At 40.3% G+C, this 72,089-nt stretch overlaps 2 protein-coding genes across 3 annotated transcripts; one reads left to right on the forward strand and one right to left on the reverse strand.

The window, feature by feature from the left end:
• Positions 1–2,331: 2,331 nt before the first annotated feature.
• Positions 2,332–6,834, reverse strand: LOC127363143 (mRNA decay activator protein ZFP36L1). Its single transcript, XM_051399677.1, has 2 exons — positions 6,465–6,834; positions 2,332–5,668 (listed from the first exon to the last, which is right to left on the reverse strand). The coding sequence occupies exons 1-2, from the start codon at positions 6,516–6,518 to the stop codon at positions 4,427–4,429; spliced, it is 1,296 nt and encodes a 431-aa protein (XP_051255637.1). The 5' UTR covers positions 6,519–6,834; the 3' UTR covers positions 2,332–4,426.
• A 16,101-nt stretch (positions 6,835–22,935) lies between these two features.
• LOC127363162 (ras-related protein ORAB-1-like) lies at positions 22,936–35,881 on the forward strand. 2 transcript variants are annotated; one of them, XM_051399723.1, is made up of 6 exons: positions 22,936–23,030; positions 33,122–33,194; positions 33,284–33,379; positions 33,524–33,619; positions 33,712–33,843; positions 35,047–35,881. In XM_051399723.1, the coding sequence occupies exons 1-6, from the start codon at positions 23,002–23,004 to the stop codon at positions 35,278–35,280; spliced, it is 660 nt and encodes a 219-aa protein (XP_051255683.1). In that variant the 5' UTR covers positions 22,936–23,001; the 3' UTR covers positions 35,281–35,881. The 2 variants fall into 2 exon arrangements, with proteins under 2 accessions (XP_051255683.1, XP_051255684.1); XM_051399724.1 differs by lacking the exon at positions 22,936–23,030 and adding an exon at positions 30,808–31,025.
• The last annotated feature ends 36,208 nt before the right edge of the window (positions 35,882–72,089 follow it).

The raw sequence follows: 72,089 nt of genomic DNA on the forward strand, positions 1-72,089 counted from the left end.
CATATTGATTTCAGCTTCTACCTCTACTTCAGCACAACTCTTTTGTTTTTTTGTGGGTTATCTACGGAATTTTTTTTATTTCAGAGACCCCTCCACACACACAGCCACTTGTACACACACCTCCTTCGCCCAAACCCATTTGTTCCCTCCTGAGTTACCCGTTAATCAATAATTCTTTTTTTCACTCTTCTCTCTCTAAGCCCAGCACAAACCCTTTCCTCCTGCTGCTGAATTCTCCCAAATCACTTCATTCACCCATCTCTATCCACACACACCCACACAGGGAAGCCGCCCCTCACCCTCTCTCCCAGGATGATTCCAGTCCATTCCCATTGAACTGCATTAGCATACAGATGTTAGCCTGAAAAGGGAAAGCAGGGAAACACAAAAGGCCTGCATGACCAGGAGGGGAGGGAGGGGTCGAGGGGCTGCACAGGGATGGCCCTTGGCCTTTTTAAGGTCTTACACACACACACACACACACACACACAAGCACGGGTATTGAATGGTAAGTAGCCATGGGGGTTGTGGGAGTCTGCTCCTGCTTCACTCTACTGTTATTCATTCACCAGAGGGAAATCCTCAGCCTGCCCTGCTGAATGTGCACACTCACACACACACACACACACACACACACACACTTACAGGACCCCAACTGCTCCTTGTGCCTGTGCATTGAGACAGAATGCACACACACACACACACACACACACACACACTGAAGCTTCTTAAAAACAAACTTTTTCATTGTGATTTTTAATGGAAACACAAACAACATTACAAGTTCCAGCATGAGATTACTTTACAACATAAACTGCTATATGTGTGTATATATGCAATCAAACTTTTAACAACTCCATAAAATATTAATAGCTTGGATTTATTGTATTTCAAGTCCTCCCAGGTGATTTGGGAGTGACAGTGGTTTTAATTTTTGGTGGTGTGGGTAATTAAGTAAAATTTTAAGGTACTTGTAACTACGTTTAATTTTATTACACTGCATCTCACAAGGAAAGATAGTGCTGTTTACTCCACTATATACATCTGGCAGCTGTACTTTGGAGATTAAGGTTTTATAGTTAGTTCATGTATATTTTGCTCATAACATTTCTGCACTTGTACATACATATTATTTTAAATGCAGGACATTTACTTGTAATGTAGTATTTCAAGATGTAGATGTGTTTTTATACAACCAACACACAGACACACACACACACACACACACACACACACACAGACAGAGGGGAGGACGTCAACTTCTGCTCCACTTTGTGTGAATAGATGGAAATCAGTCACAAGTATCTCTGTGTCCCATTGTGTGCTGGGAAGTCTTTGTTCGAGCATCTGTTGCCCAAACATTCTCCTCAGTGTCACTCACTCTAAATTGGTCTGTTCAGACGAGTTGCAACAAAACTCACTCCCCTTCCCACACGACACACAACACACACACACATAAACACACAGAGGGGAGGGCTGAGAGATTCCCTAAACGCAAGTAAGAGAAAGAGTTCATCTTTGTTCCTTTTGTGTGTCAATGAGACACAGATGATCGTAAAGGCCCTACAAGCACCGGCAGCATTTTTAAAGTGATGCTCGTGGGAATGCTTCGCCAACATTTGTGTTATTCGATCAAGTTAACCACAAAGATTTGCTGCTCAACCCAACATTAACTGAATTTACATGGACTTTAAGTCTCATTTTACACAGCAAACCAAAACAAAACAAATACTGCCAATCTAAGCCATTTATTGCAGTCATAAACTGAGCAAGTCCAAAGACAAATTAAGTTTCAAATGGAATCAATTAGTACTGAGAAGTCAAAGAGTTTAAATCAGTGCTAAAACCAACACCTTCTATGTTGATGCATCCCCTCATATTCTGTATATGTATGTATTGAACTGCACTGCTTATCGAGCTGAGCTAATCAGTCAGTTCTTGTCATTTCCTTCTGAGTCATGAGACATGATCTTGCAGAAAACTAAGGAAAGTGTTTTTGTAGAGCAGAGGGGGGGGATGTGAGACAGGTTTTGCTTAGGAGTGAACACAGGGATGGGAGGATATTACTGAAGACATACATTTTCAGTGTGGATGATGTGGATTAGAATTAGAGATGTCTAAGAGCGTGGAGGAGCTGAATATCATCTTAAAGTAAGGTGTTTCATTCTTTGGCATTATGTATGTTGCATGCTGACGTACTCAAAAAGTAACCTAAAAATAAACTCATTCATATCTTAAAACCTAAAACATTCTTTATTTAATTATATTACTTCAGACGTGTATATATAATAGAATGACGCAAGTGTAATGTGATACAAGACAGCTGAGCTCTTATTTTTCAAAGACTTTTATTTTGAAATAAAGATGGACAAATATATTAAGATAAAGAGCTAGGATATCAACATAACCCCATGGAATGTAAACAATAAATGCACTTAAATTATGTAAAACAAAATCAATATCAAACAACACAATATAGGTTTTGCTTTGAAAAACAAAATAAATAAGACTTTAAGTTAACAAAAGTTACAAAAACAGCTTGCTGTCCAGTCAAGCTAACGATGAGCTACAGCAACAAGCAACGAGCGTCTCCGGACTCATAGGGGCAGGATGAGTCGATTTCGTGACAAAAACAAACAATCAAAGTCTTGCCTGGATTCATCTGAACTCGCGTGATTTCACCCGCCGCTCAGAGAGTTAGCTAGCTAGCTAGCGTGCAACAGAGGTCGACCTACAAACACATTGTCGTCAAGGCAACTCCGATAGATAAACATCAACTATAAACAAAGGTCACCTTTTCACCTGTTTGTTTACATCACAAGGGAAGAAGAGAGCACACAGGATTTTAAACAGGTAGGAATTTCCACACACTAACACCACAATGCAGTAATACAGCAGTCCCGACACACACACACACACACTAACACTGTTCTATCATCAACACTTCTTCTTTCTTTCTTTTGATGGCTGTGTAGCTCCTAAACTGATGCTCATAGTGAACCCACATTTGCATCTTGCTGACGCACACAGAGGCCATGGACGTGTGCCTCTCTCACCACCGTCTTGCTTTGTATTCAGGTAACAGCACTAAACAATTGGGGAAATGTTATTAGAGTCAGAGGGGTGAGGCTTGGTGGAGAGGAGAGTAGACTCACTGTACGCTCACAGCAACAGCAGGAAGCAGCGCTCATGCTACAGACAGAGAATGTTTCACTAAAGTTCAGACTGCTTTACTGTGAAAATCCAGTGAGTCCTGATTTCTGCCAGGCCTAATAGCCAATAAGGCAACATACATATAGAATGCCAAAATGTTTTTTTCTTCCTCCTTTCCTCTCCTCTCCGCGAGCCTTCTTAAAGCTACTGGGTGGCGTAACAGACATCATGAATGCATAAGTAAAGCAGAATTTCTCTGGTATTACAAAAAAATGCATAAACACAATCCCAAAGCAAACAACATATTATACACAGAGCAATAAATAAGTCTAGAAAAGTGTTAAGCTATAACAATAATAATCATCGACACTGCGTATTACCTGTCATGGCTAATGGCTAGGCTAGGTGTTAACAGTACTAGTAGGTTAGGGCAAATCTAACATCAACTTTGGTAACTAGAGAGAGTTCAGTGGGTTGCCTACACTTGTGCTATTTTTTTGTTGTTGCTAGGCAGTTTAGCTGAATCCTTGCCAGGCAGTTAAATTGGCTGACAAATACAATCAAGTGGCCACAGCCATACAACCAATCAATGAATCAATCAGTGACAGCATACAGTTATTTAACCCTCTTACTCATGGATAAGAGGTTGGTTTCATACAGTCGGAGAGCCCTAAATATGACTGGAGAAGTGCTGCAGGCTGGCATCACTGAAACAGTTTGTAAGCAGTAAAATAAGAAATAAGATCTGTAAAAAACAACATTGCTATATTAAAAAAGTGGATAGCACACCAGTCATACATAGGGCAAACGGCACTAATCTTAAAATCCTAAAGTCAGGGTACAGGAAATTCTCACACAGAACTTCTCACTGAGCAGGAATAGCTAAGTGAAGTACCCTCCAGGTACTCTCTAATAATGGGTATACAACAGTATACAGCAGTAACAATGGCATTTCAAAATAACAAAAAATAACAATAAAACAAAGAGAGAAGTCAGCTAAAACTGGACGAACACTGAGCAGCGCTACAACTGCTTGGATGAGAAATGCAATATGCACAAAGTTAGGTACGTTTACCGGCTGGATTTAGGAAGGAACTGAAAACCTAATGTTTTAATCCTTTGCAACTTGTATCTGAACTCTAAACTGACCCTATATTGCTCTTTTGTTTTTAGGGTGGGCCACAAAAGACCAACATCAGATTCTGGTCACATAGAGTTAAACAATTAGGTCATCTATCCCTGATTAAATTCAGCCCCGTGGTAAAACCCTTCCCTACTCGTCTGAAACAGACAGCCGGCTGAAGATGGGCAGACGCCGGCCTTCGAAGCTCGGGGACTCTGTGCCACTGGAGGAAGAGCTGAGGGAGCAGGAGGAGGTGTAGCCTTCCTCAGAGAGGGAGTCAGCCGAGGAGCAGCGCTGAAGTCCAGGGGGAGGCTTGAGGGAGACCGGCAGCTGCTGGGGGAGGTGGTATGGGAGGTTTGGGTTTTTGGAGGTGAAGGTAGAGGTGGGACACCTGGCGCTGACAGAATCGGTCACCGCGTAGAAGCGCAGGGCCGAATCACCACCGTCTCCTGCCAGGTCGGTGATACCAGAGAACGGGTAGGAGGAATGCTTCAGTGCACCTGGCTCAGGGAAGAGAGGGGAGAGGAGCTCTGGGCTCCCTGTGGAGGATGGAGAAGGGGAGACAGAGGAGGCCCGGGCGAAGAGGTGGGAGGAAGGATGCGACTCCTCGACTGGTTGGAAAGTCTGTGGAGAGGAGGAGAAGCCTGCAAAGCTAAGGCTGTGGCGCAGCAGAGGAGGCCTCAGCTTCTGTTTCTGAGGAGGTGCGGCAGCGTTGTCAGCCTGGAGCTCATCAGCGTTGTGGATGAAGTGGCAGCGGGCGCCATATGGACAGAAGCCTATCGTGTGGAAAGTGCGGCATGGCTCTGTCTTGTACTTGGGGTGCCTGCTGAGGCCTCTCAGCTCGTCCATGCCATGGGCGAATTGGCACTTGGTGCCGTACTTGCATGTCCCGCTTTCCTCATAGGTGCGACAGAGTTCGGTCTTGTAGCGGGTGGAGATGTGAGGGGAAGGGGCCGGGGGTCTGGAGGCAGAGGGGGAAGCAGCGGAGGAGAGAGAGTTGCTGCTTAGGCAGAGGCCTGGTGGAGGGAGCAGCAGCGGCGGGGACACATTAGCCATTTTGTCCTCTCTGCCTCCCAAGATGCTGACGTTGCCCTCGATCATGCTGACCGAGCGATCGACTCTGAAGGGGATGTGGCTGAGCGAGGAGCGGGGAAGCTGACCCTCCCTGCTCCATTGCGGGGTGGGGGCCATGTTGAGCCCCCAGCAGGCTGACTCAGTCACCTCAGAGCTGCTGCTGTTGCTGCTGTTGTTGTTGTTGAACTTGGAGTTGGGGAGGGTCACAGGGCAGAGAGAATGCCGACGCTGGAAGCCCAGGACCCTCAGACTGTGCTCCTGCCGTTGCTGCTGTGTGGCTGTAGGCGAGCCATCTGTCGCCTCCAGGCCGCGGAAATTCTGTCACACAAAAGGAGAGAGGAGAATAGATGTGAGCTTTCTGCATTCCTGGAGCGCTGGAGCGAGACTGGCAGGGCCAAGTCGAGCTGAAAGGAGATTTTAAAGCTGCAGCTAAAACAACAGGGCTGATGAATTAGACCAGAGAAAGTTACTCAAGTTGGACAATGTTTTATCTTAAAAATTGACTAAATTAAGCCTTTGAGTATAAGATGTGTGGATTTTTGGTTTCATGGAGTAAGAACATTTTTTTTAACTACAACAAGTATTTATCATGTTATAGTTTCAGCCATTATACTTTTATATGTGCAAAACACTTACATATATATAATTATTATTCAGCAAAATCAAATAAAAATGTATTCTGACCTACTATACTATACTACTAGTCTTAAATAATTAAAACAAACTTCCAACTCTAGTTTTCCACTTTTCTTCTGAAGCGCACAATACTTTTAAGAGCCTAAAACCAAAAGCTGCAGTAAAAAGGAAATGTACAAACTTAATTTAACATTATTTTTTACCAAAACACTGAAATCTATTAACAAGACTGTGTCTATCAGAATTTGAAATACATCCAAAGAAGACATGTTATCTGTTAGTTAATTAGGCATTGAAAAGTTGTTGTAACTTTTCATTATCTTTCCCCAAATAAAAAAATATTGTTACTTCACTCTAGTGTTGCATTAATGGAGAGACATCCTATCCTAGACTTCCAGTTTGAGCAGATCACAGAGGAGACAGTTGGATGTGGCATGATGGTAGATGCATATAAAAGTTTATCTTTGGTTGCTCTCACCTTGCAGAACTCCTCATCCAGTTCCAGGAAAGGTGTTAGAAAGTCGGAGGGCATGATTCGCTCCACCGTCCTCGCTGAGCGAAGGAGTTGGGTGTCTGATCCCACCGTGGAGGCCGGCTGGGGAGGACAAAAAGTTTCTAGGTCCGAGGAGAAGGAAGAGAGACCCACAAAGTCTGGTCTTTGTGAAATTTCAGTTTGGCCCCTTTAAGGATGTTTTTAGATAGTCGGGGAAAACTGCTTGTTCCAGGAGTGAAAGAGATCTTTTTGAGGTGAAGAAAGATTAGAAGTAGTCAGGTCCGTTGTGGAGGAGACAGGGAATTGGGAGAAAGAGCAACGTGACCCTGGGAGGAAAGTTCCCCGACCATCTGTTGGAATCTGCTTAAATAGTTGGGGAAACCCACCCATACACACCCACCCCCTCCCTGTGTTCCTCAGGGGGCAGGGCAGGGAGTGTGTGTGTGTTAATGTGTGTGTGTGCTGAGGGGGGTGGATGGGGGAGGGGGTCTTGCATTGTAATGGTGTGCTGGGGGGCAGGGTGGGCACAGAAAGAAGAGGAGGGAGCTGAATGAGGCTACTTTTCTACCCATTCATTACCAAATCCTTAAAGATGCATTCTTTTTTTTTAACAGGCTGTCCCCTCACTTTGTTTAGGATCGATACAGCTAAGGAGATAATGATAAGTGTTGCAAATACCAAACACATTTACTGTCATTAGTGTTGTTAAAATGCAGTAAAGTTGTTAAAAACATTTAAAGTATATTTAACATGTAATATGTATTAAAATGTTTTCTCACCACGCTTATTTTACATCTATTGTTTCTTCTTCCAAATGTCCTCAGCTACACTGCATTCAACAGTTGATATAGAGTCCCAATATGCTTAAAACTATGAAATTTCTCCATTATAGGTCCATATAATGTCTCCAATAGTCAGTTAAAATAATGCTGAATTCCTGACTTTAACAGGATTAATTATAATTTAGGGTAACAACAGTGTAAGAATTCACAAAGATTTAAAAGCAATCAAATGTATTCTAATTGGACACAATCAATATTTCTGCAACACACTTGCTTTCACGCCAGCTGCAGAAAATAAATTATGTTTTTTGATGGATTTTAGCTGACTCCAAAACGCCCACAGGTGTAAATGGAGTGTGAATGTGTTGGACTGGCGATCTGTCTGGGGGTGTACCACACCCAGTTTTGTGAACTGAGTCTTGAACATTTCTCAGCCATTGGTTGAAATAAAGACAATGCCGGTGCTCTGGAAAAACTAAATTCCAGTAATAAGTGATTAGGCAAAGGGCTGCTATTATGCCTGTTAGTTATAAACGGACAAAATGTACCATACACAAGTTGTCTAGGCAGCTCTAGACCTTCCAAGAACAATGTAACCAAGTCTTCTGTTGCTGTATTTTTACCATTCAAGGTTCTGAATGAACTCAAATGTCACTGTTATCTCAGTTTATATTTTACATTCACGGCCTCACATTTATGAGAGATAAGAACAAGTCCTGACATGTGGGTCCGTGGTGATCCAGCCACTCCCTCCCTCAGCAGTGATGTTTCATTGCCGCGGTATGTCAATTCAAAGCTTGTTGTGTTGAAATGCAAATTCAGCTCAGTAAGGAGGGTTCAAAGCTTACAGGACGGACCGCTGACTGCTCACCAGTAATATGCCTTTCACATTAGCATGGGACAAAGCAAAGATTATTGTTGGTTGGAACATGTCAGCTTTTTCAACTTTGGTGTTGGGTCGTTCCTCCAAATGGTTGCCTTTTAATGTACCGCAGGTTCAGACTGTATTTTCTTACTGTGTACCCTGGGCATGGAATAACCTGCACAAAGATCTAACATTAGACACACTTATATCCACTGATGGATTTAAGTGCATTATAAAAAATGTGGTGACGGAGACATGTGGTTGTTTTCCTTAAGAGGCCATTGTATTTGAATATGTTGTGATTTTGTATGGCTGCTGCCTTGGCCAGGTCCCTCTTGTAAAAGAGATTACATAAAAACATTATCGATAAATCCAACCAGAAGAACACTGTAAAATTACACCGTTCTGGATCAGAAAGATTCCTGTACTGTGCTGTAGTGTACATGTAAATCTGCTCTGTTCTCCCACTCACTTGGACAGGTGAACATTGTCTTGGTTAATGGAACCTTCTAGAGGCCCATTTTTTATTTTCTGAAATGGTCTCTGATCACAGTAATGTAAGTCTGCTGGAAACACGGTCAGCAGCTTGTGGCAATAAAATGAAGAAGACAACTTTCACAGCACAGGATGACTTTGTGATCGTAAAATAAGTGATCTGATTGATGTCTGATGAGATCCTGTTAAAAAACGATACAGTGGATTGTATGTACTTGTACTTCAGGACATCATTCTTAGGTTAGGACATCTTCACTGGGAAAACCTGAAACAATCTGATGTTCACTCATTTGCATCGCTTCCAGTTAGGAAGCAGTGTTACCATTTGCCTTGTTCAAAGTTTATAGGCTGCAATCAAATCCCCATTGTATGCCTGTTCAGTTGTCTGACAACAGAAACATAAAAACATTGAAGTGAGTGAGTAAATAACTACATGGTGAGTTTGACCAGATGTTGGCTGGAATGAACAGTGTTATTATTTACTGACTGAAACAGGATAAAGAACAACAGACTGTTTGCAACGGTTTTGGAATTTATGAGTGGAAATTGATCTTTACCGACAAGACCTTGAAACAAGAGAGTGGATGCACGTTGTCACATATAAACAGAGTTTGCAAATGTACCTGACATAGTGTAATTGGTGAAGAGAAAATGCATCTGGGGCAAATATTTATTGAGCTCAAGAACAAGGTTTGATCTTTGGATTGTTTGTGGCCGCAAAAACTGAGTGACAGTTCAATTTAAACAGGCAAACTGTAAAACATATAACAGACATTTCTTATCACAACGTCTCACTGATACGTTACTGTTACAAGTGTGTGTGTCTGTGTGTGTGCACGCTCAGGGTTAAATAACTGTAATCCAGTGTGGTTTCCTCCCTGTGGTCGGTTGGTTCGGTAACAGGCTGACTGTCGTTATGTCTCTCTTTTTTCTTTCCTTGTTTCTAACCCTTTCCTTTTTTACTGTCTACCCTCTTGTACTTTTCCTTCTTTATTTCGATCCCCCCCCGTTGTTGAGGTCTGGTCTAGTGACACAGCAACTGAATCTGTTCTTACATAACCAGTGTAACTGTCTGTGGCTGTGGGATGTGTGTGGGTGTTTTGTAGTTGGAAAGCTCAATACAGTATGGACTGTGTATTGGTGTCATTACCGTGGCTAAACTAATAAGCCAAATTATAGTCATGCAAATAACTGTCTTTAATTCCACAAAGTGCGACTGCACCCAATTCAGAAAGCTTGTGACACACTGTTTACTGGCAGTGCTACAGTAGTAGTAGTAGTAGTAGTAGTGGGTATTGTTCAAACATTTTAATTAACTGTCAGCCCAGTTCAGTCTCATGTCAAAGGATGTAATAGACCCACCAAGCCCCTACGATACAGTGTCAGACATGTTCTTCTCCTAGACATGAAAAGTACACGAGTGTATGAAGGTGCAGCATAAAAAGCGACAAAGTAGAGGATTGGTTCAAACAAACACAGGACTCTCACCGAGGAGGCCGATGTTCGAGTTCCAAAACCTCACCGTTGACTTGTCAGTTACGTAACTTAGGATCTTTTCCTAAACCTAACCAAGTAGTGTTGATGCCTACACTTAACAAAACTGCGACCTCAGCAAGCTTTATTGTGAGCATGTGTTGAAAACACGGTAAAATGTGACACTGCCACTGTGGACGGCCAAGATACCTACCTTCCTTTGATGAGCATCTTTTTCCATAAAAAGATGTTTCTTCTGGGATGCTCACCTGGTAGAGTGCGTCCTTACTGTAGCGGTCTAGGTTTGATTCTGACCCACAGCCATTTGCTTCACGTGGTCATCTTTCGCTCTTTTCCTATCCATCTTTACCTGTACTATCAAATAAAGACCTAAAAAGCCCACAAAAATTTCTATTTGCATTTTACACATTCAATTTAATCTTCTTATTGAGAAAATCTTAAAACAATAGCTGTAGAGGAACTTTGTGTAAATAAAGTTTACACAATACAGTTTAAAATGAGAAGTAAACAAGGTAAAGAATATGACAAAACCTTTGTTTAAACTTTCACCTCCAGTTTTTGAAACTCACAGTAACAGTCACAATTTGCAGTTTGGTCAGCCTTATTTGGAACACATTAAATATGATCAAATTTCACATTTCTGCATGAGAGTGTTCTTTCTCTTTTTCCTTTCCATGTGCAACACTGTGTTGAGAGAAAACTATGGTTTAGCTGTGGATGAGAGTAAAAACATGTTTCTGACACACTTCAGCTGAGCCAAACCTCCAGCCTGATTAAAGGTTATAGGAAGGCACTTGTACTAGACATCTGATCACTTTTGATCAGATGTCCTGGAATGTCTGCAAAAAATTGTCCTATCATGATGGAGGTTTGCTTCAACTTTGGCTGGTCACTTGCTGTGTCAGTTAGCAGTGGTTTGGGTGGAGACAAGGGAGGAGCAGGTTTACAGAAGCCGCGACAAAACAGGAGCACAGTACTCTGTTGTGCATTTTGCCCAACCACAAATCTTTTAGAAAGAAAAGCCTGGCACTGCAATGAAAACATAAACTAAACTGCCAAACCTAGAATAAGTATAAAAATGCTGAACTTATTGGCAAAGTTAATAAAGTAATTATACTGTCCAATATACTGTAGACTTCTGTCTGCTTTGTCACATGCACACACAATCTCAAAACCACAGCATACACAAATACACACAAAATGTGTGTGTGTGTGTGTGTGTGTGTGTGTGTGTGTCTCTCTCTCTCTCTCTCTCTCTCTCTCTCTCTCTCTCACACACACACACACACACACAGACACACACACACACACACACACACACACACACTCACCCCAGCATGGTTGTCGGCCCCCTGTCTGAGCCTGTCTTGGCCTCTTTGTTGAGGCCAGCATGACAAGAGCTCCATTGTCCAGAGGCTACTCCATATGTTCCCGTATACAGCACAGAGAAGCATTATGGACAATACCAGCACACAGGATCTGATCTAACTGTCCTCTGTGGCTTAATAAAGGACTCACATGGCTCAGTGAACTGTATTTGGTCAAATTAAATAAAATTCTAACTGCATTCCTCTGCAATGAAACAATCGATAGGTGGATGATATTATAGGTTTATGTTATGGCCACAAGTTTTAATTATTTCTACTTTGTTTCCTTTTGGCATTTCTGGTGGCTCTAAACACTACAATACCCATGAGCCAAAGCCACTGTTGCATGCATCGAACCTGTAGTTAATTCAAAATGCATGGGCAAATTGAACACTTTTGCGAATGTCAAACAGACTGTATCACATGTAAACAGTTGACCCAAAGTCTTCAATCAGAAGATGCATGCAACCACAGCTGCTGTGGTTTAAACAAGCAGTTAGCTGTTGGGGGCTAGCTTTAGGTTACTGCACACAAGATACAATGTACAGAATAAGATAACCGTGCTATATCCAGATAGTTTTATATCGTTATATTAAGTGCATTGGGTGTGAGTGGAGTGAACTCAACAGCGATATGTTTTTCTAACAACCCAATTATTCAGGACAATCCGCAGAGCTAACAATGAGAGGTTTTCAGTCGAGCTCCTAAAGAACACTCTGTGGGTTATCAGTCAATCAGTGGGACATTGTTCTTCAAATGTAATCTTTAATTGCTGTGAGTGCGTCCTCTTACATGTAATGTTAGAGTTCCACATGAGGCCGGTCAGTTGTTTACTTCCTAAATAAAAACAATTCATGCTTTTAATATTCATCCTCATCTCCTCCCTCCCTGCTCATTGTCATGGATGTTGGCTCTTTTAGGTCATTTCCATTTCAGGGTAGATCTGAATGGTCGTCAAGTACCCTGTTTGCAAAGCCACAGTCTATTGTTGTAACCTGCTGTGTTTGTTTGTCGTGGTGGTACTTTTCCTACCTCCATTGATGGGAATGAGCCATCAGATGTCCAACATTTTTTTCTCCACCCATCTGGTATCCGTGTACATCGAGACACTTGGGTGTGGCACAAATAATGAAGCTTTGTTCAAACTGTCAATTATTTTTGGTTGGTTAATTCACCATAAGTCAAGTCACAACCTCTCAACTTCCATTTTAAAGCAGTAACGACTGTAACGTAGTGGAAAGCAGAAGTTACCTGTAGATTATCATAACACATCATAGCACAAGTGCTGATCAGAGTCATGTTTTAGGTGTGCTGTTTCCAATATTAGTACTAATACCAATAATAATCAGCTTTCCTGTAAACCTTCTTTGTCTTAAAAATGTTGTAAATTGTCCAATGCTAATCAACCAATAGGCAATGAAGGGGCGGACTCCAGGAAGTCATTTTTTAAATTGTAGCAAAAGGGATAACCCTGTCATGCACTGCTAATATATTATGTTCATTTTGTGTTGGGAGACAGTGAGTGTTTTGCTCTTTTTGTACCCAGGGAATAAAACCTTCAACACTAACAGGACTCTGTTAGTGCCAATAAAGCACAAAGGGACACAGCAACTCTATCTGCTTTTAAGCGGGTGATTTATGAGCCCTTTTCTGAAGTGCCAGAAAATATTTCCAGCCCTGATAGGAGTGAAACAGTTTTAAACGGCTGATTAAAGTGAAACGTTATAGAGATTAATGGTGACTACAGTTGAGAAATGAACATGTCGTTGAAGCCGAGAGATGAATGGTGACCCCAGGCTGTTGGCGACCGTTATACAGAGGTGGATAAATCACTACGCAGGGACCTGACTCCGGTGAGGCCGCACAAACAACCGTGTCACGACAAGCTGCGGAATGAGGATATTTCACTTTGTCTTTGGCCTTGTTCCATCCATCAAACCAGCTTCCTCTCCTCTAATTGTACTTCTACACCTCAGAAAATGTTTTCTCAGTTTTATTTCATGAAACACATGCTCTCCTGTGTGGCAAACTGAAATGATTTTAACTTTGTCTGCTGGGACTTCCTGTCTATAAGATCAATGAACTCACCCCCTCTAACCCAAACAATGAAAGCAAACTTGAATGACCAAGTTTGTCTTGTAAAAAGTAAAGTTACAGGTGTTGGCTCCATGCTTTCGATTCTGTAAGTTAGCCAAAACCTATTTTATTGACTGCCCCGTTTCATACCGCCACTGCAAGAGACTTCTGGTAATCGTCTAGGCTAAAGACAAGGTTTACCTAGTCTGTTGTAGACCACATTTTGTCCTCCCCGTTTTCTTGACCGTAAGGGAGAACTCAATAGTTTCTTTCTTTCTTTACATTCCTCTTATTACTCCCCCTTCATTTATTTTATGTTACTACGTAGTATTTATCTGTTATAGAGGATGCATTTTAATATACTTTTTATTGCAATAAGATGCAATCTGTCGAGAGAGTCAAGACCATTGATTGGTTCGTGGTACGTTTAGACCAATCCAGGGGTCCACGTACCAATGTAGTTGCATCTGTCTCTTTTCGAGAGAAAAGCGTTTCCCTCTGTGCTGCTCAGGTGAACTAGGTAATAGACGTTTTTCAGGTAAGTGCCAATTTGTTTTTAATCAAATATTTTCCCAAACCTTCTACAGTGGCTTGAAACAAACTGAAAGCAGCACCTGAAGGAAGTCATGTTTGCATAGTGTTTGTGTTGCGATACTGAGCATATAGAGGACACTGTTGAATTCTATGGACACTGTTAAAATTTATTGTAACTGAGGACCACAGGGGAGGATAGATTTCGGTCCATGACAGCATTGTTAACCCTCCATCGACTATGTTCTCTTTCTCCATGAAGTCATGGTCATCAGGTCCTTTTCTCTCCGCCTATGATCATCCATCAGGCCGCATGGCAACTGGACTCCAACCCCACACTGCGAACACACAAACACACAAAACACACACACACACACACACACACACACACACACACACACAGCTAACGCAGCACTGTTTCATCCCATTCTCTCTTTCTCCACCAACAAGGAATCCATGAATTCCCCTCTTCACTTCACTCTTGAGGAGGGAAGCAGCAGCCGGCCCTGCTTCCTGGAAAAACACCATGTCCAAAGAAAGAAAGAGTGAGTGTGTTTGTGTGAGGGAGGAGGCGGAGGGGAGGTGGTGGTGGAGGAACACAGTGTTAAGAGCGTCCACTGGATTATGTTTTGACAAAAGACGGACCCCCCGCTGCTGTAATTTTCCCGCCAGTCAGTTTCCTGTTTCCTGGAATCTGGCAACGTGTCACTCACACACACACACACACACACACACACACACACACGGGCCATTTGGTGCCAGCTGCTCACCATGATGCAACAGCGGAGTGACCAGCAAGCCCTTGGGGCATCTGGTTAATAAAGACTTCCTTTCATCAAATCCCTGGGAACATAATCCATACATTATTTTATCATACCGCTTGGAAATCGCCTTAAGAACCAGGCTGACAGAGAATCTGCAGAATCCTATTCATCCTGTGACAATAATAAAAAGATTACTTTCCACATTGAAGCCGACTGTCAGTGTTTTTGATACTCAGCATGTTTAGCACATGGTTTATTATTTCAATAGTTGGCAGTGTTCGGAATGAAACAGAAGTGAAACACATTAAATGTGTTTTGTATTTTTTGTTAATGTTTTAACAAAACCTTCACATCAAGTTGATTTGACTCTACAATAAATGTTTTTATTCTTATTATATTATTTGACTCTACACCTGTAAGCATGGTGTGGAAACAATGTTGAATTGTGCCTGAATTGTACCCGAGTCTGCACCACTTTTCAGGCCCCAAACCAGCAGACTATATGGCTGTCAAGTGAAAGCAATATCTTTCATTTCAAATGAAATAAGTTTAACTTAAAGGACCAGTTCCCAGAGTGGAAAACATGTCAATGTTTTAGTCACCTCCTGCAGTGCTCAAAGGAAGCTAAACTTTGTTGTTAAGAAGTTTGTAACACTATTTAAGGCTGTAACGCTTCCATTTAGTTGACAGTTTGGAAACACATAAAGGTCGGCTGTGGCGCAGAGGCAGAGCAGGTCGTCCCCTAATCGGAAGGTTGTTGGTTCGATCCCCAGCTCCTGGTACCACATGTCAAAGTATCCTTGAGCAAGATACTGAACCCCAAATTGCTCCCAATGCCGTGAATGTGTGTGAATGCATTAGTTTCTGTTCAAGGGCTTTGCCATCGCTGTGTGAAAAGTTGAATGTGGCACATAATGTAAAAGCGCTTTGAGTGGTCGGAAGGCTAGAAAGGCACTATACAAGTACAGGTCCATTTACATAAAAGCCGAGTTTGAGGGAGAAGGTGAGAGCGTTTGTCATGTTCTACTCAATACTTTGATTGCACCGGGCGCGGCTTTGGGACGTCCTGTCTGCGATGCTTTTTTGGTCCGTCTTCCACATGGTTTCATGCTGGACGAGGAGTGTTTCATTAAGTTGCTCAGATTTTGTTGATGTGGTTATTTCTCTGATTTATGTGCAGTGATCAGCTCTGGCTGCGATGGAATCGAGCAGTTAGAGTGCGTGCATATGATTATTTCCTGGAGGCTTCCTTGAACTTGCAAAAGTATCAGTAGTAAATAACTGTTTGTCATTTTTGGCCAGCACCAGTGTTGAAATCAAGTCATATGACTCAAGTCGATGCAGAAAGACTAAAGCATGCAAATGCAAACACAGGTTTGTCCTGCGTCACAGCATCAGTGTGAAAGTGAAAGTGTGTGTACACACAGTAGCATGCTGAGGGGCTGATAAACGTCCACTGACCAAAGGCCGCTACAGCTACAAATGTATGTCATATGAACATGCTGAGGATGCTGTGCACAAACTCAAATGTTCACTACAAATGTCTGTGAGGACAAATGCCAGCCTCCCTGACACAGTCACACACACAGTCACACACACGCACACACACACACACACACAAACCTCCAATGCCAAACTGTCAACTGCCACAACTGGTGGATGGCTAAGGTGTGTGTGTGAGACAGACTGGACCTTGTTCACTCCAGACAGTCTTCTGATACAGTGTAAAGCAACACACACACACACACACACACACACTCATTGGGTCTGGGTGTGAGTCTAAGACGTGTTGTTTGGTGCTAAATGAGACCAGTCTCCTCAGCAGCTGCTGCTGTTATTTTAACAGGGACTGTCGTATATGTGTGTGTTTGTGTGTGAGTGTGTTTGTGTGTGCGCACCTCTTGAACCCTCAGCTGTTAGTGGCTAACGCTCCTTTGTTTTTGAATTAAATCATATAGTCAGGGAACAGACAGACAGACACGAGGAGGGCATCTGATCTTTTAGTGGTATTATTAGAGTTAAATAAGATCAGTAACAACAGCATAAACATCAATACACCTGTAGACACTAAAACAAATGACAATGGTTCTTTTCATGAAACTAAGAAAATAAATACAACCAAATGTTGTCCTCGACACTGAAATGCTGACAACTAAATTCATATCCCAGGTGTGTAGATTCATCATGCATTTGTCAGAATTCTAAACAAGTTGTGTGTCAGTCAATAGGAAGGAAAAACAAACACCTGTTACACCTGTGTTTCACACATAGTATAGTTTGTTAGGGCTAGGGTTTCAGTTACACACAGAACATCCTGTGAATGTGATGCTGTTTAGAGACAGACTTGGAAGTCCCCAGTGTTGGACTTTCCCTCCAGCACGAGAGACATCTAATTTGATTTTATAAAATAGGATTTACATGCTAAACTTAATAAAACCCATTCTATATGTTTGTATCTGAGCTCAGAGCATGAAGATTATGGTTTGGTCTTATGAGCTAAACTTGGGCATGCGGTTGAAAAGCAGTGCAATGCAAGCTCTGAAAAGGTTTCTTGTAAAGTTCAAAAAATACCTAAAACAGTAACATGACACAGAAATCTGAGTTGAAATGAAAATGAAAATAGATGAATTGCTGTTAACCGTATCTCAACTTGTTTTGCTCTGAAAACTTTGGTAGAAATGTCTTGATTTGCAAAAAGTTCAAGCAAAATGAACTCTGAGCTTCAGTTTTTCCTTCTGTGCATTATGCACAACTCGCACTGGTATTCGAGGAATTCTGGCTGTACAATATGAGGTCAGTAGAGGTTAAAAGTCATCATCCCTTTATATTTTTGAACATAGCCTCATTGTCCCTCTCAGTCTCCCACTCAGTGATTGTATTCCAAACTGTGTCTGATGTGGCTTTAAAGAGTAACTGCACATATGCTAAAGATCCTACTTGCAATAACAACAAGTGATGACATGCTTTTTCCACAGCAGAGGTGTTCAGTACATGTACGAACAAATCTGTAATAACTCATCTTTAAACTGAATCAGCTATAATGAATCACCACTGTCATGATAATAATTCATTTTTAATTCATCTTACTAAACTGGGTTGGGAGGGTTACTTTAAAAATGTAATGTGATTGACTAATTACCCTTGAAACCAAGTATCATAATATGAAGTTATGTAACTTTCTTTTACTTTGGATTACCTCAAAACCAAAAATGCAGTAAAGAAAATATAAAAGAAAATATCAATAAGATTATTTTACATATTCTATTAGACAACAGCACAATGTAACTTTAGAGAAGAAAATGGAAACCAGGTTTATTTGTATCAAAAATGTATCCTCGTGCGCACAGTGGCTCACCTGGTAGAGTGCGTGCCTCATGTCGCCACAGTGGCCTTATTATGTTAATCTGTTACATGTAATCCGTTACTCCCCAATCCTTCTGCTAAGTAAAAGTAAAAACAATACAAATAAAAAGCATAAATCTCATAAAGTTCTTTCTAAAGTTTAGAGAAAGAACATTTATTTATAATTTGAAAAGTAAAGACCTTTGCACATCAGTTTTATTTTCATCTGAAAATGTCAGGTGTTAAAAAATATAAATGACACGTTTGGCTCATTATATTTACAACTCTGAAAATGTCATCTGTCTGGTTTTGAAACAGTTTTGAATTTTTGGTATTTCATTTGTTAAAAGGTCAAAAGTGTTTCTGTGGTCTCTGTTGATTGATTCAGTTTTACCTGTGAGAGAGACGTAAGCATTGTGTGTGTTTCTATCATACTGCTGCTGGTTAGGATGTGAAGTTGTATCCGTTTGTACATTCAAGCTCCAGTATCCTCTGGTGGAATTCTGCCTCCTCTTTAAACAGAATCACCATTTGAATGCTGCATTTTATTTAATTTGCATTAGGTATAAAACATGAGAAACACATCAGATGTAGAGTGTAAGGTTTGTTCCGTGTAAGTCAAGCAAACATTGAACATATTTTGCTGTAGGCATACTATATCACCGTTTGCTTGTTGTGATGAAACTAAAACATCTTAAGAGCAACAGCATCATCAGCCACATGCCTGAGAAATAATTGTGTTTATGGATGCAGCCATCCAGCCATATCTAACAGAGTCATTACCATAACAAACATTAAGTCCCTTTGGAATTCCTGCCCTCTTTTTGTACAATATAAACCAACAGAGTTAACGCAGCAGCCCACTGAACTGTTCTCTTTACACTGCTATTGTTCCTAGTGTGTTTTCCACGCTGGGCCTCCAGCGACCCCATTAATCCACAAGTCCAGTCAGTGTTTTATTGTTCTTGGAAAAAGGTCTCTGAATGTGGACAGTGGAAAGAAGAGGAGGAGACTCAAGGCCTCAGGTGTTGGTGCTGTGGGAGAGGATTTACATGCAGATCTATCTGTAAATTAACTCAAAGAGGTTACACAGGTTACACAATGCATTTACATGCACTGCAGTAATGTGATTGCAGACTACATCCAGACGGTTAGTCATCTTTCCTACCTCTTATTTTGGAAGCATGGTTTGCTTTTTAACTGTGTAATATATTGGTATATAACACATCATAAGCCAAGCTTTCATCCCTCTGTAGCACAAATATAAACTGAATTTCTAAAAAACAGCAAAAGGAAATACAAATGAATGCATGTTTCTATCCACTTCTGTTAAGCAAATAGTTGGAGTTGGCGTCACCCAGATCTGTTCTTGTCTTTTAAATGGAAGCTTGAATGACATTTAACAGATGATTTACAGTTGTACATAGGCTCTACGTCGTAGCCTACGCAAGTGACTTACGCAAGTGACCAACGCCATTGTGAGCATTTATATTTGTGTGCTGGTGTGTCTGCCTTCAGCAAATAACTCCAACATTTTGGTGGTGTGGTTTCTATGGCACTGTGTTGAGTTTCTTAGTGTACTTCAAACAATGGTGACTGAAACAGAAACTCTCCCTTGTCTCTCCCCTCAACCTGTCTTGTGTTTTCCTCCGAGCGAGGCAGCATCCAGTGTGGGCCAGTTTGTCTGTGTGTGTAAGGACACACTTGTCAGAGAATGAGTGTGTGCATGTTTGAACAGAGATTCTCAAACAGCATTATTTACTCATCTGGGGTTTGAGGCTAAGGCCTAGGGTACAAGGCCATGCCATGCCCAGTGTGTCAAATTGATGCAGAAGTATAAATCAGGCTTAAGTCATATGCTTCATGTACATCATTTATTCCATGTGCACTTGCTGTGTCCGATCAGATCATAGTGTTCTTCTAGTTAATCTTCAAGAATTCAACAGATGTTTGGACTTTTGAAAACTTGCAAAGGTCACTGTCGATTAAACTTAGAGAGGGCAAAATATTTTTCTATTTTCATTTCTTTTGTTCATTGCATTGTGGGATGAAAGTTGTAGTTTGTGTTATAGAACTGAGACCCAGTTTGTACACAGCAACAAACACGTCAAAGCAGTCTGTCCAGTCACCTGCATGCTGTCGTAACATGTGACGTATGTTGAGAAGATGGAAGCTGTGTTGGTGTGAACAGATCAGTTTGAACCTTTTGTCTAAAAATGTTTGTCTCTCTGTCGCTAAGAGGCTGGACATCATGTGACGGCAGAGAAAAAATTGTGAACACACGCACACACACACACCTCTCTTCTGCGATACATAAGCAACAGTGCATTTGTGTGTGTGTGTGTGTGTGTGTGTGTGTGTTCACAATTACACGTGTCTCCTGTCAACAGGTCTGCAGACCAAACACACGGTGACATAATTACTACAGGAAGAGAAACAGGGCAGAGGTGTGTGTGTGTGTGTGTGTGTGTAGGGGTGGTCTGGCGCACGTACAAACCTTCATGGCAGACATAAAAACAAACACACATACACACAAAGGACACACACACACTACCTCGCACACTGTGTCCTTATGTCCCGTGTGAATGTGTTTTCATGTGTCTGCCATTGACATGAACCAGTGGAACTAATTGAGCAGTGTGTGTATGTGCTGTGTGTGTAGTCCCGTGGCGTTGATAAGCCAGTGAGTGGCTTTGACCACATCCATTGCCTCACATTGATAATCCGAGCAGTTAACGAGACACAACGGGTGTTACAAGGCTTCCTCTATATGTGTGTGTGCGGTTAGCTGTGTGGTAATGTTTGAGCGACGAGGGGTTAACGAACACAGCTGCCGTCAGTTAGAGAGCAGAGCCAGAACTCTGGATGTGGTTTACTGTTGACTGTATCTGTATGTGTGTGTGTGTGTGTGTGTCTTCCTCTATGTATACATGCTACAGAAAGTAGAAATCAATTTCACACATCAGGGCTGCTCTTTGGAAGTTACGATGATGCTTGTAATTGTAATGTGATCATTTTTTAAAGAAATTTTGATCTTCATCTGGAACCCTGTTTTCTAAAAATACTTGTTGATTGTGACATCCATGTTGACTGGCTCACAGTGGCCATGATTTGAGGAGAAAACCTGTGAATAATTGGCCTTAAGCACAAGTATGGTTTTGCAGAATTTTGATTCAGTCAGTCTTTTGACCATTATATTGACAATTTTATTGGAAGGATAAACCCCCTTGAGATGGTATGTGCCAAAATAGTTGTGCTGTGGAATATGTTTAAAACAATTACATTTCTTCCTTGGCTCATGGCCTAACCATCTGCTAGATAAAGTGAAATCTGTTTAATATACCACGCTAACTAAAAGACAAAGAAACATAACCAAAATAATGAAATAATTCCACTTTTAGGTGGAATTAACACATTGTTTATATTTGGTTTAGAATAGATAAAAGTAGAAGAAGAACTGGGCAGCATTGACCACCATGGCTGAACCAACAATGACAAGACAGTGACAGAAACTCACACCTCAGCAGGACATCAAAGGGAAAAGGCAGAGAGATGGAAACATCACAGGAAACATTTATTAGCAAAGATGGAGAACAGGGTACAGACTACAAATTAACCTTTAATGGTGTGCTAACAGAGAGACCATGACGGTCTGCAATGCCCATTCAGGGCTCATCCATTTGGAATGGGCCAATTGCTTGGCCCATAGACGTACTGCTTGCAGCGTTGTTCATTTGATCGACTTCACACTTGACACTGCAGAGATAGGCGAAGGACAGTTATACACACATACAACAACAAACTTTACATTTTTGCCTGTAACCTTTGAACCGTAAGTCTCAGGATCAAAATATTCAAAGTTTTTTCTAGATTCCGTCGGTACAGAAGTATCGAAGCAAAAATAAGACTATTTTCCACCATTTGAATTTTGTCCAAATCTGTTTTGTCCGCTACTACTTCTATACATTTTAAACGATCATTACCAAACTTTGAAGAGAGAATCTCTGGAACAAACAAATAAAAAGTTGATTGGGATTGGGATTTGGGATTGTTTTGCTATAGCTGACCCTCAAATGACAATGACTGGGGCTTAAATGACAAAAAATGTTATATTTCCTAAATTGCTTTGTGCTATTGTAACCACATCTGGTTGACATGTGTGGATGACCACGACAAATTTGGTGCTATTTGGTCAATAGGTGGTACTGTAGCAGCAACATATAACTATAAAGGAAGGAATCTCTGTTTAACGCCACCATCTGGCCAAATAGCAACAAATTCCACATTGTACTATCATGGGTCTTCAGCAATACATCCGCCAAGTGTGAAGTTTATTTGATGGTTGACATTGATATTGAAGGGCATACATACAACATACATACATACAGACAGACAGAGCTTCCTTCTTTACTGTTGGCTGTGTGTGTGTGTGTGTGTGTGTGTGTGTGTGTGTGTGTGTGTGTGTGTGTGTGTGTGTGTGTGTGTGTGTGTGTATTCAGTGTGTATCTATTCTTTCCTGTAATAGCAGAAGGGCAGGGTCTTTTAATATGAGTGTCATGTTGCTTCCTGTCTGTGAAGTGTGTGTGTGTGTGTGTGTTTTACATAACAGGCAGTTCCTTTCAGTCAGTTTGTATGCCTGTCTCTCTTTCACACACACATACACACACACACACACACACACACACACACACACACTTTTCAAATACCTCTAGTTAGTATGGACAGCTGGTCTGTTGGCGGGAAAGCAGAGGCCAGCTGTCACTGGAGAGAGAGCGGGAGAGCGAGGGTGAGGTTACACACCAAGAGATGGAAAGAGAGGAAGAACAAGAACAAAGGTAAACATCTAGTGACAGAAATACACATGTATATAGAGAGAAAGAAACAACGAAAGGATAGAAGAGGGAATAAGGCGAGAGGCAGACAGCATATGAGAGAAAAAACAGGAAGGAAGAAGGCTGCGAAGACAGATCTTAACATAGCCGACTATCTTGGCAGATCATTTTCTCACGTTAACTTTACAATCAGCAGAAAGAACCCTCAGCAGTGTTTCCTCACAGTTGGATTTACTGGTTTAATTGAACATTAATAAAGTCAGCTGTAAAAAAGAAAGGCATAGAATCTTATGTAAAATCGATATTGAAACAATGCAACACACTCTCTCGTTCATTATTTTCATACACCAGGATGCCTCACTGTGCATTATTTCTTACATAACCATATTACGTAACATAACTTTAGACTGATTTATCAAACTAATTATAAATAATCTTAATCTACTTTAATCTAATAATTTAATCCAAGACGTTTCTAACTTCTGTGTCTTGGCTTCTTCAGTTTGCGTCAGTTGAGATGCAGTTCCTCTAAATCAAAGCCAGTTTAACTTATTGGTTCAATTCTATCAAAGCCAAGCCAAAGAAACAGGCTATTGTGTGATATTAACATTTTAATAAATGAATAGTGGTTCAAATGTAGCATAAAAACCACAACAGATCACTTATGTAGAATATATTTTGTAGACTGTATTGGATAGTAAATAGTATTTTACAGGGTTGTATATCCACATTAAGTTGTAGCTCCCTTTATGCTTCTCACAAAAACAAACATTATATACAAAATGATATACAGTAGATGGGGGAATAAAAGTCATAGAAATGAAACTATTTTTCAGGGAAGTCTGGTACTGTGGATACTTCGGCTGAGACTGATTCATACTATAAATGGGCTGTAACACCAAACCTATAGAGGTTTAAAGGTCCATTGCAGAGTTGCAGAGTTATGTGGACATCCCAGCAGTGGCACCTCCAAGTTGGAGGAGAATTTGGTGATTCCAAATGGGAAGCCAATCAGGGTTCTCAGCCTTGTTGTTTAACTAGTTACTCCTGCTGGTTAGCTGGGAAAACTACATGGAAGATGGTGAAACTGGGGGGAATACAACAAACCGTCTCAGTGTCCTCCTGGTGAAGCTACAACAGTGCAGTTCACAGAGACAAAGCCTGCAGTGCGTATAGGGAAATAATTATGCCATTGAATCCCTACAATTAAGAGTAGTTATTTGTGAGGGGAAAGTCCTGCAATATAAAATGTACTTCAAAACTCAAATGGGTAAATTCAATTTAATCTTGGCATGTATCCCGCAAGGCACAATACTCTTTAACTGTGGAAGAGAAAGGTTGCATTACAGGGAGAAAGTAATGATGGGGTTCCAACATTAAAGTTCCCATTCGACTTTTAGTGTGGCATCATCTGTTTGTAAGTCATTCCTTCGAACAATAACTGTCTGTGTGTGTGTGTGTGTGTGTGTGTGTGTGTGTGTGTGGTGTGTGTGTGTGTGTGTGTGTGTGATGAAAGTTAGGTACATGTTAGTACAATGAACATGTGTGTGATAGTGTCAGCTTTCTCGATATTTAACCAAGACCACAATTTGTCCTTAACAAGTGCTGTCGGAGCCTGAACATACCCATTAAAACTACAAGTGGATATTGTACAACAAAAACTAATGAAATACGATGTTAGTGAAAGGTTTGGCTGATTCAGTATGAACATTTAGTGACGACAGATTCCTTATTAAAACACAGCATTATGCTCCTCTCAAAACATATTTCCTTTTGTAAATTAGTAGAATATAAACAGAATTTGTAGGAGACAGGATTGCATGAAAATGTGTTCGAAAATATTCAGCTCTTGTTCTTTCCATCTCTCTCTCTCTCTCTCTCTCTCTCTCTCTCTCTCTCTCTCTCTCTCTCTCTCTCTCTCTCTCTCTCTCTACAATAAGGCCTTCATTCAACATCCAGTTTCAATGAGGTTAATTATCTGTCGCCTAATTGGCCTCAGGGCCGTCCCTGCATGGTCTCACACACATACACACACACACACACACACTCACATACACACACAGGGAAAAGAGCAAAGTGACAAAGTGACTCCACATAAATCTTCAACCAATAGCAACAACAGTCTCTACACACACCCAGGCGGGTACAAACACACACACACACACACACACACACACACACACACACACACACACACACACACAGATGGATATTCACATACATTGCAAAGGTTTTCTTTTCAGGTTTGTTTTTGACCATATTGCTATTTCTGCTAGATTTTTTAGCTTTAGCATTTTTCCTGACACATCAGTAAGTTTTCAGGTCAGTTTTTTAAAAAAAGAGAAAAACATTAATGATTTTTTTTTATACAAACATCTCTGACTTACTCATATTTGGTTCTGGCTGATCTGCTTTCACTTTTTTCCTCAAAGTTTTGACCTTGATTGCCCAATAATACAGTTTTATTATATAGTTTTATTTTCAGCTGTAATCTTTGACACGCACTCTTGCAGACTCAACACAGCATGTTTTCAAAGGCGCACACACACACACACACACACACACAAACAAACACACATGCAGGAGCCAGGGAGCGTGGTAAAATAAGGGTGAATAGTGAAAAGCACCTATTTATCCCCGCTCCCTCAGATCCCCTGGGACACACACTGATCGGAACAATGACCGGTTTAACTCCATCCACGGACCTGCACACACACACTCTGGTGTTTATGTATAACCTGACTCACACACTCTTCATTCTGTCTGAGACACACACACACACACACACACACACACACACACACACACACACACACACACACACACACACACACACATACATCTGCTGCTGAACACAAACACACACTCACACTAGATGCACTCAAGAACAAACTTTTGAGATATTCGTGAAGTCTTATGTAACAATTAGAAATACTTGAATCTATAAATTGACCACTTGAGTCGTTCCTGATTAACTTTTATTTTGATTTCTTAATCATCTTTCCATTTCTGTGTTCCATGAAGTTGAGTATCATCCTACCATGCCATGAAGAAACTCATTGTGAATTCCCAGGAAGGACCATGGTGCCATACAGTAATACACGCCGAGGTGTCCTGGGGTAGATACTCTCTTGTGTGTTATTGCTTTTATAGTGTTGGATTGGATAGTGTTTTTTAGCTGCCTTGGCTTTGTACTCTAGACACACAGTCACTCTGTTGCTAAAGTTCATTCGAACAAACTCTACTGGAATTTTTAAATGAACCCAAACAATATAAAATAATCATATTTAATATCTGAGGCGTGAATTGTAGACATAATCACTTCTTGTTTGTCTCGGTGACTTTTTGCTTTCAGCCTGGTCTTCAGCAGTTGGTTGGACAAACCCCATAAACAAAACTAGTGATGTTATGACATGAAAATCAATTAGAACAATATTACAGTAAGATCAGTCTCCTGCCATTAAACCTCCACTGTGTGACTCCTGTCTTTATATTTGGTTGGTCAGTTCAGTTTTATCTGTCATATGTTGAACTTTTCTGTTAAAACCTCACTCTTTCCTTCATGCTTCTCCCATTTTCTCAGTCTCTATAGTTTTAGAATATATATAGCCTTGGTTTCTTTCCTTCTTTTTCTCCTCCTTTCCTCCTTCTCTCAATTTCCCACCCTTCCTCTTGCTTTCTAACCTTCTCTCTTTGTTAATTTCTTTCTCCTCTCGTCTTTATGTCTTCTCTTTCTCCCTGTCCCTTCCCCCAGTTTTCCCACCTCCATGCTCCATCGGGAGCACCACAAAGCCTGCCTCTGCCCTAGCAACCACCGCGCCGCCGCCTCTGCCCCGGCAACAGGCCGTCGTCAGGGCTGCTGACCCCTGACCCCACCACAGCTGCTCAGCCATCGCATATCCCACAATCCCCTGCTCTCTGCACGCTCCCGTGACCAGGGGTCATACACGGGAATCAGCCGTGAATAAGACTGCATGGCTTTCACTTTGTCTTCTGTCCATTCCTGAAAGAGGAGGAGAGGAGGTGAGACAAGGAAAGAAAGAGGGAAAATCAGAGGAGAAGAGGACAGAAAAGAAGGATTGAAGATTTGAAGAGAGAAGACAAGGAGATGATATGATAAGAAATAAGGAAAACAGAGAAGATGAGAGTGTAAAGTGTAAAAATAGAGGAGATGAGGAAAGGAAATGACAAGAAAGGAAAGAATGGAAATGAGTGGGAAAACGGAGGAAAGAGAAGAAATGAAAAGCAGAAGAGATGTAATGAAAGAAAAGGAAAAAAGGAGAAAATATGAGACGACACAACAGGAAAATAAAGAAGCATTTAAAGGGAAGACAAGAAAAGGGGGGCAGAGACAAGGAGAGGAGAGGAGATGGAAGGAAACAAGGAGAGGAAAAATGAGCAAAGATAGGAGAAGACAAGACAAGAAAAAGAGTAGGAAGAAGTAGAAGAGTGGTGGTAAAAGGAAAGGAAACATGGAGTTATGAGGAAAAGAAACAGAGAAGATGAGAAAAGGAGAGGAGAGGAAACAAAAAGAGGGGAGATAAGATGACTGGAAAGGAAAAGAGCCAATTTAAACAAAGAAAATTGGAGATGAGAAAAGAAGAGAAGAGAGGAAGGAAACAGGGATTGCAGTGAAATGCAGAGGTTAATGATTTGCACTAATGGAAAACAAATGATTACATTAATGATGTTTTCTAAAGGTTCTTTGTACACATTGTACACACATGCTAGAACAAACTGGAGACCACCGGATGGGATCACACCAGCCCATGAGTACTCAGTAGTTATTACAGCATTATGACACGAGGACTCATGGGTCGGACCACTCCCATCTTTGATCTCAGCCTTCATTTAGATCTCAAATAGACACCTGTGCAGTTACGTGACTGAATTGCACGGTTGTGACACCTGCCTGAGTACTGAAAACTGTGGAGTTTCCCCCTTTTCTTCAGAAGTTTGTTTTCTGTTTACAACTTTACAGAGCAGGTGTGATCAACAAAGGTCCGTACAATGAAGATTCGCAAAAACAGATACAATTTTAAGTATAGATTGAGATAACATAATCACACATTCATGTTTTACACTGTCATGACTAATGTCCTCTTTTAGGAAGCTTTTTCAGATAGATATACAGAAAGTCTAAAAAAAGTGATGAATTTAGCAATCTATCTGCATTATGGGGCTCAGCTGCAAATGTCTGGCTAAAAAATCATTATTCACATCACATCATTATTTTTGAGTTATGGCAACTAATGAAATTATGTTCAACAAACATACTAATTGAGTTAGGGGAATTGTTTTTTCTCTATAATCAAAAGTGTTTTTAATTACCATTTACTCAATAATTATAAGTATAAACACCAGTTTTTAAGTTGATTAGGCTACTCATAAAAATTAACTTGCTCCAAGTAGTTTTTCCACGCATTTATTTAAGTGGTGACAACAGGTCCACTGAATTACTTTTTGGAGTGTATCTGTTCTTTTGCCCAATAACCAGATTTACACCAACAATATGTGTGTATTAAAACTTTTATCAGATAGTAATTTGCAATCATTATCTGTTAATGTATTTTTTTATTAAAATCAGACTGTTACAACCTCCGAGGGAGCATTTAAACGACAATCAAAGATAAATTACAGTTTAATGGATAAATATTCAGTTATCTGTGACTCAGCTGACTAACTGTTTAGGATGAACAGCTCCATTATACCATTCAAGTGCAGTGATCATATAATGCTAACCCTGCTTCAACACACAGCCATGAGAACAACAGCAACAACAACAACAACAACTCGCCACTCATAGAGGAATAATCAACCACATCATTGGACTGTGTGTCAACAATTACAAGGCAGAGCAGTGCACTTTGTGGCTCTGAGTGCCGTGTGTATAATCGAAAGATTGTAGGTTTGAATGTGTCAAAGCCTATGCTCTTGTATGTATTATCTTTATATAAGCATCAAGTGTCCTCAGGAGGAGAGAAAAATTAGGAAAACCAAAAGCCAATTTTAGAAAGGCTTTGTTTTAAATTAAAGTGGGTGACATCAAGTGATATTTGTGACATTTTCACTTGACCATCACACAAATCATAAAGACTGATGTAAATGAAGACTATATAAAGCTATAAAAAAGCAAAGCAAATGTGTAATCTTGAATTTTTGTCATTTCAGGTGCGCTCGATTTCAGTATTCAAATAATCTGGCCAATCTGATCCCTGTCTTTTTATCAGACTGTGTTGTCAGTTCTGAGCCATGACTTTGGTGAGTTATAACCCAATAGATATCATGGCTAAATCTACAAAAACAAGTCCCAGTCTCTTTAATCTGTGTACAAATAACACGACTTCATACTTTCAAATTGTGTGCAGTGCATACGACAAAGTCTAGTTGAGCATGCAGGTGATACACCAGTCCTTTCCAGTAACTAATGTGGATTTTGGAGTAGAGTGGAGTATCACGGCCGCCATAGTTTCTTCTTTGCACTTGGAAAGAAAGGGTGAAACGAGTGAGTTGCAATCTCCAAATACACTGCTAGATGCTACTAAAGCCTACACACTGGACTTACGTTACAAGTTACTTAAGTTAACTTCCAGAAGTTCCAATAAGTCAACACTGACTTTTGGTTTCAAAGGCACCAAACACCGCCCTTTGACCCATCCATCCATGGGCCATTTGGCGCTCTTTATACTACATCACCTCACGGAAGTTAATGGGAAGGATGGCCGTATGCACTACGCACCATTTAAAAGTCTTAAGTCTTGTTCTTCATGCTATTTAGTAAAGCTTATCACTTGAATCTTTCAGCTCATTGTTTTGGTTTACTGAATCACAACTTTTTTGCCCTCATAGCATAGTTTAGAAGGAAGCTGTTTTCAGTGAAATCACCTCTGATAAACCCACTTGTCCATCACTAAACGGCAAACAGTCAAAGTTAGCAACTAGCTGATGAAGAAAGTGAAACATCGAGCAGCTGATTTCTTCAGAGTTGGTGGAGATCAAAACAGAGCTAAAAAGGAGAAGAAAAAAATACACATAAACATATTTGCCAGAAACAGGACTGCAAATGAATGCTACTGTACCTCTGTAGCTGCTGCATGTGTAAATACTACAAGCTATTGGATAAAAAGTTCAACATCAACTCTATATGGTGATAATATTTCCGTCTTGTGTTTACAGCCTGTTTACACTGCCACCAACTGGCCAAACAAAATCAGTTTATGCAGGTTTAAGGTCACCAGGGATGTCAGTGCTCCACTAGGATTCCCTGTGATCAAAGACTTGAGATAGATATACAGGTATTGAGATTGACATACAGGTATTTTGTTCCACAAGAAACAGACATATAGAGAAATATTTGTTCTTTGATATCAGCGATAGCTTATTTGTAGTTTCTTTGGTGGTTCCAGTAGAACTACTTCCTGCTTGTTTGTTTGGAAATGTCAGAGCTGCGGTCAGTCCTGTGACGTGTGACGCACAGGACACGCTGTGAGCTGAGGTGACGTAATTCACGAGCTGAGGCAGAGTGTGGTGCAGATCAGATCAGCACAAATACACTATCCAAAATGAAAAGAGCAAATTACAAATTAGTTGGTGGTGAAGTTTAGTGATTGTTTTCAGAAATGCAGTGTGTGTGTGTGTGTGTGTGTGTGTGTGTGTGTGTGTGTGTGTGTGTGTGTATTTGCAAGAGTCTTGGTTCCAGGTGCTGTCCCACGTGTAACCTGAGCTGATCTTTATTAATAAATAATGCATCTGAACCAGTCAGCTCATCAGTCAGCTCGCGAGGAAGGTAGCTCCGGCTTATACTGCCATTTGCCCTCCAAAGGACGGATACAGACACACACAAATACTCATACACACAAACACGGATAGGTACAGAACTGTACACAACATCACAGAGTCTGAGATAATCAGACTGTTTTCAGCTTCAGGATTCAATTTCAGGAGTTTTTGTTTTGTCCTGTCACCTGGGGCGACCTCACCGATCATGAATCCTGAATAGTAAGTGTTGTTTCTTTCTGTGTGCGTTGTATTACTATGTTATGGAGGTGTAAACATTCAGTTCATTAAAGACACATACTGCACTGTATACACATACATACATATACATATTTTTGACCCGGATGTACTGTGTTGGGTTTGTTGACCTCTGATCTATATTTAAGCACGGTTTTAGCTCCATCCTGTGTTCGAGTATAGATATGTTACTGTAATTCTGTGTGTGTATGTATAGAAAATGTAAGTATAAAATACAGTAGATAACCTTATAGTTTTAGACGCCAGATTCATGACTATAACACATCTTTCTCTATCGTTACAGAAGAAAAAGTCTTAGACAATTCTAAGAAATTGGAACCTAGTTCACAAGACCCCTATGGCTGATGGGTAACGTAGTCCTGTGAGGCAGTTCAGTTGCCACACCAAACTAAAACTGTGATATACAAGGAAGTTTTTTTTGTTTTAATCTGAGGATTATTTTTAGTAATAATCTCTAATCACTAGTTATAATATATTATATACAATATAAGGTAAATGAACCAACTCTTCAACATTGGTATGTTTATGGATAAAATGCAGCACAGCTCAGGAGGCTCATTTACATCCCACTCAATTTAAGAGTCTACTTTGTGGGTCAACAGAAAGTCATGAATTGACTTTACAACACAAATGACAAACTACACATGCAATACAACTTCCCATGTGTATTCAAAAAAGCAGCAACTAGATAAACAGTGACTCCAATGCCAATATAATGACATTAACACTACACCAAGCATTAGCTGCAAAAATAAAGTAAAGTAGATTTAATATCTGATTGACTCTGGATGAAAACCACAGATATGACACTGACAGAATTCAATTCAATTCAATCAGTTTTATTTGTATAGCGCCAATTCATGACAGAAGTTATCTCAGGACACTTTTCAAATAGAGCAGGTCTAGATAATAGACCGAACTCCTTATAACATTACTTACAGAGACCCAACAGTTCCCAACAAGCAGTGTTTGTGTGCATGTGTGTGTTTGTGTTAACGCATGCTGAGAAGTCACCATTGGAAAATGTTTGGAACAGGGCAAAAAATACTTGGCAGGTGATTGGAGGAACCATTTGTCTATCACCATCTATCATGGGACAACTTCAAACCATTAAGAACAACAGACTATACAACGTACCATAAGGTATAACGTAGTCAAACACTTGAAACCAGTCTGAAGAGGAGTGAAACATCTTTTTTATCGAGATTAGCCTTTGGTGCCATTCTTTGTTCTTCTTTCAATCAAGAACTACTCCCCAGTTCTGATATAACTGATGCTAGCAGCATCTACGCTAATCTCTTTATACTGTAGCTGCCAGTGGTTCCTCAGAGAACACCGATTGGTCCGACCACTGTGGTTTGGACATAAGTGAATAACTTGAAGCCTGGCAAGATGGACTCTCATGTAATCTTGTAATTGTGTGGCCTTCTGACTCCAACTGCCTAGCAAGGTTATGCTTGTGTCCCAAGTTTGCGTGTTAGACCTCCAGATCTGCAAACTCATTTTGTTCATAAAGTGCCTTTGTTGTGTAGACATGTTCTAACAGTTCATGGAATTGCTTGTTGCCTTTGTCAAGTAATTTAAGTGAAAACCTAACCCTTAACCTCAAACATAGAATATATCAAAGACAGCATTTGTATTTTGCTATAGACCAAACAGAAACATAAGATAAGTGATCATGCCGACATGGAAGTGAGAAAATAAATAAATGCTTTTACTGGCGAGAGTGAAGATCCATTTTTTTACTGCCAACACAAAATGGAAACACATTGGCTGTGTTTCACAGTCACACTGTGGTTATTAGAGTGTGCAGTATGCCACCATCTGTGTCTGTATCTGTTTCATAAAAATATCTGCATTCATAACTATATTTGGATGTGCACCAGAGGTTTGCAATTTACAATTTTACAGTCTGGTTTTGATATGATATCTTTAATTAGGTAGCTAATTACATAATATATAATATTTTATCTTATTAGATAGATTTTCATCTTAACTTAAAATGAGGCAAACAAAGTGTTTTTATGTGTATGGACATCTACGTGTGTGTCGTCCTCCAGTGACTACCTGTTCAAACTTCTTCTGATCGGTGACTCTGGAGTCGGAAAGTCATGTCTGCTGCTGCGCTTCGCGGTAGGCCCATAAAACAATGCCACTCAAACGCACTTTATTTTAAACACTTTACTGCTTGTTATTGATCACATGTCACACACACTCCCCAGGATGACACCTACACTGACAGCTACATCTCCACCATCGGAGTCGACTTCAAGATCAGGACCATCGACATGGACGGGAAGACAGTGAAACTACAGATTGTAAGAGTTTATTTATCAGACGTGGTCAAGGGATGGGGGGTGGGTTCCCCTCAGGAAATGACCAGTTTGTTGTCTGTTAAAGTAAGGAAGTACTGTGTCATTTAAGTGTTCTGACTGGCACACCATACTCTGTGTTTCCCACAGTGGGACACAGCAGGTCAGGAGAGGTTTCGAACCATCACCTCCAGCTACTACAGAGGAGCTCACGGTATCATTATCGTCTACGACGTCACAGAGCAGGTCAGTGTGTTTTTGGCACATCATCAACAACATAATGAGACAGAGTTGAACATTAACTTGTCTTCCTTCTTCTCTCTCTATTTTGTCACCAGGAGTCCTTTAACAACGTGAAGCAGTGGCTGGACGAGATAGATCGTTACGCCTGTGAAAACGTCTCCAGGCTGCTGGTGGGAAACAAGTGTGACCTCGTTAGTAAGAAAGTGGTGGATGCTGCCACTGCTCAGGTAACAGGCTACACACAGCTCGGCCTAAATGTACTGCCTCCAAATACTATTAAACAACTCCAAGCATCAGTCTAGCAGCCGTGAGGCTGTAATGCTCATTTAACACCAGAGAACAAAATTGCATGCTTCAAAAATGGAAAGACTGCTGTTGTAGATCCTTACCATAAATGTTTTTTTCCTGAGGGTAACAGAGAACAAGCCAAGTTGTTACCTGAGTTAAATTTGAAAGTGTGCTAATATGTTAGCATTAGCACGATGACATTTATAGGGTAAGCCTGTTGAAAGGTCCAGTGTGGACCAGTGGAATATAATATTAAAAAGGTATGATTCATTACTGTATAACCTGAAAATAATTATTAGAATGAGCTTTTTATATCTATAGACGCAAGAGGTCGCCCACCATGGAGGCTGTTTTACCGTCATGTTTCTACTGTAGACCAAACACTGGCTTTAGACAGGGCCATTCGCGTTTTTTTGCATGTTTCTCAGCCACCGTCGTTTCTCCAGAGAGAGTTGCAGTTTCCGCTAAAAGTTGCCAATTGAAGTTTCAGACTGCAACCATTTGGATACAGCTCAGCCTTCCAAGCATGTAGGGGACTACGCAGGGTGTAAAACTATTAAAGCTACTGTAGAAACATGGCAGTTCAACATGGCGGACACCATAGTAGAGGAACACTTCCTGTGTTGATAAAAACACCTCATTCTAAGGTACACAACAATTCTTATTTTCTTATTATACATGAATGAAAACACACCTATTACTATTATATTCCATTTCTGCCAATAGACCTTCGGAAATGTTACACACTGCACCTTTAACTAGTAAAACTTTAAGCTTTGGGAGAATCTCCACTTTCTCTCCACTACTTTTCAGTAGTCAGGGTAGAGAGTTTTTACATGACATACATAATGTAAACTCATAAAATATGATGCTCTGATGTAGTTTTAAAATACCCAACAGAATATAAAGCAGTTACACCACTTACAATATTAAATTGCTTACATGTCCACTCACCAATAATTGAAGACTGAGGGGATTCATTTTCACAATGAGTACTCACTTTTAATCCATGAGTACATTCTACTGCTAATACTTGATTCTCAACTAGAATTTTAAATGCAGAGCTTATTGGTGTATTTTTACACTACAGTATTGATACATTGTGATGATTTTGCATGTTAATAAGATTTGTGTCCCTCCAGGACCTGGCCTCGTCTCTTAAGATCACCTTCCTGGAGACGAGTGCTAAGAGCTCTGATAACGTGGAGAGGGCTTTCCTCACCATGGCCTCTGAGATCCACAAGCGCCTGGCTAGCGAGGGAGGGGGCATGCAGGGCGAGTCGAAAGAGGCCAGGGCCCAGAGCGCCAAAATCAACAGCGCTCCCCTGTGGCTGGGAGGGGAAAAACAGACGCAGGAGGCCAATAACTGCTGTTGAGTACAGAAGATATGTACGCTGTTCAAAAGAGAGAGGTGTGTCATTTTCAACACATCCACCTGTCTAGTTTCAGGACTATGATTGTGTGTTTTGGACAAACACATATTGTCAGAATATTTAAATCTTTTAACTAAAACCATAAAAAAAATGTGACTTTTCAGGAAGAAAAACAAGTGTTTTTAGCTTGACTACATTATATTTTTGAGCTTGGTATTTTTGAATTAAATATATAATGGTATTTCTGCTTAACTAAGGAGCAGAGACAAACAGGAGAGATGACAGAAACATTTGAAACTCAGCTACATGAACAACTATGACAGTGTGGGACCATCGTGGACCATTTACTGTATCACTCCTTTAACTCAACATAAAAGATGAAAATTGTAGAATCGTAAACCTGTCACACAAAAATAGCAATATTTGAATAATAGTTAATACTCACACAGTATGAGAAGATTTGATTCCAATGTGTGATATAAACAGTTTGAGCTGCTGATTCATTTTCTGTGTGATTTAAACTGCAGCTACCACCATATCCCTCAGTGGTGATTCATTGTATTTACCAGTTTTTGTTGTGTTTAGCATGTTGTCAATAAATACATCTTAGGAGTCTTGATGATGAAATATGGGTAAAACATCTGAAATAAATAACAATCCCACATATCAAAGTATGTGTAAGTAAGGGATTAATGCCCATCGAGGTGTCCATTATCAGGAATTAATGGACGACAGGGAGCATGTGAGACAGTTTCCTCCGCAGAGTCCGTTAGTTCCTGATTATGGACACCTTGAAGGCCATTATCACACTCATACTATGGTCATTTGCAACACTGTGGTAACACTTCTAAGACCTGGAACAATCATTACCATCCCATAAGGTTTTTATGCAAGGTTTATGTTCACTTCTCCAGTAAATAGGACAAACTTTAGATACAACTTGGCAACAGGAGCTATTTCTAGTTCCCTCCACTCATAGAGCTCAAACAAATAATGAGAATAGATGAGATGATCGCTAATAGCAGTGGTTCTTCCTAAGGGACCACTTTTATATCATTGAGTTAACTGACTCGCAATAACCGCAGGAAGTTTGTGTAAAGTTTTAAGCAGATTGTATCCTGTGAATATGGATCACAGATGACTTCTCCTGATATTTTTAGGAGCTTGTTATGCAATTCTCTGTCTTTATTATGCATTTTTTTAACAATACATTGACTGGTTGCACACATTTTGAACATGTAAAGAAAATTTGATCATAGATCATTTTTGAGTCCGAACAAAACATAGATGTTATTATGCTATGAAGTAATGTAATGCAAAGTGTAGGAGCTGGGCGTACAGCTTAAAAATTGAATCTAAAGGATCACAATTTGAACTGTTAGAGGCTCTGTAAGCCAGTCTAACACAGCCAGGACTGGAGTGCTTTCTGTGTTCAGTGTTGTTCATAAGCCTTGCAGATGCATTCTGGGCCAATTTATATTCAGTTGCAGCACCATTCCGACATGTAAACACAGCGTTGCAGCAATTAAGGTAGGAGGAGATGACATGGAGGATTTGCTCAACTATCTTTCCGCACAGCACTGCTCTTATTTTAATGATATTTCTCAGTTTCAGTAAGCAGGACTTCAAAATGTGCAAATTAGACCAGAAATAACTTTCAGAATTTGCTGTTGAAGGCTCAAAACAGGAAGTTATGTCATCTGAAATCTGTTCAAAGCCAATAAACCAATTTTCAGTTATATAAAATGTTCAGTTGGAGGAAATAAAAAAGACAGCAGGTTTTAAATAGCAGCACAGCAGCTGTTCAGGATGTCCAGATTATTAAACCTTTAAAAGGTAAAACAAATTCTCACAGCATTGAAATCACCATCCAATCTCTACAGTTATGACACATTGCTGGACATTCTCAGGAGATATTAGCCTGACAGATATCACTTGGGGATGTTATTTCTCATGATTGGCTGACAACCCTGAATGTTACTGTATATTAGGGACATTTTTCATATGAATCAATATTGTTGCTCTCGTCTGAGTGATGATTCTTACAGTGACACAGTGATTCACTTCGGATTGATTCCTACGTAATCAGCTGGAGTTTATTTCAACAACCAGGGTGTGTATTTACCAAGCATCCAGAATCGCTAATAGGATCACATTAAAGTTAAACTAGTAAAACACAGCTAGTTCTGAGTAAGACTAGAGTTTTAGAAATTATCCTTCCTATCCTGACTTACAGCAGCAGGACAACTTCTGGGAGTAGAAATAATGAATACCTAGTTTGAAAGTTGAGCATTTGACATATTAAAAGGGGAAATACATATTTATTAAATATCACCGCCTTTTCTGGGTGAGCTTTAGTTATTATGTTAAAGGTCTATTGGCAGAAATAGAAAAATCAAGCCTGGCAAGATGGATTCTCGTGTGATTTTGTGATCTTACAAGCCCAGCTGCCACCCAAGGTTAGACCACTGTAATTTCTCCAACACAGTTCAAACAGGAGGGTGAAGTGAGGGAATTGCAATCGGCAAATAGATGCCACTGATTTCTTTACATTGGTCCTTTAAAAGCTTTGGAAATTTGACCGAAATGCATGAAATCATCGTTGTACAATGTCTAAATACAGCTATGTGGTATTGGGATGACCATTTTAGAAATATCTTCAGAAAACAAAACAGGAGAGGAAGACAGGAAGACATTCTTGTGTTTTGCAGCGAACAAAAACATAAAGAGATAAACTGAGCCCAATCCTCAGCAGCCAAGATAAGAAAATGCACTGAGGGCAATCTCAGAGACAATCAACACTTCCTTTCCGTTTGCCACTCGCTCCCCTGATGAGAAAGGCTGGATAGACTTCACATTACAAAGTGTTGTACAGAGATATCACCGTTTAATAAAGAGATTGAGCAAACTGACGAGTGATCATCCTAAACAATGTTCCCACTTTTTCTTTGGCATTCATTGAATGACATAATGTTTTGGTTTTTTTAAAGTATTTTTTTGGGGGTCTTTTTATTGCCTTTATGATAGAGACTGCTGAAGATATACAGGAAAGGGGGACAGAGAGAGAGAGAGAGAGAGGGGATGACAGGCAGCAAAGGGCCGTGGGTCAGATTCGAACTCTGGGCCGCTGCAGCAAGGACTCAGCCTCGATACATGGGTCACCAGCTCTACTCACTGAGCTAACCGGGTACCCAATGAACTAATATTTTGGGTGTGTTGCTGCCTGACCTCCAGCCCTGGCACCAGACACCTCTGGATCTGTCCTCATTGTCAGTAGCAGAGTCAGTAGCCATGTTTTTATACCTTAGTCTAAAAGTACAACCAAATGTGTCACTGTTTTATGCAGCCAGGACTTATTTCCCACACTAAAACAATTGACAAATATGAGCTCTGACTTGATAAGTAGGTTGCAGCTGAGGATTTTTCAGAGGAGCTGCCAGCACTCGCACAGCTGGACTACCTCTAACCAGAAAGAGAGCAACTATAAAACAGGATGAAGGGAAAAAAACAGGTAAGTTGCTGTTGGTTTCCCTTCCACTAGATGTCAGTCTCGCTCTGCTATTCAGCTCAGTCTGTTGTTGCTCGAGGGACAAGCTGAGCCTGGCTGACACATCGGTCACATCTGGACCTCTCATTCACACGTTTTGATCTTGTTTTTTTGTCTTCCTTCCCTCCCTCTGTCTCTCTTTCATCCTCTCCTTCATGTATTACTTCCCCCCATGTCTAACGTCAGCTTGCCACCTTTCCATTAATCTGATCCCTTTGTTTTTTTCCCTCTCCTCCTCTTATCACCCATTCTCTCTATTCTTCCGTCTCAACCTCTCCCCTCCATCTGTCTCTCATCCAGTATCATTCTCTCACATCTCTTCCCCTCTCTATTTCCTGAAACCTGCTCCTCATCTCTCCACATCTTTCCTGTCCTTACTGCTCTTCATTTCTCTTTCTCTCTCTCTCTCTGCTCTGACTGCGGCTGCTTGCTGCTTTGTTAGTTTGGCTGTTGGTGTTCTGGGACAACGCAGAGGCTGATATTAAGGTATGCACTGATGTTCATGTGAGACCACCACTGAAAGGTCAAACAGATCCAACAAGTAGATGCTATGAATGGGTTTAGAGCTGCAATCCCAGGAGGATCTGGTATATGTAGCAGATGTTAATATTTGAGTTACTTACACAAATCACAGTCAAAATTAACGCAATTTGGATCAATCTAGCACCAAGGCAATAGCGGCTACTCATGAGTAGAAAGCCACTCAGTGTTAGTGTTATTTTTCATACAACCCAAACTAAAATATAGTATAGTTAGGAACTCTAATCTACTCTCGCTATTATCACTATTAGTTACAGACAGTTAACAATATGTGTATCCTTTGCTGTTTTTAATATCATGTCATACATCTTTTTTTAATACTTTTGTGAAAGTTTTAAGGGAAAACTCAAGCTTGTTGTTTCTAAAACTGGGTCAAAACTATAAATAATATAATGAATAGCAATATAAAAAAGATAACACCAACCCCTCGGTCAGAACGACCCATTGGTACAGGCTAAAAGTTAACCATTAACCGATGCTAAACTGATTTTTAGTGTGTGTGCCTGAAGGCGCAAAGACTGACGTAACTGAATCAAAAATCAATGGCACTGTATTGTTTATCTCTTGTCCAACCAAAAACTGTCTCAAGTTTCAACCTGCTAACACAGTTAAACCAATACTGCCACCTAGTGGCCTCTATGGTTGTTGCAATTCAAAACGGAGATAAGCAGACTAAGCAGTCAGTAGTTGTAGGATAAAGAAGTCTTGAATTAGTCAGTATGGGTGCACTGATCTGATACGCGGATCGGTATTGCCACTAATACGGACCACAGATTGCATTTAATGTGGTCACATAAAAGGGTAATACGTGGAGGATTATGTGACATTAAATAGGGTTTCTTTGTTTCGTCCATCAGTTACATTTGTTCAGTCAGAACAGACTCCTGCTTCAAATTTACTGCCACAGTAATCCCTTTTAAAAGCAGATTTATGGGAATAGAGAGTGTTGGTATCTCAGAATCAACTGAGTAGAGGTATTGTAATCGGTACTGAGAGTGAAAATGTTGGATTGGTGCATCCCTCAGGATTGACAGCAGGTAGACAGTCAGCAGTAGGTACAATGTAATAGGTACAATAATTGTACCTATTAACTAAAGATACAACAATTTAACCATGCAAATCTTCTGAAGAGAACAACTGTGTGACATGGTTTCTAGTGGTTTGGAGAGCATGAAGTGGTGGTACGTATGGGCATGTGGAGTGCCAGCTCAGGGCTATGATGCAGACAGCACTGCCCTCTGTGACTGGAGCTGGAGAAGCGAACAGAACAAAGACAGCAGAGCAGTGTGGGCAGGGTGTAGCACAGCTTTTCCCCAAAATGGAGTAGAGTGTTTCTAGTTCTGTCTGAACAGCCTGTGAAGCCAATTCGTGAGGAAGAACAGGTGGTTGTTTGAGGCAGGGTCCAGTCAGGCTGAAAGGGAGGTAGGCGGTGCCAGGAGCTCAGGTCCTAATTATACCACATTACAATTCTAACTGTGCTTGTAACACATTCTAGGGCTGCAACAAGAGATCATTTTGAAAAACATTATTTTTTCCAATGAATCATTCAGTCTACAAAATGTAAAAAAAATTAAGACTTAAATGCCCTGAGGCCAAGGTCATACTCATTTATCTAAATAATAATCCAAAACCCGAACATCTTCAAATCCTCAAATAATAAGAAAGTCTGTTTTTGGTTATGAAATGACTGACTTTATTCTAATTATTAATTATTAATAACAATTATTCACATTGATTGTCAGTAAATTCTATGTTAATTAGCTAAACAATAATCAACTCATCTTTTCAGCACTATTAACTCTCAAAAGACAAATACAAAGAAAAAAAAAGCATCAAATTCTCAATTTGAGTGTGGTGTGGATGGAAACTACTGTCCAACAATGCAACATTTTTAAGTTTAACTGGACATTTCTACAATGAGTTCAGATGGAGTAAGAAACACAAGCAGTTGCACAAACAGAGCAAAGTTAGAGTCATACTCATGACTCAGAAAAAAGTATACAACAGTGGTCCAAGTGCTCCGGCAAGAGCTCAGAAAACAAACAAACAAATTACATGAAATGCCTTTTACTGAAATGAAATTAATTTGACTTCTTATTTAAGAGGGGTTTTTTTTAAATTGGTGGTAGAATTAATAAGCTGCAACTCCTAACTTGCATCACGTTCAACAGACAAAAATGTGTACTAGTTGTATGAATAGAGCATGTTAGCCTAACATTAGCTTTAATTTATTTATTTGACAGGGACAACATTGTTAAATCAAAATAAAATGCAACTGATGCATCGTGCTTCTTGCCAAAGCTGATTTGCTATACTATACTATACTATACTATACTGTCATAACCAGAAGGGAGACACACCATGCAAACATTTAAACAAGGACTTTTATTTATTATTTGTATTATTCATTAATCATATTAATCTAAATTTTAAAGTTATAGAACTGTAATAAAAGTCACCATCTGTGAAATGATGCTCATATACTGATAAACATTCAACATTCTTTGTTGTGAAAACTTCCAGTTATTAACATATCTGTGAATTAACAAACAAATCCATGTAAAATACTTTTTACTGTTAATTGTTGCTTATTATATATAATTTTAGAAATGTATTAACAGTATTAAACTTCAATTTAACATTTTATATGAAAAAATACATTATTTGTAATTAAATGTAAATTCACAAGCTATTTTTGTAATTTTATTTAAATTTCCGTGTATTTCAAAAATACTATCTGTAAAATAAACAGGAAAAAACCCTGCAAACTCTGCACATTTTTTTTTTTTTTTTTTTACATTGCATGTAATAGTTTGCAGTCTGCCTGGAAGGGAGAGCAGAGACAGACTGAATGACTACAGCTGTGGCTTAAGTAAGTTCAGGACACCAGGCCCAGGTGCATTGAGTTGCTGCACTTAGTCAGCTGCAGGGGAGAGACACAGATTAGAACCAGATACAGACTCCCAGAGGACGCCACAGGGGCCATCACACATACTTTGTGTTGTCTTCACGGATTTTTCTCTTCTTTTTGTGGAGGTATTAAAATGGGTTCCCTGCATGTTCGCATTTGTAGCCACAAGGAAAATCTTCTTGCGTCTTTGCGCCCAGAAGTCAGTACGAGTAAGAGTTGGGACAAATGAACAGAAAAGTGCTTTAGTGGATTTTTCAATAGGAGCAGTTAGATATTATTTTCCTTCAAGAGGCACACAGCGGTCGAGATAACAAGGCTGATTGATGCTTGTGGTGAAGGGTCAGCATATCCTTCATCAGGGGAGCTATTTCTGTGCCAGAGGAAAGTGTGGAGAGCACAGCAGTGTTAGACAAGGCTTTAAAAAAATACCCTTTAATGTTTATATCTCTAATTTGGGAGGTGGGAACTTAAGGACGTCTTTATTGAGAATGATTGGAGGAGTTATAGTAGATGAAACTGGTGGTATGTGAGTGGTGTTGGAGTTGTTCAGGGACCAAAAGTCTGAAATAATTTGAAGCTGTGTGGTGTTTCTTTGTCAGTATGTCCACAGGTTTTTTAGACTGCACAGGATTTAAGAACCATGATACATATGGATGTTCTCCTGCTTTTTCCTTTAAATAACTTATTGGCAGCAGGTGGTGTGTCTCCTTCCTAGTGGGACTGAGAGCTCACCTGGTAGATTTTTACACCTGCTGAGGTGTGACAAAGAACTACCACAGCTGTGTTGATTATGGCTGTGGTCACATAGGGCGAATTGTACTGCGGTCAAAAGCAGGATGGACAGGAAATCAAACACGTCATTGTATTTACCCTCTATCGTTGTCCATCAGCGGTTTGCATTATTTCACTTGCAGCTACATTACAACAAGGATATGAATAATCAATATATCTAAAGGAGAGATCAGTCTCACACCCTCTCTCAGATGGGCTGGATATTAAAGATCCTTGGAACAAATATGTCTCACTGTGTTCCTCACCGAGATGACTGAGGAGCAATATACGGTATGCTTTTAAGCCCTTTTTTGCTTCTTTGTTTTCTTGTGAATTTTTTATGTAAACTGCCTTTTTGAGTGACATGTATATGCATTCTTTCTTAATGTGACTGCTCAAGTACAGCCAGTTTTAATAAATAATTACCCCCATCCTACCTCTCAACCCTTCTCCCCCTTCATTTTGATGAAACTTAATTTTTTCTCTCAAATAGATGAATTTGTTTTTGTGTATTTTGAAGTGCTGATAAACGTCTCCTTATCTGAATAAGAGATAAGCAGCGTCTCTTCTTATTCTACAGAAGTACTGATTCTCTCACTCACACTCTCACTTTCATTCATCAACTGGATACTCGGACTCGCTGACAGACTCCATGTTTTAATAAGTCAGTGTCTGTTTCTTTATCTTCCTCCAGCCTCCATTCACTCTGCATTGTCTTCATTTTCTATCTTTGGTCTTTCACAGGGAACAAGAAAATAATCCAGAGAGAGGAGATGAGTTGTTTTTTTTAAATCCATTATATCTGTCAGCGACACCTACTTGAATAAACGACTGATAATGCAAAATGAAACTAAATTATAGTGCTCATCCCAGGATGGTTAGTAACTCGAATCCTTTGAGAGTTACTGATAAAACATGTATTCTCTTTATTTCAGAAGATATTAAATAATGAACTTAATTATTTTACAAAATGGACATGCTGGGTAACACTTTGGAATTCAACTCTTGGGCTGTAGCTTTAAAGGAGACTCCTGTTTGGAGCCTTCTGTTTAAATCTCATTATATAGTCAAATTTGAAGTGTGACAGGTGACGTATATAAAGAGTGAGAGTCTGCATGTGGAGGTGGTGGGTTGGATGGATGGCTCAAACGAACATGACTGCAACCCAGAAGATCGGTGTTGGAGTCCTGTGGGAAATTTCTTTTCATTAAAATACTTAGTAGTTAGTTAACTTGTGTAACATACTTAAGTTACGTCGGGGTATATTATGCAACTTATGATCTTTTCCTAATCCTAACCAAGTAGCTTTTCTGCATGCTTTCATTCAAAAAGTTTCACCGGATGTTTTATTTTTATTGTTGCTAACTTGACCGCATAAACCCATTTCGTCCAGAAATGAAGTAAGACATATGGTGATATTTTGAAGCAGGGAGCTTTGGGAGTTGGGATTGAGAACATGTTGCAAAAAAAACTGTATGAACATAACTCATCGTGAAGAATAGGTTCAGATTTTGTACGTTTGAAGAGTTACACCTCAAATCCACTGGACCCAGCCATGGTGGGATGGTCCCACTGATGTAGCTGGGTGGATCATCTCAAAATCTGCTGTTCTTAAATCCAAACCCCACACTTCCTTTTCCGGTAACTAGGCTATTTTTGTCATCGGTAATACGTGTTTCAGCAATAAAGCCCAAAATCATTAAAACAAAAATATAGACGTTTGAAGGAGCTACAGGCTGCTGCTTATACATGTGCAGCTGCTGCCGTGGCTTTACAAGTATATTAACATGTTAGATATACAAATGCTTTGTGGCTGTACTTTAAAAAAAAAAAGCTTTTTGGCCTATAACTTCACTGTGCTCCCTCATTGTAAATGTTAATGTAGTCGATCGCACAGCACAACTGATGTCATTAACCTGCATTTATGTTTATTTTGTCACAACTCCAGCCGGATCATAATATTCATTCTGCTTATTGTTCCATTCTCTCTGCCACACATGCACAAATGCAGGGGGGAGACCATCGCCTGCTGAGGCAAATGCACACGGTTGACCACACACTCATCTTTGCTAACGGTTGAGGCTGCAACTTTTCCAGTTCAAGTTGAAGGAGGATTGATTTTAGCCAGTTTCGGTGTTATTGTGTGCAATGTGAGTGTTGTGGACCCTTTAGACCTGTCAGAACTACCTATTACAATCAATGATTTACTGGATAAAACGCTGGTGTGAAATTGCAGGAACTTGGCAGAATTAACCTGCTAGGGGGCCCTGGGAAAAAAAAATGCCGGTGAGTCACTATTGAACACACACACACACACACACTCTCTCTCCTCCCACCTGAGAGGATAATTATGAAGATTATGGATTTTTATTCTATTTCCTTAGGCTGCATGTTTGTATGTACAATACGTATGTGTGTATGTGTGTGTCTGTATGAACAGGTTGGATTGTCATTGAACAACAGCTATAAGCAGCTTGCTGCCCGGAGGCCGCTTGTTGTAAAGTCGATAGCTGTGAAATTGATCGTCATCATTTTGCTGCTGAAGAATTCTATCTCCATTGACTGAAAGGGAAACAAAATGACTTCATAATGAGTGTGTGAGGATAACTCTCCAAGAAAACACACAGGTGCACACACACACGCGCGCACACACACACACACAACACTCAGTGAAATGTCATTTTTCTGTTCACAGTTGCAACCCCGTCTTCTACAAATTATGTTTGTATATTAATAGAATGTTGTTGTTGTTGTTGTGACAACGTAATCACTGCCTGGATATTTGTTGGAGTGAATGAAACACTACATTTATGTACTGTGCTGTGGCAGAGATGTGATTGGGGTTAATGGTGGGCATACAAAGTGGAGGAATGTCACAGCAGAGGCCAGGGTATGCTTCAAGACTCTGGTCTGTGTCGGTTAAATGTTAATATAAAATTGTATGTCATTCTTACGTAAGCATGCATCACATTTTGTTTGACAGAAAGAAAAAAGATTGGATTTCAATATAACAATACAAAGAAATTTTGTTTCTGTACATTTTTGGGAATACATTTTTACAATATAACTGAGGATGCAGTCTTAAAGGGTTATAATGACATTTTTCATTTCACATGGACTTTAAGAACTGGCTAAAGTAAGCAATTTTTTGCAGTTGATATCTAAAAAAAAAAAAACTTGATCTAGTCCTTTGGAACTGCCTCACAAAGTGTTATGCATCTGGCCCTAGGGAGGAATGAGGTGAAAGACGAGAGAGAGAGCTCAATCTGTAACCACGGAAATTTCAGTCTGAGCTGTGACTCCATGTGAACCTCTGGCTTTCCTTCCACATAATTGGCTGCTAACCAAAGAGAGGTCTGGAGGTCACATAAAATAGATCATTATCATCAAAGCAGATGATGATAACATTCATCCAACATCCAACATTCACTCTGTGCTTTCACTTGTATTCATGACATTGGAAAGGAGACAGAATGAACCTCAATTTCTCTACAGTATAACTGGTATCTGTTTGTGTGTGTTTGCAGTCTCTTGGGGGGTAGAGTTGTTGGATGCATTATGCAAGAGGCGGGTGACGAACCCTCACAAGAGGGCGGCTGACTTGAGATGAGACACTCCATGACCTGTTTTAGTAGAGTATGTATTATACAGCGCTGGTCCTCAAACTCGTTCTCTTGTCTGAGGTACTGAAGGGGTTTTTACTGTTGAAAACATCTGAAAAATCTGATTGTTTCCCCACCGGGGAATCAGTCCACCTCTCATCTGTGCTGCTGCAACTCCCCCACTCGTGTCCCAAAATACTTGCCTCAGTCACAACAACTCATCCAGAAAACTGCATCCTGCCTCGTCTTCTGCTCTCCAAATTCTCCCGTGTCACCCAATTCTTCTAAATTCCCTTCTCCTGGCTGACTTGAATGCCTCATATCAAATTCAAAAAGCTAATGTTGGCCATGGTTCAATCCGACATGCCTGATGATGCTCTGCAGTCAAAAGTTCAGGTTCAAGTTTATTTATATAGCAAGTTTAATACAAATGCATCTCAAAGCGCAAGAAATAAATCACTAACACATTGTATTAATATGTAGGCAAGGTCTTATCTTTAACTAACCGAAAGCAAGGTGAGCCGCTGTCCAGTGCAGCTGCAGCAGGAGCTGAAGCATGTGTGAGAAGAGGCAAACCATCTATGGATGACAAGGATTTTGAAATGTTGATCTGAGTTGAAAAGAACCCAAGAGATACATAGCACGACTGTAAGTTCTGCATCTCCAAACCAATACATTTATCAGGGTGAATTGACTGGACTGACATTTTTTCCTGACACTGGGGTGACAAGTGTCGGAAATCAGAGTGATCCTGCAGTTCTGTTATTTAACGTGCCGTACATCGGTGGAAATGTCACCAGAATAATGAGCATTTTCCAGAAAATAACCGTCTGCCCTCAGAGGGTGAGAGGCTGGTGATCCAAACAGGAGGGTAGAAGCAGAAGAAACAGACTGATAGTCCTCCAGCTATAAGTGGCAGGGTTTGTCATGTAATCTCTGAATCTGGAAACCAAACACTGCCTCCACATTTTTGCGCAAAAAGGTTTTTTTTTCCAATTCATTTTAAATCCTGGTTTGTAGTGTTTGAACGGGTACAAGGTTTGAATGTAGTAAGGAATTAAATCAGTGAAAGAATGACATGTTCTGACTGAACACAAAGCAAATTCAACGCCCCCACCTTGTCAGTTGGAAAGGTTTCACTGAGTGAGGAATTTATGCTCATCTTAAAGCTTTTTCATGCCAATTTATTAACGTTAAGAGACATAAGGAAAAAGGTGACAAGCTTTTAAAAATGAACAAAGAACTGGAGTTCTTGGTATGTTTTGAGATCAGTCTGACCTAGTGCTGCTTTAGTCAACGAAAATTATGACTAAATATCGTCGTCAACGAACCTTTATCACGTGACAGAAACGAGACGCAACGTAAATGGTGGTCATTTGACGAAAACTATAAATATATAATGCAATATTGTTGACAAATAAAAACGGGACTAAATGTGGTTTGCAAAATAAAAACTCTGCTAAAATATCTTTTTCGTTGACCAAAACGAGACGAGACGAAATGTTATATTGTCTCGCTATTACTATTATTATTATTATTATTATTATGCAAAACTTCTGTTTCCTGAGTCTCGGGGCTGCATCAGCGCACTGCGCAGACGCAGGCGACGTCACTTCCTCAATCCCCACTCGCGGCATTATTTAGAAGATGCAGCTGCGGTGGGTTAATGTTAGTCACAAATATGTTGTAAATTCAAATCAGAGCGTCTTCCGTGTCTGGAATTGAATGTATTCTTTAGTCTATAAGGTAACAATAATATAATAAGATAACCCTGTTTGACTTGTGAAATGGGTGACTTAAAGAAAATGTTGGTTTTGTCTATACTATACTATACTAGGTACTTGTACTTTATTAACTGGGTTAAATAGAATTGCATTACTAAAAAGAGACTAAAATACAATTTTCATTGACTAAAACTAGACAAAATAGTCACAGATAATTCTGACTAAAATAGGACTAAAATGCTCAGACTTAGGCTTTGACTAGAAAGAGTATTAACCTGAATAAAACTAAGAAAAACTAAAATGACAGTTTGACAAAAAGACTAGACTAAAACTAATACAGGCCGCCAAAAACAACACTAGTCTGACCTCCATAGTTCCTACAAGGGTGTCATCTTTACTGTGTCTAAAAGGCAAATGTGTTTATAGTTGTGCTGAATGGCAACACTCAAAGTCGACAATAAAAGCTAGCTGTCATTACTTACTTCTACATCACACTGCCTCCCTGACCTCTCCATCCAGGAACGGTTTCTTTTGTGTGTCTCTAGTCTCGACACTATGAATCGTACAAACAAGGACAGCGGCATGCACTTTCGAACAGTCTTTCCTCAAAGGCATTCTGTAGCAAGTCTTGCTACAATCGGGGGTTCTCCCAGTACACAAACTCTCACACCAGGAGGTTGGAACACACAACTTTTATTTTAGTCTCCCAGTTACCAACACCAACTATAGGCTACTCGGTCTCTGCCACTACTCAGTGGCTCTTACTCCCAGTAGCATCTCTCCTTTCAGGTCCAGCACACTACTGCAAGATAAAGGTAGAGTGATTACGCGATGAGCAGCAGCTGAGGTAATCAACTCACCTGGTGCTGCTCTCACAAGCCTTCCCCACACCTCTCTCTCCTGCAGCTGAGTGCCAACCACACCCACCTCCACACATTCTTTCCACTCAGTTCACACAGAAGTGAAGAAGTGGAAGAATGAAAAAGAGAGCTTGAGAGAGAAGTTCAAATCTTTCTCACCTCTGCACATTTGTCCAATCACTAAATAAAGTGGGCATGATTGTTGCATTGACAGATGTGTAATGTGCTAAAAGGCTATAACCATAGACCTACTGAAAACAACCAACCTGTGATGCCACCCACCTGTCACTCAAATTAGCCATGCCCTAAATTATGCCTAATTTTAATATTTAAACTTATTGTTGGTGTCATATTTCAGTCCAGGAGGTCATATTTATATAACATGTCAATAGGCTGAGTTAATATAAGGATGACATCTCATGTCATGTAAAGGTTAAATATATTTTCACTGACAGGCTTACTCACATTGACTTACAATGAGTACATCAGTGGAGAGCTTAAATTTCTAAACCATCAACATTCCAAGCAACCAGCAGTAAGTTGGATAAGGTTCAGAAACAGAGCGTAACCTCTGAATGAACTTGTAAAGGAGTGGAATAAGCAAAAGAAATAAGAAAAGTAAAGGTAAACAGAGGTACAGAGACAGGTAGAAGGGATTTCTTAAAGGATTATACCTCTGTGTTTTTTTTAAATTCTGTATCAATTATCTTGGGTGGCTCTCTCGGTTACATTTGTCATGCTGCTGTCGGCTTGGTTGAAAAATACCAGGGCTCATTCTTCCTTCAGAGGAAGCAGTTAGATGCCATTTATTCTCGGAAACCTGTCACCTACAAATATGTTTATATACTACTAATGTGCTTAAATACTGCCTGGGTTCAGTCACTGGCAGTGTTTTTGGTCTAGCTCCTGTGTTAGGCTATAAAACACTTTGTTAGAGAAAGATAGTGGTTTTGGTTGAATGAGAAGTCAACACATTCCCTCATGAGCTTCACAACAGCATTCATTTTTTCAATATTAATATATAACCAAGATGTTGATCTTTCCCAAGATGTCTACAATCTTTTCTTTGTACAGGCAATTATTCCAGTCAAACATAAAAAATATATAACTATACATACTTTTGATTTCCAACACGATCAGACTACACCTGCTACAAACCACTCCTTTATAACCTGGCTAACCTGGAAGTATGAAAGTAGACAGGGTGTGATCTTCTCCTTCTTCTCATTCTTTACACACTTATTTCTGTCATTTTTCATCTGTATAATACCAGGGTGCGAACTGCAGGGGAGCTTAATAAGACAGGCTGCCCCGACAACATGATCTGTGGAATTTTGGTGGTCTCTAAAATATAAAAATATGCTATTTTTGCCATGCGTTTCTATTTTTCTATATCTTCATCATCATGGATTGTGCGTAAAATGATATTATTGATGTATGATTCATGCATGAGGGTGATTCATCACTTATTCACCATAATCAAGATACCGGCATGCATGCTATTCTTGCTATCACCATTGAAGCATGGCGGCACAATATCATTGGCATCACTCACTTTAACTCAGATCAGAAAAAAATAAACATTCCTAATCCCCCCCCACAACACCATAAAAACAGTGAGCTCCCCCAGAAGCAATGGTATAGTTTTCACATTGTATAACACTATGAATGCCCTCCAGGAAAGTCTGAAAATCTGTGCTGTTATCCACTCCCCCGTCTCAATAGCAGTGTTTCCATCAATGTATTTTTATGCGCATTTTAAACTACTGCATTAGAAAAGGTTGATGGAAATTGGTCCACACAGATCTGTTGTAGTCCATCACACATTATTACATGAAACAAACAGAAATGTCCTATTTGCATCTGTTTTCTGCCTGGGTTTTAATGGTTTGAGGTTTGACTGGCACTCTTAATTACATCATGTTGTTGTGCCCTCTTCTCCTGGTTTCCCGACTGGAGACATGGCGCCATTCACTGCCTATCTCTTAAACCAACTGCTTATATTCGATAGCGGAAACTATTTATAGAATTTGCATTTTGTTTTGCCAAATTTTGTTAAAATTTGCAATTTGTGGTTATTCTAATAGAGTTACAGTTATGATCACTTTTGCCTTCCTGACACATAGCACAAACTAGTTAATTCCAAACATATATCCACCTTAAGCCTTAGGTTTTTGGTCCATACAAACATCAATACAATCTCTCATAACGACAACGTCCAATGTAGAAGTTTGGAGATTTGTCTCTGACCAGCCCAGCCTGGTTTGACCCAATAATAATAATAATAATAATACATTAAATTATTAGAGGCGCCTCTCTGGGCACTCGAGGACACCGTACAACACAAAAAAAAAAAAAAAACAGCAAGAAATAAGAAACAGATAAGAAAAGACAATGTAGATGGTTAAGTGGGGTAGGCAGTTCTGAATAGGTGAGTTTTTAATCTTGATTTGAAGAGTGTGAGAGAGTCCAGGTTCCTGAGGTCCGGTGGGAGTGAGTTCCAGAGTTGGGGGGCAGAGCGACTGAAAGCCCTGCTCCCCATGGTGACGAGGCGGGCGGGAGGGACAGAGAGGTGGACAGAGGAGGCAGATCTGAGGGAACGGGAAGGGGTGGCGATGTGGAGGAGTTCGGACAGATAAGGAGGGGAAAGGTTGTGGATGGCCTTGAACGTAAACAGGAGGATTTTGAAGTCAATGCGGAGTTTTACCGGGAGCCAGTGGAGTTGCTGTAGAACAGGGGTGATGTGGTGGATGGAGGGGGTTCTGGTGATTATTCGAGCTGCAGAGTTCTGAACCAGTTGAAGTTTATGGAGGTATTTGTGAAAATACCAATAGTTCCTGGTTCCTCCAAAAGTCCTTCCTCCAAAGAGCAGGGACTTATTCAGTGACAAGAATAATGGGATCTTACTACAAAGGGTTCCTTGAAACATTCTTACCTGAAGAAGCTCCAAAGCAAATGTTAATGTGGAGGAAAGTCCTCTCTGCTGTCATGAAAAGTGCAACTTCATTATAAATCATTTAATCTTTTGATTTGAATATTGCTGTCACTATGTTCTCTATTCCCTCTTGCTCTTGTCGATTCTAAGCCTGACTTAACATTTCTTGTTAAGTGGCTGAGTAATTTTTATGTCTTGTTGAATTTTACTGTGTCACCCTAAGGCAAACTGAATTCAATTAGACAGATTTATGGCAGGAATTGAACAGAGGTTAAAATCTACCATTTCTTGCAACCGCTACAATATACTGCATTCGAGGGACAGAGAAGCATTTGCACTTATGGATTTATCTTTTATCTTTATCACACTTTTATCATTATCTCTCTTCAGGTAGTTCTTAAGCTAAATGGCATATAGACAATCAACCTAGCAAAGTTCTTCCAATCTTAGTCTTTTTTTAATTCATGATTTTTTTTCCTTAATTGTTATATTTATATGCAATATTAAAAAATATAGCAGCAAACAACTATTTTCTATGTAAAGATACAGTGGAGTCCTGACCGGAGAATGACGTCCCTCTGCCTGTGTTGCTATCACAGCCTCACTGTGGTTTGTTTCCATTTTGACCAAACCAATATTGGTGATTGTTGGAAATACTTTTGTTTTGGTGTGAGATGCTGGTGCTCTAGTTTGACATCCAATAGCAACTGAGTTTTGTTTATATAACCCTTAAAATGAAAGCTAAAAAGAGAAACAAATACGAATATATTCAATAAAGCATTTGATTCAAATTTCAAAAGTTGAGACAATACTATATTCAGACGCAGTGAAATGCTTTCCAAACCCGACAGCAAGTATGGGTTTTATCAGCTGTCTGATTCACTTGTTTGATCGAATATAAAAGCAGACAAATGGCAAATGGTCTGATTATCTCTCTTCCTCTCTCTCTTCTTCTCTCTCATCTTTCTATTTGCCAACAGGCATCACCTAATGGGGCTTAGAATGAGGTCTTCACATTTCACACAACACACACACACACACACACACACACACACACACATACACACCCACACCCATAGATCTGTAATAGATTTAGAGAGAAACCATCCCGTCCTCTAACCAAACTAACTTCTCCCATTTATCTCTGTCTGGCGAGCTGCCCAAATTAATGACGCAGGACGTGTGCTAACGAGGTGCTCTAATGAGCTGACCTAACGAGAAGCCAGTCCCTGCGGTCTGATGGCCTCCGCTCTGCTCCACTGGTCCGACGTCATTTTTTTTCTGCTTGCGCTGTACAGCGACGTAACAAGCAGTGCATTCCCCTCTAGTCTCTATGGGCAGGGCCAGGCTAACGTCTGATGACTTTTTGCTTCACTGACCAGGACAGCGATGTTCCAGCATCTCAGATATGACCTTAGAGGTTAGAGAACTGTGCACGTGACTGAACAGCCTCTGGTTTCCCAGGACAGGATGGGTAAATCTGAGTTCTGTTTACATCTCTGCTCTGTCTCAGTATAAAGTGCTGAAGTGCCCCTGAACAAGCTCTCTGATTTGTCGACAGGAAGATCAAATGCCTCCAGGTTTAAACCAGACAGAATTTGTTGTAAAATTGCAATATTTTAACATGTAAAATTTACATTTGACTGTAGTTTGACTATATTTTAGCATTTAGTTTGGACCTGATTTGGAGGTTTAAAACTTTTAATCAATATTAAAATATATGTCTAAGACAACTTGAAGCATACCTTTTAATAATATTTTACATATGATGCAGCTTATGTTGTTCTACTCTGAGCTGTACTGGCAGTAGTGCCACCCTTCTGAATGCATCACTACCAACGTGAGTTCGAGGGAATGCATTCAATAAATACAGAATAATATTTCGCCTCACCTGTTCTGTTCAAGTTCTTAACAGAAAAGTCAGTAAAGTTGTTTTTTTTAAATGGCACAGAGGAATATATCAGGCTCTGGATACACACACAGTTGTAGGATCAGTTCATTGTTTATTTGGGTCTTTTTTATGGGATTTGTCTACAGTACAAAAAAGTCCAGAACACATCAGCTTTATCATGTAATAGGAACAATTGTGTAGGAAAGTAGATTGTGGTGGTTTTCTGTCCTATAGGATGAAAATGATAACAGTTCCTACTGAATGTAAACATACTGTATCTGTATTGAACCAAGTAGTAGAAAACTATTATATAAAAAGACTATATGTTCAAGCTTGGCATGTGACTCGGCTGCAGTGGAGAGAAACTTGAAATGCAACAGTGCTGGACCAATGAGACAGTCCTCTCCCTGTCAGCTGATCTGGAGCCTTCCAGAAAGTTCAGCAGAGTGGCGCCTCTTGATTTCATCGTCTCCAGTTATTTTCTCTGATTAACGAGCCTCATTTTGCTGAGACTAAATTCAACTAACCCAGGGCTAAGTGGCCGTGCTTTGACCAATATGCACCAGCGTGTTGCTTTGGCAGTGAAGTGATTTAAATGACATATGGCGACTAAATGATAGCCTTGTGGGTAGTAGGTCAAAACACACAGAACTATTATCTGGTCAGAATAGATGAGTTAGTCTGAATGAGTGGGCGGTGTTTAACCTGCAACATGCTAAAAAAGAGACGTCATTCAAATATATTATTGGATTTGCTAATTGGTCAAGTTTGGAGTTAGCCCGGGGTTGAGTCAAATGAGGTGAATGACTGAGGCAGATCTGGGAAGTTAGAATTTATTAGAGGAGAAATAATTTGGAGATGACTGAAAACAAACATCAATAGAGGAGAATGATCCGTGACTCTCAATTAACAGTGGCATTTACAGGACATATGGTTTGATAGCCTGACAGTGAGCTGGAGAGAGCCAACGTGACATATGGTGTTAAATAGCTTGCTAGCTAGTAAGCAAGCAAGGTTGTATTGTGACAGATGGTTTGGTTAGAACACGGTAGCCCTGTGGCTAGTTGGCTAAAGGAGAGCTGTCTAATTCCACTGTTGCTTTGTGGGTTTACTGCTAATATCATCTGTGGAGACGCTGTTCACTTCTCAGTTGCTTTTCCTCCACGTTGCTTCCTCTGTTCTTTGTGTTCTCTCGTCATGTCTCCTCTTGTTGCCTCTCCTCTCCCCTCATCTTGTTTTCTCTTGCCCACCCGATATTATGTCACAGGAGTGTGTTTACATGGACATGCAGATTCCAAACAGGGCCCCCTCTGGCACGAAATGTACAGATGATCATATAATCTCTCACTTTGAGAAAATGAAACATCATCTTATATTTAACTGTACCATGCAGTTTCATGTTATTTTCTGTGGTAGCTGCGCAGCCAGTCAGTCAGTGTAATTTATTTATACTTCTGTCATATGTCACATTTTTAATTCATGATGTTTCTCAGCCAACAGCGGAGTTGCTGTTATAATGAATTATAAATATTTTTTCAATCTTTGGTCTTGAATTTAGCAATTTCCTGCAATTAATGTTTAGTAAAAGATGTTTAACTTCACTTTAAATCAGTTATGTTGGCTTGAAATTTGGTTGTTAAAGTTTGGAGCAGGTTCAGCTAAGGGAAACCTTTGCATTGTTACTGCTTGGGACTGCTTCAGTCACTTATGATACCAGGTAATTGGTAGGGCTGTGTACTGAACACGATACTTTTGAGGGTAGCGACTGGATTACGTCATCACTACTGAGTACTGATTCAGGTTAAATCAATCAGTGCTGTGTTTCAGTACCTGGAAGCGTATATGGGCAAGAGAGTATGGTAGAGTATAGAGAGAAAGCGAGACACGTAGACTGTGTAAAATACAAAAAATATAAAGCTGGCCAGGGCACACGTCTAACCTGAGGACACACTGGGTCAAACACAAAATATACCTGAAAACTGAAGAGTGTAACATTACTGTAAAGTTTAACCCTCCAGGTACAACGGAACTTTAAGTCAGGCAACGACAACTTCATCGACAACTTCAAGTAATTAATTTGCTAGTTGGACAGGGTTTGAACCCTTAGTATATATAGACCATATAGACTTATGTTTTACAACTTAAATTACATTTTGGTTATTACAGAGAGAGCATAAAGTACCATTGGTTACTGGTGTCAAATGTTGATGGTACCCAACCTTAGTAATCAGACATCTCGGAATGAGGCAACATGGGTAAAGCGAGGCCACAAGTGTGAGCGGTCTGACAATGACACAAGTTGTAAGCCGTTAGCTTCCACTTCATTGGGAGTTAAAAGCGATAGTGATCACTATAGTGTGGCTATTAATTCCTATTAGGACATTAACAGTGCACACAACTATAGCAACAGCAAATACGGTTGGTCAGAGTTGAGGCAGGAAGTGGTTCTGTAAACTATGATGGATGTTTACAACGTGCAGTTACGGTAATATTTTACCATTGGAATCAGATTGGCTAACACGCAGGGTTTGTTTACAACTTGTCTGATTGTCTGTCTGCTCTTGCTCGTCTGGTTGGAATTATTTTTCTCAGCACATTACTTTGGCTCTATTTGTTGTGATAACATAAGACTCACCTATGACCCAAGCTACCAAAATAAAAGCCAAGTTGTATAACCTTATTTTTCTTTAGGTCAGTTTCAATGGATTCAAATAATGACAAACAGAAAAAATGGCCAAAACAGCCACTGAAACTTCTCAAACAATTCTTGGAGCATCATTAACTTCTCTGCTGACCATCCTTGGACAGTATATGCCAAAATATACCAAATATATCTGTGTCAAAAACCAAAGGTTAATAGGTTCATTTATGTGGCATGATAACATAAACATTTTGTTTCTTCCTTTCTTTCTTCATTTCTTAAGAATATTTTGCTCAGTAAACTTGACTAAAATGACAAAGACAGAATTGCTTATTGACGTTGACTTCTTGCAGTGCACTGAAGCATCTATACAACAAAAGCCTATAAATTCTTAATTAGTTTGTTTGAGATGTCATGTCCTGTGGACAATGTACTCACAGAAGTCAGTGTCAGCACCGTTTCCGTCGTACAAACTTGTTCAGGAGAGAATCGGAAGATGGCACGAGAGCTGAGTGCTGCATTTTTTATAAAGCAACACATGAAATGTTGATTATTGTGTGAAAGGATGTGCCAGGGAGCATGCAGGCAGTAAGGCACGCAAGTAAAATGTGGCCTCATAATACATACATACATAATACCTGTGTGACACCAAAGGACAGTTTTCCTATTTCAATATTTCTTGATTAAACGCTGACATCTATGTTTTCTACATCATTTTGTAAAAACTGTACTCACCAAAGTAATAGCTGGAAATACAGCATTATCACTAAAACAATGTCAACAGAGCAAGAAACAAGCTATTATTTCATGCGGAATATCTAGACCATATTATTTGGAGATAAAACTGAAAGTGAGCCCACCTGAATGTCGGTAAGAGGAAAGTCTGCACAGCTTAATGGTAAGTCACGATGTTTACAACGGACAATTTGGGCTTCAGTTTCTCTTCCAAATGAGTTTAACTGACCTGAGGTTGGTTTGTTTCCAACCTGTCTGACAGTCCCACCCAGTTATAAATATGCAACATCCAGTTAGAGTCACATTGTGAAACAGTCACACTTGAATTAAGTTTGGCCACAAATACTACTTGGTTATGTTTTAGGAAAAGGTCAACTTTGACTTTTGGTTTCAAACAGGGCACAGAGAGCAATCTCCTGGGTTACCTTCTGGCTCACTATAATCTGTCTGGTGGCCACTAGGGCCACCAGGTGTCCCACTTTATGTGGGACTGCACAGCATCGTTATCCCTTGTCCCATATTTCACATGTTGAGACAGTGTCCCACATTTTTCAAAAGTGAATCACTGCAGGACAGATACTTTTCTAAAATCAGTTTATATCCAATGGCTTTGAAGAAAGATTCCCTGCTTGCCATCATGGGGCTGTGTTTGAAGTCAATCAAACTGCACATGTGGTTCAAGTGCAGGTTAACCTGTCACAGTCCTGCTACACTACACCCAATGGGGAAAATTGGAAGTCACCACAAAGTCACAAGTGAGGCAGATTTCTGTGGAATATGAATATGATGGAAATTACCACAAAAAAGGAATTGCAGCTACAACAAAGACTGGAAAGGTAAGACTGAAACTAGCTTCCTTTTATGCTTATTTCTATTGTGTGCTACTGTATCAACCAGAGGGCAAAGCTTAAAGCTGCTGTGAGCTAAGGGGCACAATAGAAATGTATATTTCTTAAGTTAGACATTATAATAAAATACGCATCTACCTCTCAGCATTGCTAACCCCACATTGTCCCACAAAAACATACTCTTTGTCTCACATTTGGATTGCTGGGATCTGGTCACCCTAGCGGCTATATTGTCATATTCTGAAGCAGAGGACCACTGACCAAGCAGTATATCATAGCCTCCGCTCATCTGATGCAAACCTCCTGAGTCCACCACCCAGGACCAAGCACCGAACCTGGGGCGACAGAGCCTTCTCTGTAGCTGCCCCCTCCCTCTCGAACTCTCTCCCCAAACAAATCCCTGACTGCACCGACCTTCCAGCATTCAAATCAATGACAAAAACTCACCTTTTTAAAATTGCTTATAATGTTTAGCTTAGTCCAAAGTGTTTTTAGTGTTGTACTATTTTATGTTGTTTTGTTGTCTTTATGTAAAGTGTCTTTGAGTATCCAGAAAAGCGCTTATAATAAAATGTATTATTATTATTATTATTATTATTATTATTATTATTATTATACGATGAGTTGGGAGTGAGACTGGGCCGGATTAAACGTAGTGTGATTAAATCTTTAATACATTACCTCGTTCCGTGAACATGATTTCTGCCAGAGTCACGTCAATCTTCAGTGGACATGCTACTTCATGACATCATCAAACTATGTATTTTGTTATGTGGCAGAAATTACATACTGTGCATTTAAATGCCAGCACACAGTAATACCTATACAAATGTTCTGATTGGCTGAGAGCTTTTTGGGAGCTTCTGTGCCATTTGGTGACACAACGTGTTCAGGATGCACTGGTGTGCTGATACTGAGCTTCACAAATACATATAACAAGACCTGAACATGGGGTTTTGAAGGAGTTCATTTACTGGATGGAAATCTCATTATAACATGAATGTTCCCAAATTTTCCCACATGCGTCCTAAACGTTGCCTCAGCTAGACAGTGCTCACATGATTAGCAGTTTGCATGTCAGTGTTGTGATTAAAAATGGATTAGCCTGCCTTGATTTGACAGGAAGCGAGTTGTCTGCCTGTGTGGAGAAAACTCTTTTCATTTATTTATTTAATTCAAATTTTTTCCTCTATTTAGTCATGCAGTGGAAGTCTCCAGTTAGGAAATAATCCCTCAAAACAACGTCAAACTGTCACATTCCCTTCTCCTAATTTAGCGAGTCGTTTGTAGGACAGCAGTTAATTTTAAACTGCAGTTTGATTCAGTTAAATGTAATTATAAATGACATGCATTGTGAAATGACTTCCAGAAATAGAAGGTGTAGACAGCAGTAAATGTAAATTGGCTATAACAGCTGTAACAAATAACACTATTCTTCTTTAAGGCTTTTATAATATGACAAGTTTACATTGCACTGGTGGATATGAGCAGGTGTGCCTCCATTTGTCTCCCACTATAGTGTGTGACAATAGTGGTGTGTATCTCTGTCTCTTTACAGCCAGTTATGTATCATCTGTTGACAGGATAGACTCTGTTTGTTTGAGTTTTACACATGTAACATACACCTGTGTGTGAGCCGTGCCATCTGTGTACAGATATCTACGTGTGCTGAAAATGGCGTGCACGTGAAGCCATGCATGTTTATAACATCTTGGAGACCGCCAACAGTAATCATTTCTATTGTGCAAATACAAGCACCCGAGTAAATTACATTAATGTCTAATGCAAGTGTAAAAGGTTAATGTATACAGTCGCTTCTCTTTGTGTATTTCCTGTCGTATGCAGTGAATGAGTATTTTCAATTCCTCAGTGTATGAGGCTCTTATAAATGGTTCCTGCTGCTTTCCTGTGAGAGTGACGCTGTGTTTTCAATGCTGTGTGTGTGAGGCATAATGAGCTGGCGCCCAAAAAAACCTGGCAGAAATGTTGTCACATGACACATCTCCATCCAAGATTCAGTCATTAGTTGAAGGTGCATGAAGACGTCCTCCACACGTGAGGGTTTACCACATGCAACACACACACTGGCAAACACACAAATGACAGAGAGTTCAACCCAATTATAGTTTTAATTACTTTCCCTTTCGGGGTCATCTTCACTTTGTAAATCTCATTACATAAAGCTGGTGTTCATATCCAGCTGGACGGATTAAAACAAGCGAGCAGGCACTTTATTTCTGCTGCATGTGGTAGAATAAACACCCACTCTGTATCACCAAGACTTGTTTAAGTTATTCCCCACTGCTGCAAAACAGCAGCTGGGCTCCCTGGCCCCAATATGTCCCTTTTCCACTCCGCCATTGTTTAGTTTTTTTACCACAGTGGTTGAGGAGTTTTGTGTTGGTCAGCACTGTGCTCTACTGCTGGCTGCACAGTGTCAACCGTTTCTGCTGCTTCAGGCTGTTGACTTGCTTGTTTTCTCATCATGAAGCTCCACTTCCTCTCACTGAACACTGGGAAGAATTGGCCGGCTCCCATGAATCACCTGTAGTGACCAGCCACCTCAACACGGCAGGGACAGCAGGAAGATTCACGCTCGGACATTTGACATCTCAACAAAGAGGCAGCTTTTTAAAAGTCTGTCCCTGGAATCTGCTGCTATGCTAAATGTCGTTATGTCCTTTGCACCAAAGATGAGAACAGACCGAGGTGTGGTAGCTGTATATAATTACAACATTACCAAGCCTGTGTCTGTAGAAAGATCCACACCTCTGCACACAAGCCAGGCAAGATGATGAATAAAGCAATTGCATCAAAACCACAAGAGGAATAAAGAGTATAAAGAAATCTTCACTTTTGTGTTCTGGCATCACAGAAGAAACCTGACTGTTCCAGATGGTTTTCACTGTTTTCACCATGTAGGTATCTGAGCTGCTTGGATAAGTATTTATTATAACTATCAACAGGGTTTTTTTTACTCAGTCACTTTTTACATTTGTGTTAGAAAACAAAAAATAAGATATCCTGTAGAATTGAAGTCACTGGAAGCAGAATGATTATATAAAAATATATAAGGTAATAAATAAATCAATTATGACATTGTCAGAAATATGTCTGGGCCATTTGTTAGTCCCAGTCCGTCCCTGAATTATGAAATAAACAAGAAAAGAGGGAAGAAAACAACACCAGCATGACTCCGTGAGAAACAGTGAGTTTGTTTTCTTACAGCAGAAACAAAATGTTAGGGGTTAACAAGGAGGTCACAGTTTTTCCTGCAGACCCCCCGTGCACGGTGCTACACCCAGGCCAAGGGGGGCTACAGCCACGTCATTACTCTGTGTAGCCCCATCTAAGGCCCATCAAGTATTTATTTACTTTCAGAAAAATAAATATTTAAAACTGTAATAAATGCATTTTGTATGTATAGACTGCTGCAGGAATTAGTCTTAAAGTCATTGACATTATATAGAATGGACAGAGCAGTTAGCAGAAATAACTGTTTGTGCTTTAGTCTTTCACATTTTTGTCATTACCTTGTGGTCACTTGTATTAGGCTTATAGCTATTTTGTTGAATATTCTTCGGCCAGATTCAATTACAAACTACAGTAATATTGAATGGGCTCTGTGCCATAACTGCTTTGATTGAAAAAATAAGAACTTCCTTATGAAGTAACTCTGAAGTGAATGGACTATTTTCTTCATATTGGTCAAGCTCCCCTTAGCACCAAGAGAGAAACAAATCCTGGCGAGACCGACTCTGTCTGTGTGTGTTCACTCAGTGGCAGTGACAGCCTTTTTAATCACCGATCGAAGTTTACAACACAGTGCCTGAAGCTAAAACAAACACACACACACACACAAAACGCACATCTCAGCGGAAAAGAAGGGTAGAAGAAGGCTGTGGTGGAAAGCAATAAAGATAGAGGAATAACAACACTTCCCCAACATAGCTTCCATCCAGCACCGTGATGCTGTTTACCAACCAAAACCACCAACATGACAGTGTACTAGGACCAAAGGGCTAATGTAATAAACTGATCAAGTTTCCAGAATATACTTTACAACGTACGATTTACCTCAGTGTCATAAGATACTGTAATTGTACTAACAATTGTACTATTTTTTTTCAAAGGCGTGTTTGAGGCCATGTTGTATAGAACGTTCCCTTTGTGGCTGCATGTTACTGCCATTTATGTGAAAGTGATGAAAGGTATTTTGAAATAGCTGTCTTAAAGTGCGTTTGAGCTTCCCCGCTAAAACTTTGTGGAAAGCATAGGTAACTGTTAATAAGGAATAATGAGGATTTATTAACCTCAATAAGCATAAAGCATAATAAATGCATTCTAAAGTATGCAAAAATCTTAATAAAGAAACAACAAAAGCTTAGCAGGTTTAACAACAAGAAACTGATAAGGCTTTTGTTAACATCCTTAATCAGTCTCTAAACTGATACTAGGTTAATAAGTGCTCATAAATGGCGTAGAAGCAAACAAAATGTGTTTATGATGCTATTATTAACACATAATAAAGTTAATAATCATCTTATAAGGGCCTTATTACCTGCCTCAGTAGTTCCCGACATGGGGACTGGGACCCCCACTAGGGGTCGCCAAAGCTTCATGGGGGGTTGCAAGGACTTCTTCATTTTACGGGAAAAATGTCCCAGCAGGCTGATATCTCAGGATTTGGTTGACCTTTATGAAGAAATGTAAATGTAAAGTGTTAAGTTGGCTTAATTGTAGAACAATGGCCAAGCATCAGGGACAAGAAAATGCAGAATTTGTCATAAGAGAAGATTATTAAATATGATTGTTAATAAATATGAAAAATACATAATACTGACAGAGAACTGTATAAAATGAACTGGCATCACAGGTTTACAACTACATTAATACAGAAGGTTCTGTCAGCTGTCACCTTACCATGAGGTAGGTGTTTGTGCCTCTATGACTCTGGTATCTGTGTTGCTGCGGGGGCAATAGCTCCCGCTCGTCTCTCCCAAGACAAATTTGTCTTAGAAATAAAGATTCAAAAACCCCTCTGGATCAACCAAAACAGGAAACAGTCACCTCACCCCGATCCGAGCGCCCGGTGACTCCCACACAAGGCAAGGGGTCTTGAGTGCTGCCAGACATGTGGCAGGCAAACGCGGGGGGCTTAACATGCCTAACACAGTTGAGAAAAAAAGCAAGTTTTCGAGCCCTATGATATACCTGTGTGTTTTAGTTGGCAGTGAGAATGAGAAAGGAGCACATACCTGGAGCACACACACACTCAGCAATCCCAAAGGAATCGCATGTTTATTCTTGCCTGTGTGTTTGATAAAAACTGCTCAGCTTTTTCTCCCTCTAAAGGATTGTTTGCACATCCAGAGGGGATTAAGTACATTTCCAAAAAAGTGAGCAAAAGGGAAAATTCACTTCTGTTGAAACAGAACACTGCAATGCGTGCCACTTTGTCTGCTCCCATTTTCATCCTTTCATTTTTCACATTTCAGTGGAGAGAGTTCGGTGGAGGAGAGCACAGCTTGTGGAAAACTGTATCTAGGATTTCTCTGCAACTTCTTTTTATCGTTATGCAAACTCAGACAAATGCCAATACTTTACAGTAAATATACTAATGACTCTACAAAAAGAAGCGAACTCAGTAATGAATCTTTACACACACACTGCTATAGTCCTGATGACAGCTCTTACCAAATCCAGAGGGAAACAGTGTGCAGTGCTACTTATCTTTAGAGCAATACACGTAACACAGATGCATAAGGCTGATGGATCACTGTGTCTTTACTTTACTTTGGGACTGAGGGAGATCAAAAGAAGATGATGAATTAGCAGTCGAGTGATTCATGAATATTGGCTCCAATAAAGGTAATGAGGAGGGAAATTGTTTGATCTATGAAGTGTCAAACTCCAAGCTAAAACATGCGTCAGTGTGAAATCGTTGTAAATGACGACAACCTGCAAGGGGCTCTGTGACTGCGGGTAACTCTTAACAGTGACCTTGGCTATGGTGACTAATGCAACCCAAAGGGGTGAGTGAGAACGAATGGATGGACAAACGAGTACACAGAGAGATTCCGGCGGTGGAGGGGGGAAGTGGAATAGTCTGCAATGACAGCAGAGAGAAGAAAAGGTAAGAGCATTTAAATATTCTTCAGCTAAGATGATCCAGTGAAATCAGTGGATAATAATTGAGGTAGAGCCTCAGTGTGAAGACGACATAGAATGATAATTGAATTCATGCTTTAACTTGCAGGAAAAGCTTAAGTTCCACTAAAGAGTGATTGCCTCATCAAACATTTTCAAAACCAATAAGATAGTTAAGATAAAGTGAAACTCTTTTATCAAATTTTTATAAACAAGTGAAAGAACAATATTTTGTTTCCTTTTAATTATCTCACAACACCTACAGATATCATCCCGGAGCGCCTGACCCGAAGGTGGACCGACTAACCTATTGAAAAGATTCAACCTAATCTTTTTTATTCTCTTACCCAGTAAGATAAGTGGGTTAGGGGTCAATAAATAAATCTGCTTGCCCAAAGTAAATTTTTACTTGCCCCTATACAAATTGCTTTATTTATTGGCACTTGCGCAATACCTAGTTGGAGTTTGTCTAAGCATGTGCAACTCTCAACAGAGATGAGATGGAAGCGTGATTGCTCACTCTTCAGCTACTTCCATCATCAGCTCTGGAAATAGCAATGTGTTTAATCTGTTATTACCACTTTCCCAACTAGGCAAGTGAGTTGCTGGATTTATTAGCAACAATCGGGCAATCCTTACTGTTCAGCCCTGCTATTGAAGACAGCCTGTATCATCTTGATACAGGCCCCTTGATGAGGTATGACCCGTTTGCAACACAAAAATATGGGACACACAATTGAGGTTGAATAAGCTGGAAAACATTCAACATTTGAATAATACAACAGTTCAAGGAGTTGGAGTTCTAGACCATACTAGCTCACACCAGACATTTGCATTTCCTCCTTTGTTTTGGATTTGTGCCAGGTAAGACGTCTGTTAAACTGAAACAAATACTGACACCAAAGTACCCGAAGGGGCAGGTGTCCTCAAGTGAGAGAAGTGTTGTGTGGTTCATTAGGAGTGAGAACATGATCTGAAACAACGACAACCTCAAACCCTGAGGTCATCCAGACAGATGGAGAACAATATTAAAACCTTACGACCAGCTGTTTCTCACAAATCCTCCAGATATTTCTTCAGTTGTTTGGATTTCAGAGAAGTAAAATTGTAGCTAAGACCACTTCAGAAAAGTCACTGCATATTTGTTTAGAATTCACTAGAACCTGTATAAGCCTAATGAGCTGTTCAAGAAAACAATCCTTTTTTTCAGGTCCATGTAGATGTAGTTTTTTTTCTGCAGTGTGGTGCATAATGAAATGTTATTGCTATGTAAACGACATTGACCATGGATAGGGATTCCTATTAGCCTTACCACTGCTCCTCAAGGGAAACCTTTAGGGGGTAAAGCAGCCTGAACTTGATGTGTTTCGAATCTCAACACAGCTACAACAGACAATAATGAGTCTTTCACAGTTTAATTTCATTTTGGAGGTGTTTCGAGTTACTTATCCTCTGGGTGATGGCATCGGAGGACACTGGAGCTCTTTGTTGTGTTAATTAAGGCTCAACACAACAACACAGATTAAAAAATAGAATATCTCAAAGCTTCATGAGGGAAAGTGTGCCTGAGAAACCCTGATTAACCATTTTTTTGTCTTGTTAGCAAGCAAAAAGTCCAATACAACCAATACAGCCAAGATTTGCTTTTCCCCAGACACATTTTCAAGATCTGAGAAAAAAACTGCAAGTTCAGAAAATAATCCATGCTCATGCCTATCCTGACAGGTCGTCTAGTTTAGTGGTTGTCAAACTTTTTTTGCCCAAGGCACACCAAAGGGCAAGCCAAAATCTAAAGTCACACCTGTATTCATAACCCTGCAAAATAGTCTCCATAACACTCCATTATCACTCTTATAACTCGTAAATGTTTATTTTTATTTAATAAATGAAATTTGATAGACAACTATATTACTCATGAAATATTTATTTACAACTTAATTGAAGAATTCATTTGAAACATTATGAAAGAGAGAGAGAGGATCTGGGATAAGGGGGCAGCTTCCCTGGTTGAGAAAGATCACTCTTTAGGAACCAAACTAAGAATAAAAAGAAACTTAAAGAACTGAGGCAATCAGAGGCAAATAATTAAGAAGGGAAGGCAGCTTTGATGGAGCGGGGCAGTAGTTTACTTCTGCTGCCAGTGCTCCAGTGCAACCTCTGTACTGAATGCAAGAATTCTCAAAATGTCCTAAACTTTTGAACTTTTCAGGCAGAAATATCGGGTTAACACATTTTCTCCAGAAAAATTACTTTTCTTGTTGAAAGTTAAGAATATTAATAGTGCTGAGTGAGGATTGTGACCTTTTTCATCCTTAAAACAACCCTCTTATATATAATGTGGGGGCGTCATTGAGAAGGTTAACAGCTTTCAGTCTGAAAAAACACTTCTTGAATATCTGAAGTGTTTTGGTCTGACAGCAGTGCTGCACGCTCACTTCGCTGTGATTCGCTGTTTGAAACTGATCCGTGTGCAGTGTGAATGGGAGTGTGTCAGCCTGGAAATGAGTTTACACCAGAGGACTGCCCACTGCACACCCTGCACACTCCAATGGTGGCTTTGAAATGCCCACTCAGTGACAAGCTCCACAGACACACACTCTGGAGCACAAGCACACCACTGTTATAAGGCGTGTGTATGTAATGCTATTTCCTCATGCACATAGAAACATAGGGTGTGTGTGTTTCTGAAGAAAAGAACAGAAGACCAGGTTGCTACTTTAATAAGGTCAGCCACCTGTTAGAAATAGCAATGATGTGTTTGTGTGTCTATTTGAGCAACACAGCATGAGATAATATAGAGAGATAATAGAGTTCAAGGGGGGGGTCATGTGAAATGTGTATTCTGCTGTGTGTTTTTGGTCCTTGAATAACACAATGATTCACAATGACAGCCTTCACCCAGCCAGATCTGATCACATCCAGTGGTTGAAGTCTTTATTGTGAATGTGTTAAGGCACAGTTTTTAAGGCACATTCTGTGTTTTCCTGTGTATATGTGAAAGGTTACTGGTTGGGTATACCTGCCATCACTGTCACCATGCTCCTGCGCCGTAGCTCTCACTGTCCAACAGCCAGCTAGCTAGCAAACCAACACAGGAAGGAAGTAGTAAAGTAGTTAAAAAGCTGCCAGGGTCAACTGTGACATTGTTTAACTTTTACCAGAGGAAAACAAGGGTTTTGACATCTTTCTCGTGATACGTCTGTGTGTGATTGGACCCTAAGACAGCGCATCATCAAGAGTCTGAAGCTGTTCTGAAGCGTGTGGTGCTCAACAACTTACTAAGACAGTTAATGTTGTTTTTCCTTGAATGTGTCATCTATCTGTAACGGGTTTATCCGGGTGTACGTAGGAAATGACATTAAGTGAAGCGTTTCTTTATGCTAAAAAATGGTCTTTAAAAGGCGCAGTGTTTGCATGGCGTCATGTTGGCTTTTACTGGAGACGGAAGCTCTTTCTCTTCTGTTCAGCAGCAAATGTATGTTGACACGGTGGTTTGGACGAGGCCTCTTAGTTCCAATGAAGGGAAATCTTACCATACAATGAGTCTTTTTAGTAATCGTCCAAATGAAATCCTGCAGAAAATCCAGCAACGATTGATATATGTCCAATACCGCCTTTGTCTACAATGGTGTATGGTACAAAACACGTTTGTGAACATGTCCTGCTCCACACGGAGCCTCGGGCTCATTATTTTCAAGGCGATGCTGCTCAGATTGACAAGTAGCAAAGAGACATGATGACAAACAGCAGGGAATAACTTTTGGTGTGGTGTGTGTGTGTGTGTGTGTGTGGTGTACTAGCCTCTCATCCCGCTGTTATATGGCGTCACAGCTTTCTCTGAAGCCTGGGGCACTCTGCCCTGGGGCCACAAAGAACTGGAGAGGGGTCTTTGAGAAGACAAGTCTTGGCGAGGCTCACGCCATGGACAGCAGGCCCCACGCGGCATGAGGTTTTGCAGGGCAACTGATTCCTTCTGCTGCTGTTTGTGGGTTTGGTGAGAGAAGCTTAGCGGAGTGATACGAGGCAAAGCGAGAGAAGCGGAAGGTTTTGCATTGTGTATGTTTAAAATGCCTACTGCAGATTTAAAGGGGTCAGTAATACTGGAGAAAGATTCCCAGGTTGTGAAATACAGACGCTTTGGGTTGCTGACCTGGGAGTGTGAATGCCACCTGTTGTGTTTGTTTGTTTCCCATTTACCATAACCCAAAGCGTCGGTATGTGACGACCTGGGAATTAGAGCTTTGATCAGGCCCAAAAAATCTGGCCCAAAAAATTCTGTGCAAGCCGGAACTACGGAAGCAGTTTTGGGCCCAAGCCTGACCCGAATGCGAATTTTCGCTACAATAAATAAATAAATGACTTAAATAGTTACTTACAAGCTACAGGAAACATCATTGTGCTTATAATACAGCGTTATTATCACAACCAAACTCACTCATTACATTTATTATTAATTAATCTATTTCTGTCTGAACTTGACCAGAGCCTGATCTATGGCAACAGTTTTGGGCCCGAACCCGGCGGGTCGTGTCAGGTCCAACTGGGTTCAGGCAGAGAATCAAAGCTCTACTGGGAATGACACTTAACAATCACTGACCCCAACTTTAAATACTTATCCACAAAGATCAAACCTTTAATGGAGTGGCAGATACCAGTTGTTAAGAGGAGGTAAACAGGTTGCCCGTGATCATATTTTTCAGTCTGATCCACTGATGGTTGCTCATGTTCAAGCGGCAGTGATGAGATCAGATCTGACTCACCGGCGGATAAAATAAGACGTTTATTTCTGTTTTCTATTTTTATTCCTGGAGACAAAGCCTGTGTGAAAATGAGGGTTGGTGGAATGGAGCAAGGTGAAGGTGAGATTTCTTTAATTGAAAAGGAAGGAGAGAGGAGGTTAATTAAAAGACAGAAGGGTGGAGTGTGCGGGGGGGAGAAAGGACACTGAGGGAGAGAGGGAGGGGAAAGAGAACATAGAAGAGGAGGGGAGGAGGGTGCAGAGGAAGGATGCCAATGAAGAGCGGGAGGAGAAAATAATTTTCTAATTAACACTCCTCCAGGTTGATCCCACTGGAGTTCTCCCTCCAGGCGGCTTGATGCCTCTCTCCATCCCTCCCACCATTCATCCCTCCTTCCCTTTGCATCTTCACTTAATACAACTCTTTTCTTAAACCACTCCTCCTCTGTTCTTAAAATGATCCCCTCTTTGCTTCTTCCTTCTCTTTCTTAATTCTTTCTCTATTTCCTCCCTGTCACTCCTCACCTTGCCCTGTCTTTCATTTACCTTTCCTTCCTTTCGTCCTTCCTTTCAAATCACCATGTCTCCTGCTTTGCCTTTTCTACCCTCCTTCTTTTCATACTGTCAATCCTTTCTTCTTTTCTCCTCCTATTTTTTTCTCTCTCCCTTGTCCTCTGTGCTCTCACTCCCTCCCTATCACCTACCTTACCTTCCCTCCCTCCCTTTCTCCTCCAGGAGATGACAGGCTGAAGCAGGTTGTTATTAATCCCGTCTGTTCGCCCTGGGGTTTGTACAAGCAGACTGACAGGAGGAGTCTCCAAGAGAACGCAAACACTCTCAGCACGGACACATTGGGGAGGAGAGGCAGCGAGACTGAGAGAGGGACCAGAGAAATGAAGGAAGTAAGAAAAGGATGGAGAGAGAAATGGAAGGACACAGGGACAGAATGGGTGAGGAAGAAAGGCAAAATAGAAAAACCAACCTTGCTAGTAACAGTGTTAAAAAAATTTTTTTGGGGGGGTCTGTGCATCTGTGCATGACAACTATTGGACCATGGTTAAGGTTAGGGAAACATCCTAACTTTCGGCCTTGCATAGACTGCACAATTAAAAATAGACGTAGTCTCTGTGACGTCAGCCAGAGGTTTCTGAAGAGCCCTTGTGAAGCTCAGCGTGGTCGGCTCCATTGAACCATGCTATTTATATGGACAGGGCTTCTGGGTCTGTGAAGTCAAGCCAATGGGGAAGTGTCTTAAACCTGCATTCTATGTAATAGCCAGCAGGGGGAGCTCCATTTGCTGCAAATAAAAAACAATACCATGCAGTCTTATAAAAAAATGAGCCGACTTCTCTCTTAAATTATGAGCTCAGTAAACAGTTGATGTTCATTTAGTAAATCATGGTCCAATTTAGAGTAAAATAGACCATAAAGCAGGGTATGCTTTACGGCGGGGCTACCTTGTGATTGACAGGTCATTCTCAGTGAGTCCGTCCAGCTCAACGCACCAAACTCAGATCAGCCTGTCAAACTAGGCAGTGCTGATCAGATATGGATCCACATTCTGTTACTGCGTTGGCTATTTCTCTCCTAAAATCTGATTACAAACACATTTTACTGTATATCTGGAATATGAGATTAATTAATCGTAAGGTTGTGGGTTCGATCCCCGGCTCCTGGTGCCACATGTCGAAGTATCCTTGAGCAAGATACTGAACCCCAAATTGCTCCCAATGCCGTGCATCGGTGTGTGAATGTGTATGAATGTTAGTTTCTGTTCGATGGACTTTGCCATCACTGAGTGAATGTGTGTGAAAGGGTGAATGTGGCACGTAGTGTAAAAGCGCTTTGAGTGGTTGGTAGACTAGAAGGGCGCTATACAAGTACAGGTCCATTTATCATCCATTTACCATTTACCATTGTTTCCTACTACGGACGAGTTGAAACTGCGCAGCCAATGAGGTTGACGCTTGGTCGACTATGATCGTCGCCTGATTCTACAGATTCCTACTCCCAGGAAGAGCGTCGGGCTTTTAAGCCAATTTGACATAGTTGCAGAACAGTGTAATTACAGCAATGGTTTCATAGGAACGAAGTGAACTCCAATGTTGTGTCCAGTTCCCTTTATACATCCATGTTGGCTACAGAAATGGAGTTGTTGGAGACTGTGGGAAGACAAGCAAAGTCGGTTTTGGTGAGTTTTATTTTGTTTCTGTCCCAGGGTTTTGGTCTGAGATGCTGGTGCTCTAGTACAACATCCAGTGGCAAGTGAATTTCATATATCTATAACCTTTTAAAAGTCACCATCAATTTCATCATTTTGTGCTTTACTTGAAAGTTTCCATGTTCTTTTATTTGTCGAGTGTCATGACCTCTCAGTGCTGAAGCCAATTTAAATCCCCTCTGAATAATTTCCAATATACAATACAAAGGCTGCAATCCAAACAGAACTGTCCTTTCCTTTATTCATGCAGAAACCCCATTTATTTCTCTTAGCATCATAGCAGGATGACGAAAAATGGACCTCTGCCAGAGATGGGTATTAGTTAGACTGAGCTCAGTGGAAGGCTTAAGGCTTTTAAATCCATCTTTAAAAAACCACAGACCTGTTTTTACCTTGTCTAAATAAAAATGTCTGTATTTATGTGGCATAAACACAGCTGAAGCCTCTCCAGCTGAAAGGAGTGAGTGTAGCAAATAAGGTTTTAAATGTCCTTGTTTTGCTCTGACACCTAAATAAAGGCATTTCAGTTGTGGGTAAAAGAAGCAGAGTACCTTGGTGTTCTTTCAAAATCAATTTAGATCTATTGCTTTCTGAAAACCCTTCAGATGAATATTGCAATATGTGTCAGAGCAGCAGTCATTTTACATCTTCACAAAATGCATCCTGACAGTTTCTGCTCTGAATCATAAGCAGTCTTC

This window comes from Dicentrarchus labrax, unplaced genomic scaffold (assembly GCF_905237075.1).
Source record: "Dicentrarchus labrax unplaced genomic scaffold, dlabrax2021, whole genome shotgun sequence".
In the NCBI taxonomy this organism is placed as follows: Eukaryota; Metazoa; Chordata; class Actinopteri; family Moronidae; genus Dicentrarchus; species Dicentrarchus labrax.

Coding starts and splice junctions, on each gene's coding strand:
- LOC127363143 (XM_051399677.1), bottom strand. CDS start 6,518: ATGCCCTCCGACTTTCTAACACCTTTCCTGGAACTGGATGAGGAGTTC. Junction 5,669..6,464: donor TGGATGAGGAGTTCTGCAAG/GTGAGAGCAACC, acceptor TTTGTGTGACAG/AATTTCCGCGGCCTGGAGGC.
- LOC127363162 (XM_051399723.1), top strand. CDS start 23,002: ATGGAAAGAGAGGAAGAACAAGAACAAAG. Junction 33,195..33,283: donor GTCTGCTGCTGCGCTTCGCG/GTAGGCCCATAA, acceptor CACACTCCCCAG/GATGACACCTACACTGACAG. Junction 33,844..35,046: donor TGGATGCTGCCACTGCTCAG/GTAACAGGCTAC, acceptor GTGTCCCTCCAG/GACCTGGCCTCGTCTCTTAA.